At 41.8% G+C, this 72,089-nt stretch overlaps 3 protein-coding genes, 1 long non-coding RNA gene and 1 pseudogene across 7 annotated transcripts in view; 1 reads left to right on the forward strand and 4 right to left on the reverse strand.

The window, feature by feature from the left end:
• The first annotated feature begins 16,060 nt into the window (after positions 1–16,060).
• LOC139625220 (uncharacterized) lies at positions 16,061–36,846 on the forward strand. Of its 3 annotated transcripts, XR_011691862.1 has the most exons (6): positions 16,061–16,640; positions 20,296–20,414; positions 26,160–27,609; positions 27,733–27,893; positions 27,980–35,562; positions 35,606–36,846. It is a non-coding gene; the product is annotated as an uncharacterized lncRNA (long non-coding RNA). The 3 variants fall into 3 exon arrangements; XR_011691861.1 differs by having other exon boundaries at positions 27,980–36,846; XR_011691864.1 differs by lacking the exon at positions 16,061–16,640 and adding an exon at positions 16,664–20,087 and having other exon boundaries at positions 27,980–36,846.
• A 6,963-nt stretch (positions 36,847–43,809) lies between these two features.
• Positions 43,810–44,566, reverse strand: LOC139625156 (nicotinamide riboside kinase 2 pseudogene; annotated as a pseudogene).
• Positions 44,567–46,284: 1,718 nt separating this feature from the next.
• Positions 46,285–52,339, reverse strand: LOC139625166 (acyl-CoA-binding protein-like). Its single transcript, XM_071484901.1, has 4 exons — positions 52,179–52,339; positions 48,366–48,483; positions 47,827–47,889; positions 46,285–46,606 (listed from the first exon to the last, which is right to left on the reverse strand). The coding sequence occupies exons 1-4, from the start codon at positions 52,191–52,193 to the stop codon at positions 46,533–46,535; spliced, it is 270 nt and encodes an 89-aa protein (XP_071341002.1). The 5' UTR covers positions 52,194–52,339; the 3' UTR covers positions 46,285–46,532.
• A 2,863-nt stretch (positions 52,340–55,202) lies between these two features.
• Positions 55,203–66,932, reverse strand: cunh2orf76 (chromosome unknown C2orf76 homolog). The gene is made up of 5 exons (XM_071484912.1): positions 66,455–66,932; positions 66,313–66,363; positions 65,960–65,997; positions 61,051–61,132; positions 55,203–55,456 (listed from the first exon to the last, which is right to left on the reverse strand). Exons 1-5 carry the CDS (start codon positions 66,582–66,584, stop codon positions 55,380–55,382), a joined length of 378 nt encoding a protein of 125 aa, XP_071341013.1. The 5' UTR covers positions 66,585–66,932; the 3' UTR covers positions 55,203–55,379.
• A 3,763-nt stretch (positions 66,933–70,695) lies between these two features.
• The window catches only part of steap3 (STEAP family member 3, metalloreductase), an 8,051-nt gene continuing 6,657 nt past the window's right edge, over positions 70,696–72,089 (reverse strand). Inside the window, exon 6 of one of the 2 annotated variants that reach the window (XM_071484934.1) lies at positions 70,696–72,089. This exon is cut by the window's right edge and continues 2,140 nt beyond it. The gene's annotated coding sequence lies outside the window, so the exon portion shown is untranslated. The other variant, XM_071484925.1, reaches the window with a different exon arrangement.

Here is a 72,089-nt window from a genome sequence, read left to right on the forward strand (position 1 = left end):
GATGTAAGTGACACACACACTGGAGGCACCCCGGTGATCACCCCAGAAAGTGTCAGAGCTGCACAGAAAGAAGATGCTCCCATCTGTGAGGTGATAAACCTGAAGAAAACTGGATGGAGTCCTCAGGACAAAGGAAAGAGACAAATGGGACGAGAAACACGCAGACTGGTCCATGAATGGAACAGACTCAGACTTGACAACGGAATTTTGTACAGACAGACAGGACAGAGGAAACAGTTGGTTCTCCCCAGTAAACTGAAGGCCACCGTGTTAAAACACCTGGATGATGACATGGGACATGTGGGCGCTGACAAAGTCATACATTTAGCACGAGAAAGGTTTTATTGGCCTTTTATGCAACGGGACATAGAAGATTATGTCATTCGCCAGTGTCAGTGTATTAAACAAAAAAAGCCAAACATCCCAGAGAGAGCATCTATAGGTTCTATAACAACCAGTGCCCCATTTGAGCTCATCTCAATTGATTATTTACATCTTGAACAGAGTAAAGGCGGTTATGAGTACATTTTAGTCCTGGTAGATCACTTTACTCGGTTTGGTCAAGCTTATGCCACAAAAAACAAATCTGGCAGAACAGCAGCTGAGAAAATCTTCTATGACTTTATCCCTCGCTTCGGGTACCCTGAAAAGCTACATCATGATCAGGGCAGGGAGTTTGAAAACAGTCTCTTCCAGAGACTCCAGCAGCTCGCAGGAATTTCCCACTCCCGAACCACTCCCTACCATCCGCAGGGGAATCCTGTCGAGCGCCTGAACAGGACACTTCTACAGATGCTCCGCACTCAGCAGGAGGAGAAAAAAACAGAGTGGAAGGATCACCTACCTCACATTGTCCACGCATATAACTGTACAAGACATGAGGGAACAGGTTATTCACCATTTTTTCTCCTTTATGGTAGAGCTCCACGTTTACCTGTAGATCTGCTCTTTGACTTGAAACCTGAAGAGGAGCCACGGTCCAGGCAAGAGTATGCACAGAAATAGGCTTCACGCATGCAGGAAGCATACAAAATTGCTTCAGAAAACAGTGGGAAGAGTTCAGCTAAGGGAAAGAAGTATTATGATCAACATGTTAAAGGTATGACACTGCAGCCCGGAGATCGTGTGCTTGTCAAGAATTTGTCAGAAAGAGGTGGTCCGGGCAAACTTAGAGCTTATTGGGAGAAAAAGGTTCATTGAGTGGTTGAAAAGATGGGAGACGGACCTGTTTACAGAGTTCAACCAGAAACAGGAGAACGCACTCTCCGTGTGCTGCATCGCAACCTGCTGCTACCTGTTAATGATCTGCCCACCCATGTACAGAGGGGAGAGGCTGGATGGAAGAAGCACTCCCCCATGTCGAAATCCAGCCACTTGAATCCCTTCCTCTCGATGAGCCGTTGGTGATTTCTGCAGCAAATGGCACAGATGTCCCCTTTGATGGGTGGGCAGATGTTGAACTCCAAATCGGTAACAAACACTGTTGATATGTCACCATTCAAGTGCCAATGCTAATCAGCCAGAACTGTCTCAACTGTCCTCTCTTAGGCAGCAATGTTTTAGTTGAGATAATCAAAGAACAGAGAAGTGAGGTTGATATTTCTGCTTTATTAAAAGAAACCTTAAGTATAAATGACAGTGCTGTAGAAGCCCTAGTTTCTACTTGTCAGATGCTGAACACAGGTGAGACAGCGGTAGAGTGCAGTGTGAGAACAGGGAAGATGGGTTTCACTATTCCCGCAGGGCAGGTTTGTGAGGTGAGATGTAGAGTCAGAGAATGGCCAGGGGGTGGGGTTATGCTCTTCCAACCCAACTTAGTGAGTAACTGTCCTGAGGGGTTGGATTTGTTTCAGGCCTTAGTTGATGTTCCAAGTGGGTCCTCAAAAATTGTTAAGATACCTGTTCAAAACCCCACTAAGCACGACATCTACCTCTCTAAGAGAACAGTTTTAGGAACATTAGAGGAAGTTACTGAAATTAAACCAGTGAACTGTTTTCCAGGTGGGTTAGAACCCACATCCCCTAACACTGTTAACACATCCTCAGCTCAGGTTAGCACAGACAAACAAAGAGGAACAAGTGAGAAACACAAGACAGAAGACACAATAAGACAGAGATGGCAACCCCCTGTTGATGTGTCGCACCTGGAGAGACATGAACAAAACATAGAGACATGTTGTATGAGGAGTCAGATGTCTTTGCCAAAGATGATTGTGACATTGGGTGCATCCCAAACCTGCAACTGAAAATCCATCTGAAGGATGACACGCAAGTGCAAACATCCTACAACTCTGTTCCTAAGCCCTTGTACAAAGAGGTGAAGGACTATGTCCAAAATCTGCTTGAGCAGGGCTGGATCAGAAAGTCTTCTTCTTCCTACTCATCTCCAGTGGTCTGTGTTAGGAAGACGAACAAGAATTTACGTCTGTGCATTGATTTCAGAGGCTTGAAGCGGAAAACCATCCCCGACCGCCACCCTCTTCCACGCATCCAAGATCTGCTAGACAGTCTGGGGGGGTACTCATGGTTCTCCATACTTGACCAGGGTAGTGCATACCATCAAGGATTTGTCGACGAGAGCTCCAGACATCTGACTGCCTTTAGCACACCCTGGGGGCTTTATGAGTGGACCCGCCTCCCATTTGGTCTAACAAACGCCCCAGCAGCTTTTCAAAGATGTATGGAGGGAGTTCTTGATGGGTTAAGGGATGAGTGCTGTTCTCCATATTTGGATGACGTTCTCTGTTTTTCCAAGACTTTCCAGGACCATGTTGAAGATCTGAGATGGGTGCTCTGTCGCCTGCGAGAGCATGGTATCAAATTACGTCCAAAAAAATGTGAACTGTTTAAAAGTCAGGTCAGATATTTAGGACGCCTAGTGACTCATGAAGGTGTTCAGATTGACCCTATATTAGATATTGAGGCAGTTCAGCATTCGAAAGAGCAAGAGCCAAAGAATGTGGGAGAGGTCAGAGCCCTCTTAGGTTTTTTAGGCTATTACAGAACATTCATACAGGACTTTTCTAGGATAGCAAGACCCCTGTTTCAGCTAATAGAGAGTCCTAGTGAGCCTAGCCAGAGAGCTACCAAAATTAGGTCAAAAAATACTAAGAGTGGTCAGCTCTCATCCAGCCCACCTGTTTATTGGACACCAGATCACAGTGCGGTAGTATCACGCCTGGTGGATATGTAAACCAGTCCATTTTGGCTTATCCAGACTATGACTTTACCTTTTGTACTCCACACAGATGCCTCGAACGAAGGTCTGGGTGCTGTGCTCCAGAACACTCACACCCGCTGAGCAGCAATAGCATGAGCTAACAGCTCTCGTGTCGTGTGTTTGGATCCACAGTCACACTGTAGCCGCTCAGTGCCGCCGCCTGAGTAGCTCATGCTGCCGGACCAGAGACCCCTAGCTCTGGCGCTGGTAACAACTCCTTGCAGTTGTGTGTCCTCAGTCCGAACAGAAAGGCAAACTTAACTCGCAGTGAAAACAGGGTTATTCGGCTTTTAATAGTGTGTTTACCCGCGTTTAAAAAACCTGCTTATACCCGCTACTTTTGGTGGAAAAAAGGGCATTAGATACACAAGGGAAGCAAGGCTTACTGAACACAGTAAGAACACATAAAGGTGGGGCAGACAATCAGTAAGGAGGGAAACAGGACAAAGACAGGAAGTAAATTAAATAAAATAAATAAATAAAGTAAATAAAAACCACGAGATTACAAAATAAAACAGGAAATAAACCAACAGTCCAAATTAAGGGTCCACAAGTGTCCAAAAACAGTCGAACTACAGGCAGACCATGACAGTATCTTATGTATTGCTCTCTACAATATTAGAAATGTAACTGCAATAGACAAAATGAGCCTTCGTCTCAACTCCATTATCAATCAGCTAATGCGTTGTTAATACTAGATAACTTTAGTCCCAATTGCCAGATCTGACTTAGCTACATTGAACTGATAAACATCCAGATGTGGAATTGGGGAAGAAATGCTATATAACACCATAGAAAGTCTCTGGAGAGAGGCATCATTCATCATAGATATCATACTATATATCCTATACTGTATAATATTGTATTATATTGTATATATGCACTGACATTACCTCTCCCTCTTCACAGGTGTTCGTGCACTCAGTGTGTTAGACTGCCCACAGGGAAATACCACAGGTATAGCATTGTTTTTAGAGTTATTGCAAGTTAGATTGCAACAATTCTTTGGTCGCTGATGTAGTGAAGTGTCAACATCATTGCCTAGTTTGTACTTTGTGCTGTAGGTTGAAAGGAGACCAGTGAATTATTGCAGCCCCCTACCTGCTTGACTTCTGATACCCTGAATCCCTATGCCCTACAGAATGCCCTTAACATTTATAGGCCCCTCCCATGGGGCTATGTGTCAAGTTAAAGCAGTTGAAGCACAAGTAAGGTCAAAAAACAAGAGAGGGAGGAAGAAAGCGAGACTATGCACACTTAGAGACATACCTTGTAAAAAATGTGTATGATGCAGATTGTTCAGTGTAAAAAATGTATTTATTGAAATGGTAAATGTTCACAGTGAATTTCCATAATGTCAATAGGATCAATAAACAAAAATGTGTGAATATTCACAATAAACTTAAGCCGTGTAAATATAGTACATATACAGGTATTAAAAACACAATCAGTAGCTGTTTTTATGGGTTATTTCATTATAAAATTGGTGAAAACACTGTAAAACTAAAGCATTATGTGTAATAAATATGCTAAGAAACACAGGCATAAAGACAAAAGATGTTAGGTAAACATAAGCCAAAACTATTCATTTATTTCCTATACTATTTCAACTATTATATGTGAAGGTGTTCATTTCTAGGCACAGCAAGAATCTGGCATACTGCAAGTTAGTGAGCTGGATATGGTAACACTGGGGCCACAGTAACAGGCGATTGATACCATCCTGTGTTGTGATTTGGATCCACCACAAGTTCATATTATGAGTTCATTTGAAAGAGGGATCGGTTCTCTTTATTGTTCACTTCAGCTGTGATGATGTTCCTCTGGAGTGCTCAGACCTTAACTGCTTTGGATTATGGGTAGCCTTCACTTGGAACAAGATGGCTGCTTTGTGCCTTATCCGCATTCCTGTGGTATTTGGTCACATTAGTAATATTATATACTACTTGTAGTTTCCTATCTTACTGTATTACTAATTTAACCTTAATAGTAATATTACTAATTTAGTTAAATTAGTAAGACAGTAAGTATACAAAAAGAATATTGTGCTGTGGCGACCAGAGAGCCGAGTGGTTAGAACACGTACCACATGAGCTGATGCTCTTAGCATCCCAACCAGCCCAACTCTTTCCTGCATGTCATTGCCCCTTTCGTGTCACTCTCTACTGTCCTATCTAATAAAAATCCCAAAAAATATCTTTAAAAAAAAGAATATTGTGTTTATACACAATATACTTTATTGTATTAATAATTTAACCAAGTTAGTAATACAATTACTAATTTAACCATCATATCCAGAATTGAATTAGTGCAATAGCATTCTCTACAGCATATCATCCAAATTCCTTAATAACAGTCTTTAAGAGTAACATACATTTCTTCTCATTAGGAGAATGAGCACATATATTCTTTAAGCACATGGATATGGCATAGCAAGTATTGGATATAGATCAGTAAGCATAAAGTTTATCTGGAATACGTAAAATCAACATAGCAGGTTTCCACCACATAATTCCCCCCTTTGAGTCTTCAGCCTCATCCTATCATCTGTATGAACACAGTAAAACTTGTTCAGAGAACTTTTAACCACTACACCTGTACGGGGAATATGACATCAATCACATAAACCATTTCAAAACCATAAACCTGACCATTACCCCATGATAAGTACTTCCTCTTACCTCAGCGTCCTCTATAATATATTTTGCCCTGATCTTATAAGACAGTTGCTCCAAACAAAAAGGTCCAACATTGATACGTGTTACATCCCATTGGATCCTGGACATACTCTCTATTATCATCACTGGCTTTTTCCAATCTACACAGCCACTACACGAGTGCAGTGTCTGCCAATGGGGCACTCTCTGCGTGCCTGTTGTCCTCAATTTTGTCTTCTCCTTCGTAGATTCTGCTCCCTCAAGTCTTTTGCGTAGAGAGGGTTAAGTGTTGGAACTTTGCAACTAAGAGGTTACTAGCACTTGGGGAGAGCCCTTTCAGGTGTCTGCTGGTGATGATGAATCAGCTGGAGCAAATTGTATCACTGCTGTGAATGATGTGATTTGGAGATCAGAATCAGAATCAGAATCAGAATCAGAATCAGTTTTATTGCCAAGTATGTTTTCACATACAAGGAATTTTTTCTGGTGATTGGTGCAATTGATCAGCAACAGTGGGGCTCTCTAGCCTTGTTGATGAGGCTAATAGCAGATGGGAAGAAGCTATTTTTGTGGCGAGAGGTTTTGGTCCTGAAGGACCGCAGCCTCCTGCCAGAGGGGAGTGTCTCAAAGAGTTTGTGTCCAGGGTGGGAGGAGTCAGCTACAATCTTCCCTGCACGCCTCAGAGTCCTTGAGGCGTACAGGTCCTGGAGGGACGGAAGATTGCAGCCAATCACCTTCTCAGCAGAGTGGATGATACGCTGCAGTCTGTTATTGTCCCTCTCCGTGGCAGCAGCGTACCAGATGGTGATGGAGGAGGTGAGGATGGACTCGATGATGGAGGTGTAGAAGTTCACCATCATAGTCCTTGGCAGGTTGAACTTCTTCAATTGCCTCAGGAAATACATCCTCTGCTGAGCTTTTTTGATGAGGGAGCTGATGTTTAGCTCCCATTTGAGATCCTGTGTGATGGTGGTTCCCAAGAAGCGAAAATGCTCCACGGTAGCCACGGGGGAGTCACACAGGGTGATGGGGGTGGGTGGGGCTGGGCTCTTCCTGAAGTCCACTATCATTTCCACTGTCTTCAGAGCGTTTAGCTCTAGGTTGTTCTGCCTGCACCAGGTCACCAGACGCTCAGTCTCCCACCTGTAGGCAGACTCATCGCCATCAGAGATGAGTCCAATGAGAGTGGTGTCGTCTGCAAACTTCAGGAGCTTGACAGACTGATGGCTGGAGGTGCAGGTGTTGGTGTACAGGGAGAAGAGCAGAGGAGAAAGAACGCAGCCTTGCGGGGATCCAGTGCTGATGGTCTGGGAGTCAGACACGTGCTTTCCTAGCTTCACGTGCTGCCTCCTGTCAGACAGGAAGTCGGTGATCCACCTGCAGGTGGAGTCAGGCACGCTCAGCTGGGAGAGCTTGTCCTGCAGCAGAGCCGGGATGATGGTGTTGAAGGCAGAGCTGAAGTCCACAAACAGGATCCTGGCATAGGTCCCTGAGGAGTCCAGGTGCTGGAGGATGAAGTGGAGAGCCATGTTGACGGCGTCGTCTACAGACCTGTTGGCTCTGTAGGCGAACTGCAGGGGGTCCAGGAGTGGGTCAGTGATGGATTTGAGGTGGGACAGGACAAGACGCTCAAATGATTTCATGACCACAGAGGTCAGGGCAATGGGTCTATAGTCATTTAGTCCTGTGGGCCTTGGTTTTTTGGGGACAGGGATGATGGTGGAGGATTTGAAGCAGGCTGGCACGTGGCAGGTCTCCAGTGAGGTGTTGAAGATGTCTGTGAACACTGGAGACAGCTGATCAGCACAGTGCTTCAGGGATGATGGAGAGACAGAGTCAGGACCGGCTGCTTTGCGGGGGTTCTGCTTCTTAAAAAGCCTGTTGACATCTCTCTCCAGGATAGAGAGAGACGTTCCTTTGGTAGAGGAGGAGGAGGGGGGTTCTGATGTGGCTCTGATGTGGAGGTTAGTGTCAGGCTTGTCCCACTGTCTTTCAAAGCGGCAGTAGAACTCATTCAGATCGTTGGCCAGACGGAAGTCATTAATGGAGTGGGGGGGTTTAGGTTTGTAGTTAGTGATCTGTCTGAGCCCTTTCCAGACAGAAGCAGAGTCATTGGCTGAGAACTGGAGCTGAAGTTTCTCAGAGTACAGTCGTTTAGCTTCTCTCACCGCCTTGCTAAACCTGTACTTGGACTCTTTAAACTTGTCCCTGTCCCCATTCCTGAAAGCTTCCTCCTTTTGCCTCCTGAGCTGACTGAGCTTAGCTGTGAACCAGGGTTTGTCATTGTTATAACTCACCCTGGTGCGTGATGGGATACAGCAGTCCTCACAGAAGCTGATGTATGACGTCACAGCCTCTGTGAACTCATCCAGACTGTTGGAAGCAGTCCTGAACACCTCCCAGTCAGTGCAGTCCAAACATGCCCGCAGATCCTCTATGGCTTCACTGCACCACTGCTTCGATGTCCTCGCAACAGGTTTACACAGTTTTAGTTTCTGCCTGTATGTGGGAATCAGGTGGACCATGACATGGTCAGAGTGGCCCAGTGCAGCCCGGGGGACGGCGTGATAAGCACCACTGATTGTGGTGTAACAGTGGTCCAGAGTGTTCCCCTCTCTGGTCGGGCAATTAACAAACTGTCTGTATTTGGGCAGTTAGTTAGCAGATTAGTTGGTTAGTTGCAACTTCAGTCCCCTTCCAAGGCACTAAAGCATTCTGTTGTTTCAGGGGTGAAGTAGTTGCTGTTGCCAGGGGTATCATTTGGAGGAGGTATCTTAACAGTAGGAGCAGCACCATTTCCTGACTCTGTGGACTTTCAGTGGACTGTAGGGATTCTTTATCTCTTGGTTCTGGGCTTTTGGCAGGCATTCCGAGTTTGTGGAGGGATGCATTTTCCTCTTGTCCTGGTTCTTTTGGTGCTTTTATGCAATGGTTTAGGTGGTACCATGAAGGTGATCCCTTCACCTGCACTGCCGTACCTGTTGCCCCAATGACCTTGTGAGTTTCACTGTTATTTCTGTATAACCTCCCCCCTTGCAGAACGGGTGAGCTTCATGTATGAGGAGTGGTAACAAGCAATCCCGGGCAACCACAAGGCCTGAATGATTTCGCCAAATGACATTGTTATTTCTTTGTGCCCCACAATTCTTTCTCAGTTTCAGATGCTTCAGTCTGCATTTGTATTAGGTCTTTCAGGGTTACTTGTTCTGCTAACTTCACACAATCCATTACCAATTTCGCTTTGGAATCGTTAGTAGCTGCTGCCTTGGCGGCCTTGTCTGTAGCATTGTTTCCTGTAGTTATGAACTAGTTATCTTTTCTATGTGTGGAGTATTTTATTATAGCTAATTTGGTTGGCAGCAGCATAGCTTGTATTTGTACACTGCAGTATTTGATCATGGTGTTGTATGGGTGAGATATCTGTTTTCTGAATCCACAAGACTTCCAGGTGACACCAAAAAGATGGCACACCTCATGAGCATATGCTGAGTCAGTATAGATGTTTACAGTTTCGCCTGCACCAAGTTCACATGCTTTAGTCAATGCTATTGATTCAGCTGACACTTTCCTGATTAGAGCACAGTCACACTGACGCTATTGTTGTTTTGCAGAACTGCATATCCCACAGAGCGCTCATTATCTGACCTGCAACATGACCCATCAACAAAAAATGTGACAACCAGTGGGATGGATTGCAGGACTGTCACACACTCATGTTCAGTGCCTTCATGTGGCAGGGGTATTGAGTCAGCTGGATTTTTGATTTTTGTGACAGATATGGTGACATCAGGATACTCAAGGAGATGATAATAGTCTCTGTATCTCTGGTTTGTCAACACAAATGTTCCTTTTTCAATGAGATAGACCAACTGTGATGAGTGAGAATCTGGATTGCCCATTGTTAAGGCTGAGGCCTTTTCATACAACAAATGAGCTGCTGCTGGAGTTTGATAACAGTCTGGAAATTCTAGTTCAGCCTGGGACAGAGCAGTGGAATAGTATGCAATGGGTTGTGGGTTTTAGCTAACTTACCACATGTATGTCCTTGTCTGTTTGAGATGTACAGTTGGAATGCATGAGTATCAGGCAGAGCCAGTGCTGGTGCTTGTTGCATTAGTGTTTTTATGGTTTCAAATGCAACATTACCATCTTTTGTCCACACTAGTTGTTTGTGTAAATTACCAGCACCTGCTTCTGTTATCATTGCTCTGAGTGGTGCCACAATGGCTGTGTTCTATCCAGTCAGAGCAGTAACCTGTCATGCCTAAAGAGGTCATCATTTGTCTCACTGTTTGAGGTTTAGGGGTCCATGTTATGCCTTCAAGAGAGTGGGAGAGATTAGCACTTAAAATGATCATTGTATTGATGGATGATGTCACCAAGGGGAGCATATAAATAGAAAACAGGATTGGTCCCAGTATGGAGCCTTTGGGAACTCCATATGAGGAATTAGCCAGAGGTGAAATTGAGCCAGCCATCGACACCGAAAAACATCTGTTTGAAAGAAAGGATCTGAACCAGTTTAGAGCCACACTAGTGACTCCTACCGACTTCTCCAATCTGTTGATGAGTATGTTGTGGTCTACCATGTCGAAGGCAGCACTGAGGTCTAAGAGAACTAGGTTATCACAGGTTATTGCAGACTTTAAGAAGAGCCGTCTCCGTGCTGTGGAGTGAATGGAAGCCAGATTGGAATGCTATTATCTGTTAAGTGTGATAATAATTGTTTGAACACAACTTTTTCAAAGATTTTGGCCAGAAATGGGAGTTTAGAGACCTGTCTGTAATTTTCCAGAACAGTAGGATCCAGGTTTGGTTTTTTAAGGAGAGGTTCAATAAAATCTGTTTTAAAATAGCCAGAGAGCTATTAACAATTTTTTTTTTTTTTTTTTTTTTTAAGTTATTTTTTTGGCCTTTTAGTGCCTTTATTGGATAGGTTAGTGAGAGAGTGACAGGAAAGTCAGGGGATGACATGCAACAAAGGGCCGCGGGTCAGATTCGAACCCAGGGCCGCTGCCTTTAATGGTACGCGCTCTACCAGGTGAGCCACCGAGGTGCCCCAGAGAGCTATTAACAATTGATACAATGTAGGGGCCTAAAGTGGGCATAGTGTCCCTCAGACTTCTTGTAGGGACCACCACATCTAATGAGCAAGACTTTATTTGTTTAACCATTTCAGTGATTGTGAATAGGGACACTGGTGTGAATGAGCTAAGGAAAGGGGAATAGAATGATCTGCAAGTTACTGGTTCTGGAACAGGTGAATTGTGAGGGCGGGTGCTGTCAGCCTGTGATCTTACTTCTTCAATTTATTTGGTAAAAAATATTTTAACCTGTTCACAGAGGTCAGGCAAAGAACGCAGGTTATTGTTTGAGGGACCACCAGCAATCCAGTCGTGTGTTCTAAACACTACCTTTGAATTCTGGGCATTCTTGGATATAAGGGAGGAGAAATAATTTGCTCGACCACCATTAACTGCAGCATTCGGTCATGATGAACATGAAGTTTGTGAGGTTTTGTGAAGTTTGCTTTCCATTTCACTCCTCTTTGCGTAACACTCTTTAGAGAGCATGTGTCATCATCGATCCATGAGGGAACTTTTGAAAGAGATTTGGTTCTGGTTTTGATAGGGGCAACTGAATCCAAGGTCGTCAGGCAGAGGGTGTTGAAGGAGTTCACCAGGAGATTAGGATCAGGGAGCGGGGGCAGATCAGGTGAGAGGGTTGAGAATATCTGTGAGAAATTACAGGCTACGGATTGGTGTAGTTTTGGAGGCAGAGGAGAGTGTAAGTTGAACACAATACTAAAATGGCCAGATACGCAGAGATTAATACATCTAAACTATCTATCTTCATGACATATGATAGGTTGTTCTTTATTAAACAGCGATGATGTGATGATGATGAAGAAAACTCCGCTGACACTGTCTTGCTTGTATATAAAGAGGTTTATTACAAAGAAGTCCAGCATCAAATCAAGCACTCAAGATTGCCTGAGAGAGGAGTCAAAGCCAATATGAATCTCCTCTGAATAACAGCTCTAACTCTCCTCCTATATAGGTTGGTTGTTTTCTGAACCTAACAAAAGGGCTTCATTACATAAGATGAGGGTGTCATCCATCTCCCAATGACACCTAGACCTTTTGACCTAGAACCTCTTAGCTAAGGCCCTTAAATCTTTTTACCTAGGGGATCCCTAGCTGAACATAACAAACCCATAAAGTCACATAACATATAGAACTTCAGATACTACAAGGTCAAAATCAAGAGTGTGACCCTTAACATATGCTTAGGCCCCGTGGAGTGTGAAACAAAATTAAAAGCGTGCAGGAGGTAAAGAAATTGCCCAGCAAGTACATCATCAGGACAGCAGATATGAATATCAAAATCACACATGATACAGATGTGTTCATAATTAGCAGAGAACATGAATCATCATTTGCTAACTTTTTTATGCCTCTGCGCCAGCAACAGCCAGAGGCATATTGTTTTCAGCTTGTCCGTCTGTCTGTACACCCTATTCTCATGGACATGATATCTCAGTAATGCCTTGACTTGAACTTGTTCACAATTCACATATTTGGCACAAATTTTCACTTGGACTCAAGGACAAACTGATTAGACTTTGATGGTCAAAGGTCAAAGGTAAGTGTGAACTCACACACTTTTTAGCCATTAATCAAGACTTCACACAGCAATTATGACAAAATTTTACACAAATGGTTAATATTTTATATGACTATGGATAAACAGGGATGTAATCTGAAATTAGAGTGGTGGAGGCATACAACTGTGAGGCAGTAAGCGTAGTTTATTTTATTTTTTATTTTTATTTTTTAATGTATTCATTTATTTATTTATTAAGGATATTAAGTGGCAAATAAAGTCTTTAGAAATTCAATATTGAAGTTATATTTAATAAAAGAGTTACTTGTAGTGCTGCCAAACTACAAAAAGTAGATAATTAATTCTGTTTCTCAGATAAAAATGTAATGTGTCTGATCAGGCCACTGTGTCCATTACTGCCTTACACCCTCAGCCAGTATTTCTAGCATTAGTCTTGTTTCCATGAATCATTGTGATACATATAAATGGTTCACGATTCAGAGCACACAGACTGAAGCCAAGACCAGCCTCCAGTAGAGACATGAAGGAGGGATGACAGGTCACCTCATCAAAGGTTGAGCAGTAGTGTATCTGTCAGGTGAACCTGTGATGGTCCTCACAGCACAGGCTACTACACTGAGAGACCTGACTTGAAATACCTCCATGGTTTGAAAGAAAAGCTTCAAACAAGGTGATTTGTCCTTTTGAGAAATGAATATACTCTATGTCCTTTTGAGAAATGAATATACTCTATGTCAGCATCAACAGATAGTATCTGTTCATTTTCTTTGGGCTGTTTGGACAGATGCGCGGTCTGCTCTGTAGATCACACAGTTTCACATACATCCAAACTGAATTAAATGGTGTCAATAAATATGACAAATGGATGAAGAGCAGTCAACTGGACCGCATCAGGAATGAGAGTGGACAGGAAGAGAAAAACAGAGAGAATATGGGGAAAAGGAAAATGGGAGTGGAGAGACGGGGAAAAACAACAACAACAATAACACAACAACAGAAAAACAACCACAGTAACAATAACAATAACTAACAATATCCACATTTATGGTCACTCTATAGGCCTTAACCATTAGATGCTCCGTATGTGTATTTGTGTATATATGTGTGTGTGTGTGTGTGTGTGTGTGTGTGTGTGTGTGTGTGTGTGTGAATCTGTCTGTGTGTGTGTGTGTGTATGAGGGAAGGGGTAGGTGTGTGTGTATGTATGTGTATGTGTTCATGTGTGTATGCAAGTGTGTAGCGATTTGTCATTGGATGTGGTGGGTAATTGATGTGGGGGCTGCAGTAACACCGCCCCCCCAAACCAAAGGCACAGGTGGCCAGAAACCAGGCCGCAGCACAGACAGAGCCCAAGTTCAGGAGGATTGTTTTCTTGGCCATGGTTAGGACTGTGAGAAGCATGCAAGATTTTTTTGTGTCCATATTAATGTTAGTGAGGTCACCGAGCAGGCAAAGTGAGGGGGAGACAGGGATGGGATGTCCGAGGTGTGTCGATAGATCTTCACAAATCTTCTGCCAGAAATTGCTGACCGGTGTGCAGTGCCAAAAAGCATGCAGATAGTTATCTGGTGCGTCATTCTTGCAATTAATACATGTGTTAGTATTTCTGATACCCATCTGGAACATCCTTTGTCCTGTGTAGTGTGCTCTGTGGAGGATTTTGTACTGTATCAGCTGCAGATTTGAGTTTTGGGTCATGCTGAAGGTGTTTGAGCAGATTTGTATCCAGAAATTGGAGTCTGGGTTGATGAGTAAGTCTTTTTCCCATTTGAGAGTTGGGATCGAGAGAGCTGGCTCTAATTCGGCTAAACTTACATAAATTCTAGAGAGTAGTTTTTGGGATGGAAGTTTTAAAAAGTTTGCTATTGTTGGTGGGAGTTCTAGGTCTAATTGCTTGAGGTTAAACCTAGCTTGAATGATGGATTTAAATTGAAGATATTCTAGGTATCTGTTTTTGTCAATGCCGTAGAGTTCTACCAGTTTGTCAAATGGGATCATATGATTGTCTTGGAGAATATGTTCTATGCATCTTATTCCTTTACTATACCATGTTGTAAAGTTTATTGTTTTTTTGTTTTGCAGGATGTCAGGATTGTTCCAGATGGGTGAGAGTTTGCACAGGACCAGTGAAGACCCATTCATTTTTAGAAATTCCCAACAGGCCATCAGTGATGTGCTGATATTGATGCTCTCAAAGCAGGGATATTGTTTGATGATGGGGCTAATAAATGGCAGGTTTTGGATTTGGATGGTGTTGCAGAAAGTTTGTTCAATGTCCAGCCAAATATGATCAGTTTGACTTTGTGTAGTCCATTTTAAGATGTATTGTAATCTATTGGCAAGAAAGTAATTGTAGAAATTTGGAAGCTCCAGACCACCTCGATTTTTGGGTTTTTGTAAGGTTTTAAGCTGATTCGTGGTGGCTTAGATTTCCATAAAAATTTGGATATTATGGAGTCCAGTGATTTGAACCAAGCCTTGGGAGAATGGGTCGGGACCATTGAGAAAATGTAGTTGATTTTTGGCAAGATCATCATTTTGATTGTTGCTACTCTTCCCATAAGCGATATGGGCAGAGTACTCCAGCGGGTGAGGTCATCCTCTATTTTTTTAAGTAGGGGAATGTGATTTAACTGTGTCAGGTCTGATAGCTTGATGGAAATGTTGATACCCAGGTATCTGATGTTTGCACCAGGTTGTAGTGGAATAGTTGGGTTGAACTGGAGGTCAAAAGCTATGGGAAGGACCGTTGATTTGTTCCAATTAATAGAGTAGTCTGAAATGGATGAGAATTTATCTATGATTGTTATAGTCTCAGAAAGAGAGGCATGTGCGTCTTAAAGAAAAAGTAATCCATCGTCAGTGTAAGCTGATTTTATTAATCAAATTTGCTGTTAATATTATTATTTTGCCGAATTGCAGCTGCCAGTGGTTCTATAAATATGGCAAACAAAGAGGGAGAGAGTGGACAACCTTGTCTGCTGCCTCTTTCGAGATTGAAGCGTGGAGAAGTTTGATCATTTGTTTTGACGCAAGCGCTAGGTGAGCTGTATAATGTTTTAATCCAAGATAAGAAGTTATCACAGAATCCAAACCTCTGTAAGGTTGCAAACAGAAATTTCCAGTTCACCCTGTCGAAAGCCTTTTCTGCATCCAGTGAGACAATTATAGCTTTCTTATTTTGGATGTTGCAGAAGTCTATTAGGTCAATTAGTCTCCGTGTGTTGTCAGTGGACCGACGGCCTTTAATAAAACCATTTTGATCTGGGTCTATTATGTAAGTTGTTACTTTTTCAATTCTACTAGCTAGCGCCTTGCTGATGATTTTATGATCTGCATTTATGAGTGATATTGGAGGGTCTTTGTCTGGTTTAAGGAGGAGATTAATATTTGCACAGTTCATGTTTGGAGGAAGTCTGGTGGTTTCATTAATTCCTGTAACCATTCTATGAAATACTGGTGCCAGCGTAGGCCAGAATGTTTAGTAGAATTCTGCCTGAAAGCCATCTGGAAACTGGAGCTTTTCTGTTAGACATACATTGGAGGGCATCGTGGAGTTCTGCAATTGAGAGAGGTGACTCCAGAGCCATCATTTGCTCTTTGTTTAGTTTTGGCAGATCGATATTGCTCAAAAACTCCTCTATTTCAGAGTTTGATGGGTTAATGTTGGATGAATATAAGTTTTTATAGAAATCCCTAAACGTTTTATTTATCTCCTCTGGGACCTGAGTTGTTTTCCCAGTGGAGTCTGTAACTGAGGAGATTGTTACTTTTTCTTTGTTCTGTTTTAGTTGGTTTGCGAAAAACTTGCTTGATTTATCACTATGTTCAAAGTTCTGAAATTGGGTTTTTATATCTCTTAATTCTTTTAGTTTCAATTTAGATTTTCTCAACTTATTCAACAGGTGTTCCTCTTGAGAGGCGGCATGAGCTGCTTCCAAGGTTTTAATTCTCTGATCTAGTTCTATCTCAAGTGCTTTATCCTTTTTTTCTTGTGTGATGAGTATTAAATTATTATGCCTTGTATTACAGCCTTAGCCGTCTCCCAGAGAACACAAGGAGAGATGCCGGGCAGGTCGTTTGTTTCAGAAAAAGTTGTCCACTCTTTTTGGAAGAAATCAATAAACTCCACATCCGTAAGTAATGATGTGTTCAATCTCCAGTGTCTAATTGGTGGTGTGCATATTTTCCCGATGACTGTCATTGTGACTGGTGCATGGTCGCTGATTGTGATAGGGTGAATTTGTGTATCAGATATATCCTTCATGAAAGAGTTGCTGGTTAGGAAAAAGTCTAAACCGGAGTAAGAGTGGTGAACTGGTGAGAAGAAGGTGTATTCTTTGAGCATGGGGTGACAAGAGCGCCAAGCATCGCACAGACCAAAATCGTTCATATATTGTTTTATTGTTTCAGATGATTGGCAGTTACGGTAACTAGCTGCTTTACTGAGTCGGTCAAATTCTTGATTAAGTACCAAGTTGAAGTCCCCTCCCACGATAAGTGCTGTGTCTGAGTGTGCTGAAATTGCAGTTAAGAAGCAGTGAAAGAAGGATGGGTCATCACCATTTGAACCATATATATTGCCGATACATATCTCTTTGTTATTTATTGATATGTTGATAATTATGAATCTTCCCTCTGGGTCTGTGATGGTCTCCTTACAAGCGAAATGTATTCTTTTATTAATTAAAATTGCTACTCCTCTTTGTTTTGAATTATAGTTAGCTAAGTATACATAAGTATACATGAACTAAGTGTATGATGTCCTATTTTTTCCTGCAGTAAGACAATGTCTGCCTGTAATGTTGTTAGATGTTCAAAAACTTGAAGTCTTTTTGCTTGTGAGCTAATTCCACGCACATTCCAAGTGACAAAGCGTAATGAATTCATGCTAAACTAACTTGTGGCTACTGAATATAATCTAAAGTTTGAATGGAGAGGTGTGTGTGTGTGTGTGTGTGTGTGTGTACGTGCGTGTATGCCTAAGTGTGTGCGTGTTGAATGCGTTGGGTAGCTTACATGTAGAGTGTTCTTAAGCATCGGTGTGGATATGTTACAACAACAACAGTAATAACAACAACAACAATAATGACAACAGTAAAACTTAAGACAAATGAGATGGGAGGTAGTAAGGGGAAACAGGTATTCCAACATTAGCAGTCTGTAAACAAAACTACATCAATGTGGGGCGTGTGTTTGTGGCCTATATTAAATGCCCATACCTTTTGTTTTGTTTATTATGCTACATTGTATTATCTTAGTCGGGGATTGCCTTTTAAGCAGAGGTGACTTCAGTAGAGCCAAGGAGTGATTTCCTGGTCGCGAAACAATTGGCCATTCACGTAAAGTTTATAGACTGTGATGACGGCCCGTGATCGCTCGGCGATGAACTTCCTCCTGATGGGAAACAGGGATTTGCGGCGCTCCAGGATTTCCTTCAGGAACTGGTCGTTGATGCTGAAGTCCGTTCCTTTCAGCTCCCTGCCTCGGCTCTTCACCAGCTCTTTTTGCTTGTAGTGGTCGAACTTAGCAACGACAGGTCTTGGGCGCTGACCTTTTTGCTTTGTCCCTCCTATGCGGTGGACCCGGTGAAAAGTGATGTTTTCCACGGCGTCTGGTGGGAGCTTAAGTTGTTGCTGGAGAAAGCTTTTGATGGTGGTTTCAGGAACTTCCTCTGCATGCTCTGGGATTCCGGAGAAAACAAGGTTGTCCTGCATACTGCGCGCTTGGATATCCAGGATGGATTCTTTCATCCGTTTATTCTCTTCGGAGAGTTTCGTCATACCTTCATTAAGGGATTTGACAGAGTCTCTGAGAAACTTGTTCTCTGCAGCAAGCTATTCAACCTGTTGCTGGCTAAACTCCAGAGATTCACGCAGCGCTTGGAATTCCTTGTGGAGGACTTCGACCAGTGCCAGTCGGGCATCAAAACTGGTTAGTTTGTTATTGATGGACTCTAAGATATCCCCGTGTTCCCTATCGGGTGAGGGAGGTGTATTGAAAGAACACTCCGAGCGGGTTCTCTTCGAGGAGGGAGTTGTTTGTTTTTTCCCCATGACTAGCCGGTGGTAACACTCGTCCATGTAATCCTGTAAGCTTTCCAAGGTTTCTTCGTCCAGGATGAAGAAACCGTTGGTTTGATGGAGGTATCAAACTGTCAGAGGAGTGTATATCGGTAAGTTTGTTTGTTGGGCTTTAATTAAGCTGGCTTTCGAAGGTAGTTGTGTTGTTTCCGTTTAGATGGAAGCCGCCATGTTGGGTTACGCATGGATCTCGCGACATCTCACGGCAGCAGCATCTCCCGGTTTGTTTATCTGCTGTCAGGCTCCTCATCACTGTCTCAGTACACTGTGGGCCCTGTCAGTGAAGGACACCATTATGCACACAAACCCATACACACATGCACACACAGGGGATCGTGGCAATATATTAGTGAAGATGAGGCGTTCCATTAAACCTACAATAAAACCTCCTCCTCCTTATTCAGTAAGATAACCTATCATTCTTCACTTTGTGCCCTTCAGAAATCTTCAGCCCTGACTTTTTCAAAGAGAGGGATAACAGTTTCAGTTCTTGTAGCTGTGAAAATTATCTGGAATCACTGGTATCAGGGATTATCAGAGGAACATCACCCTTCACTCCATTTAAAATTATAATGTGTAACTTTTCCACATTAAAATGTCTAAAAATGACTACATGTTAATTGTTTTTAGTTAGGTGTTTACATCATCCCAAATATTTCCAGCAATTTTCAAACCAGACAAATCGTGATTTTAATCATAGTAATGGTCTGTTTCATTTGGTTGCCTGTCAACAGCGTCATATCCTCTATGCATGGTGTTGTAGTCCCCCTAAACATTTTCAATAAAGTTTGCAGGAAAAAAAAAAGCAATGCAGTTGCTTGCCAAAAGCTCAAGCTTTTTTTATAACAACATTTCAGTTTCTTTCATAAATGGCTCTCTTCAGTTCATGTCAAGAATCTCAATTGATTTGAGGCCTGGAATGACCATGCATAATTTATACATAAAATTTGGTCAGTTATTTGAAGCTAAGTAGAAGATGGGAGCTGTAACATGAAAATACCCTAAAGTTAAGTACAAAATGGCTTGGACATAAGAACAGTAATGTTTTAGAATAGTTACATAAAGAGTTCACTTTCTTTTTCCTGGTACAGGTTGACAAAATAACATACAGTTCAACTTAAATGGACAAAATCTGATGTATACAGACAAAATTTGTAAAGCAGATGTGTACTTTTCGATGTGGGTACTGAGACACATTTCACTTTATTTATCAATGTCATGTCTCAGCTTGTGTACTTCCTGCCATTGAAGTTAAATCTGCTCGTGAGTTTAAATATTAAGGCTAAAAATACATTAAATTTACTGCTGCATCATCTATAGCAAAGTGTTAGATCCCTGGTTTTTGTTAGATGAATAACAAGAGCAAAATTTTTGCCTATTTTAGATACATTCCAACATCTTACATTAAGGATTTTGACAGCAAGTGTTTTGATATTAATAAGATTTACAGGGTGCGCTGAAAGGAGGACTTTTACAAGGGCCAAATACTGTTTCTGAAGGGTGAGTTGCGATATCTCAAGTAGTTTAATAATAACAAAGTTAAATGACAGATTGGGATATGTTTTGCTAACACTAGTTAAGTTGAATTTGAGCCTTGACAAACATGCTAGCCGTACTAGCTAGCAAGCCATTTAGCTAGTTAACTATGGCACCACTAAAGATAGCAAGCTCTTTCAAGTACTTACATCCAGTGTTATTTATATTCCAGAGACAAAAGAAGCAGTCAACGAAGAACTGTCCAAGGGGAAATGGATCAGAGTGAGAACACTCAAGGAGTCCAGTCCCTCACCACCACCTTCCGAACAAGAGGAAGCCAAGGCCAAAAATGTACATTTACAATTTTATCTAATGTGTTGACAAAAATGAAGGAGAAATGGCTTAGACTTAAGTAATACTCATTTAATAATTGATATAAAGAGAAGCCCTATGATATACTGGCGATTATGGTGACCTGTCGAGGGTATACCCTGCCCTCATCCAGTGTCAGCTTAAATTGGCCCGATTGACCCTGTAAGGATCAATTGGTCATGGTTGTTGACTTTTCATGACTTTTCCTAGTTCCTATCAGTACTCATGCTGCAGCATTTTGGATCAATTGGAGGCTTTTCGCTGAGTTACTGGGACATCCTGACAATAAAGAATTACAGTAGTCCAGTCTTTAGGTAACAAATGCATGAACTAGTAGCATCCTTTAGACACAAGATGGGTCTGATTTTTGGCAATGTTGCGCAGGTGGAAGAAGGCTGTCCTAGAGACTTGCTTTATATGTGAAGTAAAGGACAAGTCCTGGCCAAAAATGAAGCCAAGGTTTCTGACTCTGGAGGCCAAGGTAATGTCATCCAGAGTCAGTTTATTATCACATGTTGTATCTCTGAGGTGTTTTGGGCCAAGTACAATAACTTCAGTTTTGTCTGAATTTAAGAGTAAAAAATTACTGGTCATCCAGGTTTTTAGTCCTTAAGACACACCTGAAGTTTGGCCACCTGATTAGTTTCACCTGACTTCATGGATAAGTACAGCTGGGTGTCATCTGCATAACAATTAAAATTTATCTGGTTCTTCCTGATAATATTTCCTAGAGGAAGCATATATTGAGTGAAAAGTATTGCTCCTGGCACAGAACCTTGTGGAACTCCATGACTGCCTTTGTTGTGCATAGAAGAGTCATTATTAACATTAACAAACTGGAATGTATCTGACAAATATGACTGAAACCACCTTAGTGAGGTTCCTTTGATGCCAACCATATGCTTCTAGTCTCTGTAATAAAATCTTATGATCGATGGTGTCAAATGCAGCATTAAGATCTAGTAGGACAAGTATAGAGACAAGTCCATTGTTTGAGGCTATGAGGAGATCATTGGTAACCTTAACCAGAGCTGTTTCTGTGCTATGATGGACTCTAAAACCAGACTGAAAATCTTCAAACAAACCATTCCTGTGCAAATAATCACATTACTGGTTTGCAATGACCTTCTCAAGGATTTTGGAAATAAAGGGGAGGTTGGATATGGGTCTATAATTGGCTAAAACATCTGGAACAAGAGTAGGCTTTTTAAGCAGAGGTTTAACTGCAACTTTAAAAGCCTGTTGACATAAACATAACCAGTTGATAAAGATCCAAGGCTGCTGAACTGGACAGTACATCTGAGCCAGCTGTGGGGAGGAGATGGTGAATTTTTTCTCTAACAGAGAGAATTTTATTTGTAAAGAAGCTCATAAAGTCATTTCAACTGAGGGCTAAAGGAATAGATGGTTCAACAGAGCTATGGCTGTCTGTCAGCCTGGCTACAGTGCTGAACAGAAACCTGGGATTACTCCTTTCTAGCTTCCTTGAACTTTGCCTTAAAGCTTGTGTTTCTGACCATGGAGCTAGCCTCCTCTGACTCATTACCTTCTTTGTCAGAGGGGCCACAGTATCCAGTGTTGCATGCAATGAGGCTACAGTACTGTCAACAAGATCATCAGCTTGTGAAGATGTGAAGTTAAGGGAGCTGTCCCCTACTGTATTGATACATGGCAGTTGGCTAAATAACAATGAGGTTCTTTCTTTCAATTTGGTAATGGTATTGTCAGAGAGACACCTGCTGTAATGGATTTTTAGTTCCTAAATGCTGCGTGGTCCATGACTGAAAAGAGGGTTTCTGGGAAATACTGTTAGATATTCAATTTCAATGCCATAAGTCAAAATCAGATCAAGGGTATGGTTAGAAGAGTGAGTGGGTTCATTAACATAATGAGAAAAGCCAATTGAGTCTAAAAGTGAATTAAATGCATGCCTCAGGCTATGGCTTTCAACATCTACATGAATGTTAAAATCACCCACTATGATGACTTTATCTGTGCTGAGAACTAACTCAGATAAAAAGTCTGAGAACTCAGATAAGAACTCAGAGTAAACGGCAGGTGGACGATATACAGTAACAAGTGGGAATGGTTTTTGTGTTTTCCACAAATGATGGTGGTGGAGGCAGTTTCCTGTCAAACACGAACATTGCAGAACAGATTATATCATTTTAATAGTGAACATACATCAGAATGCAGTGATTACTAGTGCATAGAAAAAATGCAACCCTTCTCCCAGTCATAAGAGTCTTATTTCTGTCCAGGTCTCTCTTCATTCTTCAAACTCCTCATTCTCCAGACCACACAGACTAGCTCCTGGTATGTGAGGCTGCTTTGTCAGCCATGAATGTGAATACATGTGAACACTGTGTACATGAGCTAGTCTCACAGGTCTTCCACTCTCCTCATTGGATGAGCTCTGTCCTCTCACCATTGTTGTTGCTCTCTCCTGCTGAGTGAGGACAAACACTGAGTGTGGTTACGGGACAAACACTGGGCTCAATCCAGAGATGTGCTTGGGGACCTGCTCTTTGAAATGTGTGATTTCTGTTTATGTACTTATAATATGTGTTCCTATATGGGTCTATTCTTAGCATACTAGTTCTAAACCTACATACATGAACGCTCCCCATACAGAAATGTAATATAAGACATATATGTCCCTATATCAAGTGTGATGTAGGATAGATAGGACAGGAATATTTTATTGTGATGTAGCTGTATATGCCCCCTATGTAATTATCACATATATACATCCTCCAATCACACACTGGAAGACTCATCCTTATGACGGTTCTTGGCTACTTCCTGCATGCCAACAATTTGCTCACCTACTACTGTCCTTTTTTAAATTAGAAACAAACACACACAGCACTCTACACCTAATACAACAGCAGGAACATGCACTGTTAAAGAAGGCATCACCACTATGTCTGCTGCTGCCAATACTGCCTCTGTTGCTGCTGCTATGGCACACAAACAGGGGGCCATAGTTCTTTCTGTGGTAGTCAGCTGCCTTGAATAGTAATAGTAATAGAAAAAAAAAAGTAATAATAATAATAATACAGGTCTTTGTTGGTTCCCATCACTCGACTCAGTACTGCAGACAGAAATCCATCATGCTCAGAAACATAGAGGTTAAAGGGCTTTCCATAGTCAGGCATTTCTACACAGGTAGTTGAAGCAAGTGCATGTTTCAGGTCAACAAAGTAGTCTCTGCATCTTCCATCCAAGTCACTTTATCAGCCATGGCCAATTTTTACTGCCATGTGTGATGTCATACAGCAGCTGTGAGATCTCTACATAGTCTCAAATCCAGGGCTGGCAGTAGCTGGTTAACCCCAAAAATAATATCATATGATGCTTGCTTAGTGATTTTGGTACATCCAATATTGCCTGAATGCATTCCTGGCCTAAAGGTCCCTCTGGAATGATAATGTCACACAGGTATTTCACAGACTGAGAAACCAATTTGTCTCATGAAACATTGTGGCCGTTTTTTGCCAGGTAGCACAGTGTCATTTTCACAGGGCTTTTTTGAAAATATCAATGAATGGTGTTTTTTCAATAAATTTTGAATGCACATTCCTATTTACAGGGAGGTGAGCAGTGCATGGCACACTGTTGGTGAAAACAGTGCATCACCTTGAGACTTCCAGTCAATAGCTCACAGGGCTATGGCTGTCCAGTCATCTATTTCCTTCCATTTACAGTCAGCTGGTTTTGATATGGAGACATGTGGGGGGCTGAAGAAGGCCCTCCCCTGTATTCTCAGCTATTGGAGCAGTTGGCCAATCTGCTCAGATAAGCTCAAACATCTAAGCATTTCCACCTCATTTCATCTTTACTCACTGTGTTTTGTTGGAACACAGTGTCCGCATCCCTCCCCTGGTTCCCCCGGAGGGCAGGCCAGTCCCTTTGCTGGACCAAACTTTGGGCAAAAATTGCTCCTTGCCTACAGATGAACCCTTCCAAGGAGACCCTGGGTTGGCTTGTCCCTTTAACCCTCCAGCACCAAACTGTGAGGGAAAAAAATCTTTCACTTATCCATGTTATCAAAGACAGGAAGTCTTAGCGAAAAAAGTGAAGTTAGTTGAAAGTGCTCTTCAATATCAGTTGTCAAGTCAAATGTGCAAAGCTGACTATTACAGACAAGATCTCCTCTCTTATAGACTGAAGTCTTTGCAAAGACGAAAAACACCAAAGAAAGTTACCCAATAAGGCCTGTTGGACTTTCACTGGAACACTCTTATCTGGACATTTCCCTAAATCAATGTTTCCACATAATTAATAGTTTCAACACTTTTCAGTCATTGTGACATAGCCAAGGACAATGTCCTCCCTAAATCTTCTCACTTACACATGTCAGATTGATACCACCCTCAAATTAACAACAAAACACATCTATAACATTACAACATCAGAATTTCAATCACACTCTCCCCTTTGAGCATTCAACACTTGCAAGGTGAAAGTATGATTTTAAGTGACTCCAAGAAAGGATAAGATTAACGTATAGATTACCTGGTAAACAGAGTGGCTAAATACAAGCACACATACGTTATGAGAGACTAAAGATGTTAAGTTTCTGCAATCTCATACCCTTACCTATATCAACCACATTCCAATGGCCTCCATCGCAGCACAGCTCAACAGTGGCTGAGCACTTAGAACACTTAACAATCCCCTTCCCACACAGAAATGTAATATATGACATATATGTCCCTATATCAAGAGTCGTGTTGCCATATACGTCAACTATATGGGAGTATATTTTAATCACATATATACATATATGAAGATATAAGTTTAAAACATATATACTATGGGTGTTTATCTATATGATGAATTTTGATACAAGATTTTGATGAGCTAACGTACAGTATCATAAGTACTTTTTACTTTAATTGTGGGGAGAGGTGTCGTGTCAGGAATTAGCCAGGGCCCATGCAATTCATGTGTGACTGTGGTGTTATGACAGCAATTAGCCAAGGCCCATGCAATGCGCCCACTTGTAAGTGTGTGTGACAGGTGTGTGTGCATTAGTGTGTGACAGGCCCCTGGTTATGGTCCTGTACTGACCCACGCGGGTACAAGAACAATAGCAAAGATGTTACATGCAGGTTTCATTTATATGTTGATGTGCATTTGAAGCTGGATAATTTGTGAGCAGATAATTACAAAGATGGGAAGAGAAAGGGAGCCAAATGTTTAGTTCTGGGTTTTTGTGGAACAATGGCTACTACTAGGTGTGTTAATGTGGAGTTGGGGCCACAGTGGTGGGATTGTGACATGAATGGCTTTGCAGAAATTACAGAATTTAAAGATATCAGAGTATTTAACTATATTTGGTAACGCTCTTCAAGACACTCAGTTCAGGCGACCCCCCATAAGAGAGTGACATGAAGTAATGTAAAATTTGCATGAATTCCAATTAGACTGCTCAGACAGAGGTTGCAATAAAAAAATCTGACTGATTCTGATTTAATACCACATATAAAATGGCCAAAATGAAATCCAAAATGAAATAGAAAAACACTGCTGATGAGAAAAAAGAAATCTGATTTGGGGCTACTTTTGCCTGCAGTCTGGCCTCAGAAAAGTTTGGATGAATCATATTTTGTGATTTAAAATGTTCATGGACAGATGCGTACGATTAGGGACTGATATGAATAGTTTATATACTGAATATATGTACTTAAAAGTGTTTTTTCCCTCTCTTCACAGGTAAAAGTGGTCAACAATGCTGCTACAAGTCATCATATCAGTGAATGAAATCAGACATCTTTCAAATGCAGACATCCCCGCAAGTGTTGAGGAGCTGTACCAGGTGTTACGAACAAACCTTAGCCTGAGAGGTGGATTCATTTTGCAATTTAAGGATCCTGATTTCAATTATAAGTTGTGCAACCTGACAAACATCAACCTTCCTGTGGAGCGAGCTATTAAAAGTCTTGCTCACATCTGATGACGTCTCAGATTCTACACTGGACACATGCAGCTTGCCAATTGTCAGTTGTGGGGATTCTGTCGAATGGCCCGACCCCTTCCCAATTCCACAGTTCTCACATGATGTGGAGCTCCAGCTGAAAGAAGCAAACTGTCGGTATGCTAAAGATGGATCTGTGATGGCAATCACTTAAGTTTTAAAGACATATCCTTGAAACACTTGCAGACAGTATGTCGAAGATTCGTGCTTTTCCTGAGAGGCATCACTATAAGAGTGTAGCTAAATCACTCTTGGAGAAGCATCCCAGTCTGAAGGACCCAGGGTCTGAAAAGGGATGGCACCAATGTTTCCTCTAATTTTTCATGTGTCTGGGCATACACACAAGCTCCCTGAGCACACTGAGGACCATTGTGAGCAACATCAGATGTGCACGCTGTGGCCACACACCAGTATCACACCTGATCAACACCTGGGATCATAGCAAGTTACATGGCTTATTAAAAGAATCAAATTACAGCAGCAATTTCCATTTGTTTACTTTTAATATAAGTGATTTGGCCCACTTAAAATGAAATGCACTGTTGTCAGCTAGCTAACTTGCACGGCACCACGGTGCGTATGGGAAGGGCACCTACGCAAGCAATGTCAATGCTATGATTGGCTGCGTTGCATAAGTGAACCGTATCATTGGCTGGACATCTGTCACTCACTGTGTTACACTGCAAAAAGTTACAGAAAAAATATTATTGCTATAATTAATTTACAGTTTATGTTGAAATTTATTTTATGTGCTGTATAGATTTTCTTGTGCGCTGAGAATGTGTGAGCAGTGCACGATTGCACAAGCACGCAGCTTAGATGGAACACTGGATGGCACTATGGGTTTCACGGCCTGAAATTTAAGCTCGGAAACTATTGGCAAAAGTTAAGTGCAGCAGGATGCCCTGAGGTGGTAATAAACAAAAGAAAAGGAGAAAATGCAAAAGGAAAATATGTAAAGAAGAGAAGGGTGAGGTCAACTACTGCCCAGATCCACCTGAAGGCCAGAGTCCTGAAACCATGGAGGAAAAACGTAAATTGATGGAAGCTGAAATGCTGAAAAAGGACCCTGATCACTAGCTGGTAGAAGACCTGATGGTTGCTGCATTTTCTCAGTGCAGAAAAGAGATTATTGGAGATCAACCACTCATCACAGAAGTCATTTCCAGATGGCCAGCTCTGTTCAATGTAATCAGTCATTATTGTACATTCCACAAAGAGATAGAAAGCATGTTGTTTCAGATACTGTATACTGTGTCCTATTAAGAAATATGTTGGACTCATATTTTTTTTCTGTGTATGTCTCCTCAGATTAGGGCAGTATTCAAGAGAATCGTCACCACAGATCTTCTGGAATCTTTTCTGCCAGAATCGATGGCTTGGTCCCAAGACTGCTAGAGGTGTACAAAGCAGCAACTAGATCTGGAAAGAAGTGGTCACTCAAAGACATTTTGGACTGCCTTGAGAAAGATGTAAGCGGAGGAGCTGACGACCATAAAATTAGGCACCATGTTTGCCATAATATTTTCATGTTAACACACGTTTCTTCATCTTGTAGGACACAAATGAGAGGAGAAGTATGGCTGCTCTGCTTGGACTGCCACACTGCATATCAGGTGAAGATCTATCAGACGTCATCAGGATGTGTGATGTAAGACCATAACTATCTCTATCATGCAACTTTAATGTAATTGTGTCTTCTTGTTTTTAAACATTCTGGCTGTGTTAATGGAAATGGCATGATATCTCAAGTTTGGTTGTTTTTTTGTTTGTTTGTTTGTTCTTTTTTGTGAATTTCCATATTTTAATCTCACTGTAAGGAGTAAAATGTATTAATTGAAGCACATTAAAACTAGCATTTTTGATCCATCTGCCATTACAAGATAAATAGAGAGAGGGCTAAGGGTTAAAATTTGGAGAATAAATTAATATTTGATGTTTATCATCAGGATTGATGTTGGTTTTGTCTATCTACTTGTCGACAAAAACAGTTCATTTCTGCTTTTCAAGTCTCATGTTGAGACTCTGGATGAAGCCATGAAGGGGATGCAACTTGGCCTACTGATTTACTATGAAGGTACTGAACAGGATGCCTTTCCACGTGAGGTCTTTGACGTGGCAGTTGTGGTTGAGGAGACCATTGTGCTTAAAGATTAGCATTAAAGATGTGCCATGCAGCTTTGCCATGCTTATGGGCATCATCTACTGTGTGAATCTTGAGTATCCTGAAGCCATGAAGTATTCCTTTGAGTTTCTTTAGAGAGTGGTGATTAAGATCAAACCAGACCAAGCCTCTGCCTGAGTACACAGGTTAAGAAACCAAATTCTGAGGTAGAAACTGTAACATGCCTGCTTTTTCTACTTTAGGTTCTCATATGGAAAGACTTCTTGTCATGAATGTTGCTGATTGTTCTTTTTTTATGCACTTAAAGCTTAAAGTTTATGCAAATGCCCAGCACAGGATTTAAATCACTGTTACCGATCCACTTAATTTTCTTAAACATATTTTTTGAATGTTAAATACGTTTACTACTCTTTGTAGTAAGAGATGATGGGGTCAACGTTTCTCTGTGCAGGTGATATTTTTTTTAATATACTGTTTAAAATGTATTGTGCCCCAGTCATCTGCCAAAAGTTTTCAAAGGAGATGAAGGCTGTAAGTTAAGACAGTTGTTCAAATAAATATTTTTCAACAGATGAGCTGTAAGTAGAGATAAGGGTTAAAAATTAAAAGCACTAGTCTACCTAATATGGAAACTTAAGTTCAATTGCTGCCTTAAAAACATGAGTTAGCATAACTTTAAAAAGTAATTGGTATGAATAAAGGTTGTTAACTTGACTTGAAAATGTGAGTTGACATAGTGTGGAATTGTATGTTTCTTTGAAAAGAGTTTTCTTGAATGTATAATGTAATATAGTTCGTTGTTTTAACTCAGAGTATACAGTTTAAATAATAAATGATCATTAATTAAACAAAGGCAATAACTTAACTTCATGTTTTTAAGGCAGTAATTGAACATAAGTTTTTATGAAAATATAGAAGATGGATGGATGTGAATGGTTGTTTGTCTTTATTGTCAGCCCTGTGAAAGACTGGCTTCCTCTCCAGGGTATACCCAACCGTCACCCAATCTCAGCTGGGACTGACTCCAGCACCCCCACGACCCTGTATATATATGGTGTGTGTGTGTGTGTGTGTATATATATATATATATATATATATATATAGAATACTTGAGAATACTTTCTTGTATTACATAACATATTTGTTTGAGTTTGCTCAGAAAAACTCATTTTAAACTGTGGATAAATTAAAAAAGTGGTTGCATTACAGAAAGTTTCATTTCAATTCTTTCTAACAAGCAATGACAAATGGAAGAATTGAAGGCCACCATAGCGTTTTTTTGAGATTTTGTCAATTTGGCTCAAAAACCAACATTTTGTTTACCTTTTCTTAGAGATGGTTAACAGAGTTCTTCATCACAAGGACTCATACAATAAATGCAACAGATGAAGGCAACCATGGTGTCGCTTGAGATTCAGTCAAGACACAACAATTCCTCATTGTGAGTATGTATCTTTTTCAATTCAGTGTTACCTTATGTTGTGCCTTCTTGAAAACACTGATACCTAAAAGAATATGCAAGGAAATATGCTTTTTTTCACTATGTGTCTGTGTTCATTACAAAAATATTTACTGTGAGCAACTGTGATGGAGAATAGATCAGAGTGGTTGAGATATCTATCACAAGCTTTCAGAAACAAATTTCTTGTTCAGAAACATAATAAGAATATGAAGATAGATATGGTTTTCCTTGAGTTTGTGTCAGTACCTGCCCAAAACACTGAACGTGCTTACTTTCAGTGACTGCAGCTCATTTCAAACTCAGTGTTCACTTAAGCTATGTCTTCTTTCCAGAAGATTTCATATTAGGTTTTGAATTGTCAGTCAGACATACTCAAAATTGTTGTTTCTTGAGCAAACATTGACAGAATCTCAAATGACACCATGGTTGCCTTCATTTCTTGCATTTATGAGTACTTGTGAAGAAGAACTCTGTTTGTTAACCATCTGTAAAGAAAAAGTACTTAAAGTTAATACTGAGTTTATTATTTGTCCTCAGTAACTCAAATGAAAACAAATTCACATGAAACCATCTTTTCCCTCTTTTGCTGCGGGTTTTTAACACAGCTTTACTTCATATTTGTTTGGAGAGATTGGGAATCAGTGGACCAAAGACTACCTCACACAGTAAGCCGAGAGCTTCCCACAAATCTCCAGTCTCAATCAGCAGGAGTATCTGCGGTCAAAAAGGGTTTAAGGATCACACCTTTAAAGAGATGTGGGAACTCTACAGGCAGTACCAGATCCAAAACGATAAACCAGGCCAATTCACGATGGAGCAGAAGGAGAAAATACAGAAAGCAAACAGTTCTGTAAGGAGGTGGCTCAACATACCAGTAACCCACATCGTAAGCGTGCAGATAAAGAGGCTCTGAAAATATATTCAGGACAAAGAGCAGGTAAGTGTTGAATCGATTATTCGCTTGTTATGAAACAGAAAGAGCAGAATAGCATATTACATGAAAAATGTTCAAATTACTGATATCTTTAGAACTTCAGCTAAATGTGAAGTTGAAAATGGAACATTATAAAATTTAGAAAATTACGTTAGATTTATTGTCCAGCAAACACAGGCAAGCACATCCACTTCATCATGGGCAGGTGATGACGCTGAACTGGTCGCAACAACCCAGGCTGTGGGAGGTAAGTGAGATAAAAAGTTAGCAGACATCAAGGGATTTTTTGGTTAAAAAATAATTCATAATGCAAAACTACTTTGTTTGGTTCTTCTTAGACTTACTTAAGTCACAGGAATCCTCATTTATTGGCAAGACTAACAGGGGTTCCCGACCCACAGAGCAGCCTGAGGCCACGTTCCAGCAGCCCAAGCAGGCTGAAGCTACTGCCCAGCAGCCCAAGCAACCTGAGGCCATCGTCCAGCACCCAAAAAAGCACAAGACAACTGCCCAGCAGGCAAAGCTGCCTGAAGCCAGTGCCCAGCAGCCCAAGCAGCCTGAAGCCAGTGCCCAGCAGCCCAAACAGCCTAGGCCACTGTCTAGCAGCCAAAAAAGCACAAGGCTACTGCCCAGCAGCCAAAGCCATCTATGGCCACTGCCCAGCAGCCCAGGCAGCCTGAGGCCACTGTCCAGCAGTTGAAAAAGCACAGGGCCGCTGCCCTACAGCCCTGCAATGGCTGAGCCTAGCCCTGGGTGAACCAATTTTCAATTTTCAATTTAATATTTTATGAAGATCAAGCAAAAGAATATATTTTACCACATAAGTTTACATCATTATTATTGCAATTTCATAGCAACAAATATATAAATTATTTACATAGTAATAAAAACAATGTGCAACAATGTGCAATACATTCTTAGGCCATTACAAATAGGCAATGTCTTTCAACTGTTCTGATATTGGACAATTCCCTTTTTTCCACAGCTCTTTACATAAGTCATTTTAACATTTCATTTCATCTCTTAAAATATAATCTCTTATCAATGTTAAACTCAAATTTATCACAGATTCTGATGCCACTGAAACATTCTTAAAAACCATGGTCACCAAAGAGCATCGGTTTAACCAAGGCCTTTGTAACTTTCAAACCTTTAGATGTAAATAGAAAGTCAATACGTAAATTAATTTTCCCATTTGACCAGGTGTAACCAGGTATGTTGGGGTTTTTATGCCTAAAGGTGTCATTTAGCCTAAAGTCGTCGACCATATTCCTTAAAGCCTCTGAGCTTGAGACCAGCCTGACTGTGGCAGCAGTCAGTCTGTCTTTTTTATCAGCAAGGCAATTAAAATCCCGTCCAAGAACAATCTCTTTTCCACATAGGAGAAGTGGTTGTATGGGTTGTAAGGGACTCCATGTGTTCCCCAAGATCAGTGGGACAATAAACATTTATTACTCTAAATTTGAATTGATGCCATTCAACATCAGTGCAAAGTAGCCTCCCATCTCACGCTATACTGACTGGGGCGGTCAGAGTATTAAGAAAAAGTAGCCTATAGACATTACACTATACTGATTGTGGCAGTCAGAGTATTCAGCATAGTGTAAGCATTACACTACTGGGGGGGACTGAATATCTCTGAATCCTTCTGAATTCTGGAATCATTCAGAATTCAACTCTGTGCGTTGTAAACAACTGAGGCCAAGTGAACAATAAGAGCTGCAAGTTTCGGTCATCAACGGGTGATCAGAACACTCAGGTATGAGCAATTTGCACCTCAACTGAAAAACCATTCACAGCAACGACAGAGGGTGGTCTACGCTAGTCGCAATCAGCCTGTACGCGAGAACAGCCGCGTTCAATTCCATGAAACTATATAAACAGGGGTGGTCCCTGGAGCGTCAGCGTAAGCGTCAACCGTAGCATTCAGCCGTCCTCGGTGAAGACAGACGAGGCTAAGACAAGCAAATTTACCTGTGCAAGTTCACTGAGCAAAGCGAACCGGTCCTATTCCCTCCACAGTCTTAATAGTACAGTATGTGCCACTCCATACCTATTGTGGTCTCCGGTCCGCACAGAAAACATTCTGTCAAAAGACGCAGAAATCCAGGTAACCTCCAGCCTCTAAAACAGTCCTCACACACTGTTGCTTCATTTTCCATGGGTTTATGGAACTGCCAATCTGCAGTTAACAAAACCGATTTTATTACAGCTTATACCAACCACCTTTCTCTTACGCTCCTTGCTCTCACTGAGACATGGATCAAACCAGAGAACACAGCAACCCCAGCTGCTCTCTCCACTAATTACACCCTCTCCCACACCCCCCGCCCCTCTGGTCGAGGAGGAGGGACTGGTCTGCTAATTTCCAACAAATGGAAATTCACTCCGCTGTCGCACTCTACTAATTACGACACTTTCGAATACCATGCCATTGCAGTAACGGCCCCTGTTAAGGCCTACGTTGTTGTCACTTTTCTGGCTTTACACCCCTCTCTGAGAGTATGGTATCCAAACTGTTGACATGTAGCCGTCCTACTACATGCTCGTTGGACCCTATACCAACAAACCTCCAAACCATTAGCCCAACCATCACACCAGCTATCACACATGTGATAAATGAATCACTGACCTCCGGCACTTTTCCCACTGCATTCAAAGCAGCTCGGGTAACACCTCTACTCAAGAAACCCTCTCTCAACCCTGCTGAGGTCGAGAATTATCGCCCTGTCTCGCTTCTTCCATTCCTATCCAAAACTATTGAAAAGGCAGCGGCTAAACAACTCTCAGAATTCCTCCTACAGAACAATCTTCTTGATCCAAATCAATCTGGTTTCAAGAGCGGTCATTCAACTGAAACTGCCCTGCTGTCTGTGACGGAAGCCTTAAAAGAAGCAAGAGCAGCTGCAAAGTCCTCTGTCCTCATTCTACTTGACTTATCAGCTGCCTTTGACACAGTTAACCATCGCATCCTCCTCTCTACTGTCTCTAACATGGGCATCTCTGGCTTGGCTCTTTCCTGGTTTGAATCCTACCTGACAGGGTGCTCATTCAGCATATCCTGGCTTGGACAGTCGTCCACCTCGCATCACCTCACCACAGGGGTCCCCCAGGGCTCAGTGCTGGGGCCCCTACTATTTGCTATCTACACCACCTCCCTGGGTCCGATCATTCGCTCACATGGCTTTTCCTATCACTGCTACGCAGATGACACTCAGCTGTATCTGTCATTTCCTCCTGATGACCCCTCGATCTCTGCACGGGTCTTTGATTGCCTCTCAGACATTGCCACATGGATGAAGGCACATCACCTCCAGCTGAATCTTTCAAAAACGGAACTGCTGGTTCTCCCAGCTAAACCTACAATACATCAACATCAAAACTGATTCCCTATGGCTCGCCCCCACCAGGGTGGTGAGAAACTTAGGGGTTATGATTGATGACCAACTAACCTTTTCCAATCATGTCGCCTCAGTTGCCCGGTCATACCGCTATGCACTTTACAACGTCAGAAAAATCAGACCTTACCTAACTCAACATACTACTCAACTCCTGACACAAGCTGTGGTCATCTCAAAACTAGACTACTGCAATGCCCTCCTGACGGGCCTCCCAGCCCGCACAGTGCAACCACTTCGGATGATCCAGAACGCGGCGGCGCGCCTGGTCTACAACTTACCCAAAAGGTCACATTTCCCCCAGTGCTCATCGAGCTCCACTGGCTACCTGTTGTAGCCCGCATTAAGTTCAAATCTCTAATGCTTGCCTACAAAGTTGTCTCTGGTACTGCACCTACCTACTTGAACGCCCTGGTACAGGCATATGCTACCTCACGACCGTTGCGCTCCTCTAATGAACGACGCCTGGCTCTGCCACCCATTCGTTCAAGGCAATCCAAACTCTTCTCTCACGTTGTCCCCCATTGGTGGAACGCACTACCACTTCCTACCAGAGCACTTCTACCTTTAAAAGACTCCTGAAGACCCAGCTCTTCAGAGAGCACCTTCTCTCCTAGCACTACATGACAAATCTACACTTAAAGAATCGTCACTAGCACTTATTGCTGCGCTAACACTTCTTATCGCACTTAACCTTGATTGTTCCCCTTTCTGTAAGTCGCTTTGGATAAAAGCGTCTGCTAAATGACTAAATGAAATGAAATCTATTATGCGTTGCACCCTCTCAAGGGTGAAATCATGCCCCTTAAATAATACTGCAACCCCTGATGACCTATTTTTATTATCCCCAGACCAGACAGATTGGCCACAAGTCCATCTGTCTTCAAATAACTTGTAATTGTCCCTGTAAGTTATGTTACATTCTTGCAGTAAAAAAAATGTTATTCTCACCAAACAAGAATGGGAAGGCAGTCAGGCACTTCACTAGGTCTTTAAGGCCTCTAGTATTGAGGGAGGCAACAGAAAGCAAGGCCATATGCAAAGTGTGGAAAATCAAGGTTCATGTTGCAGGGTCATTTTTGTCTTTTTAGATTTTTTGGGCTTGACCACTGTCTCACCCTTCTGTATTTCTTTAATATGAGGAGTTGATGTAAAGGCTTCAACTTTGTCAGCTTCAAGAAAAGGGGTGGATGAGGAAAAGGAAGATGGCCACTTGTTCACAGTTATTGCTGGTATCATAAGAAGGGAAGGCTCACCTGATGTAGATAACCCCAGTGGGCGTTTCTTGGACTGATGAGATGAATCTTCTTGCGGACTCTCAAACAAGGGAATTGATGAAGGCGGGGCTTATGCAGCTTCCAAGAGCAGATTTCCTCTCTCAGTTGGCACATCAGTGTTAGGTGATATTTCAGGAAGGTTGGCAAGTAAGGTGTCAAAAAATATCACCTGCCTCCCAGAGAGACACCACGGACTTCTGAGCCTTGGGGCTTGGTGCTAGGTTAGGGGTTGAGGTAGTCTGTTGTGCAGGCCAATGTTTGCTGACTGAACTCACAGAAGTGTTAATGGCTTGGGTGGAAGCTTCATCTGGAGGTAGAGGGTCAGTGCTCCAATCCAACACAGGCTTGTGACTACTAAGGTCATCCTTCAGGGTTTGGAGTGGAGCTTCTACTGAGGGAATGGGGCTGCCAAATTAGGCTGTGGAGATAAGAGAAGAGCCTGGCTTAATGATTGGTCATTTGTGCCACCTTGGCTTAATGACGGGAAGTTTGTAACAATGGAAAATTTCACCCAATTAGAATATGCCTGGGGACACTCCTTAAATCTGTGGTTTGTGGAGGAACACCGATTACATTTCAGGGACATTGGGCGCTGGTCTGAATTGTGGTCTGAGGCATGACACTTTCTGCAGATGCTGTTGGTACAGGTAGCACTGAGGTTTCCAAACTGCCACATTTCCTGCACTGCTTAGGTTGCCCTGGATAGAACACAGAACCACGGAAGGCTCCTAATTGAATGTTGCTGGGAATGTGTGGAAGTCTGCCCTCCAATCTTCTCAACTGCACCTGGAAGTGTCTGGTGTTGGTCTTTACTCCATCAATATCTGTCAGCTCCATTCCATTAACCACATTATAATATCTTGACAGCCATGTCCACACATCTTGGATTCTGACCTCTGCAGACACATTTCAAAATTGTGCTCTGATGTAAAAACTACTTCAAAAACCTTCTTGCCTTGAAAAGTAAAGATGTAGTCAAGCTGGTTGGTGGAAAAACTTTCTGGAGAATTTGTCTGCTACACTGCAGCTGATCCATTTAAATTCAATTCAATTCAGTTTTATTTGTATTGTGCCAAATCATAATATACATTATCTCAAGGCACTTTACAGGGTAAGGTCAAGACCTTACTTTGTTATAGAGAAAAACCCAACAGTTCCCACAAAGAGCAAGCGCTTGGCAACAGGGGGGAGGAAAAACTCCCTTTTAACAGGAAGAAACCTCCAACAGAACCGGGGTCAGGGTGGGCGGTCGTCTGCCTCGACCAGTTGGGTTTAGGAGGAGAAAGGGGGGGTGGGGGGACAAAAGAGAGAGAGATAGACCAGGAACAGCTGTATAGGTAATGGTGTTATCAATAATAATGATAGATATCAGTGGTTAATAGTAATGATGGGTAGTGGTAAATCTTGATCCCGCTGCTCCAGAGGCAGAGATATTTGCAGAATGAGGACAAAGAGAGGGAGAGAGAGAGAGAGAGAGAGAGAGAGCCCAGTGAATCATGGAAATCCCCCAGCAGTCTAGCTCTATAGCAGCATAACTAAGGGATGGGTCAGGACATGGCCAAGCCAGCCCTAACTATAAGCTTTATCAAAGAGGACAGTTTTAAGCCTGATCTTAAAGGTAGAGAGGGTGTCTGCCTCCCGAACCCACACTGGGAGCTGGTTCCACAGGAGAGGAGCCTGATAGCTGAAGGCTCTGGCCCCCATTCTACTCTTACAAACTCTGTGAACCACAAGTACACCTGCATTTAGAGAGTGAAGTGTTCTATTAGGAAAATAGGGAAGTATAAGCTCTTTAAGGTACAATAGTGCCTGACCATTAATGGCTTTGTAGGTGAGGAGGAGGATTTTAAATTCTATTCTGGATTTTACAGGGAGCCAATGCAGAGAAGCTAACACAGGAGAGGTGTGATCTTGTTTCCTGGTTCTTGTCACTACTTGTGCTGCCGCATTTTGGATCAATTGGAGGCTTTTTACTGAACTTTTGGGACATCCTGACAATAAAGAGTTACAGTAGTCCAGCCTTGAGGTAACAAATGCATGAACTAGCTTTTCAGCATCCTTTAGACACAGAATGGGTCTGATTTTTGCAATGTTCCACAGATGGAAGAAGGCTGTCCTAGAGACTTGCTTTATATGTGAGTTAAGGATAAGTCTTGGTCAAAAATGACACCAAGGTTTCTGACTGTAGCACTGGAGGCCAAGGTGATGTCATCCAGAGTCAGTATATTATCACATCGTGTATCTCTGAGGTGTTTGGGGCCAATTACAATAACTTCAGTTTTGTCTGAATTTAAGAGTAAGAGTTGAGACCCTCTCTCACACCTTTCGTGTATCTGTGTCTGTAAGCTACACAAGAATGTGAGGAACACTGTCCATAACTGTTGCACTCAATGCACTAACCAAACTTCTCAAGTAATTACTTTACACCCCAGCTAAGGTCTGTTTTCCTCTGTGCTTATGTTTTACTGTCAATCTCTAATGGTGCTGAAATGCCACAAATTGTAATAACTGAACATAAAGCATTTGTATATCATTTCCACTGTGGTCTCTGGTCCGCTGCTGAACTTTAATCCTTTTTTCAGAATCACATGTATGTGAGCACAAGCTTTCAGCTTCTATCCACTCTAGTAAACAGCTGGGACCATGCTGTATGTTTAACTATAACTACTCCTCTACGTATTAGTCAGTTAACTTAGAGTTGCTGAGTCCTATACTATTGGTGGAGAGATAACTTAAAATGAATAATTCACACTAAATTTCAAGACTGCCATGGTGAACTTGCTGTCATTGTATTGCTCATCACTTTCCTAGCGATGCATACACTTAACAATAAATATTTCCATACTAACAAATCACTGACACCATTGTCACCAAATGATAATGGAAGTGAAATGTTGCTCACTAAAAGAAACTACAATTACTAGATGGCAAAATGAATGTGGTGCTTCTATGTATGACCCAAATTACATATTGCAAAATACTTCAAACATTGTAGCTATGACAGTAAGAACTGATATGAAAGTGTGTCACTTGATGAAATGCTGTAGTCTTCATAGGATGACCTGTGACTGGAGAGCCTGGTGGAGGAGCATTTGCTGATGTCATTTCTAAGATATCAAACATGAATCTTGGGTCATGATTCGACTGTTCCAAGTCCAGTTTTCAAATTCTGACCTGTACAGCAACAGATAACAAACATGATTAGATATTATATTATAGTACTGAAAATTTCATGCTACTATAAATACCTGCTCATCTGCAATCCTTTGAGCATGCAGATTTTCAAATCATTGAATGTCTTCTTCTCTGAGACTCCAGGTTCTTGTCCAACCTCCTCGTCCTGTTCCTCACACACTGCTTTTGGCTCTCACCTCTGCCTTACCTCAAGCCTGAGCCTGGCCTCTGTGATCTGCAGTGCTTGGCTCTGGAGTGTACTCTGAATCAGAGTTGTTGTAATATTGTAGTAATTGTATTTCTCTCCAGGCCTATGCACACACACACACATTCACGGACACCTCTTACATGTACATATGCAACTCACAACCCAACCCCATCCCACGCCTTCGCCGCTTCCTCCCATCCAGTGCGGCGGGCGGGGTCCGATGGCTGCGCCTTAATGGCAGCGGCTGAGGCTGGCTGCCTGTCTGCACTGGAATCACCTCCTCCCCCCTTTCCCCCCTCCCCTGGAGCAAATTGTCTTGAGTCATTGTGTTGTAAGATGTGTTTGTTTATATATGCTTATGTTGCTGAGGTTTTTTTTCCCGAATCCCACACTGTACCCCCCCCCCCCAGGAGTATAGTTTGGGTTCTGTTATTTTTTTCTCCTCTCCTCTCCACTTGTTTCCCCCCCCCCAAACATTCAGATGTTTTTTGTCATTCCAGTTGATGGTGGAGCTTCAGTCTGTTTGCCTTAACGTCGATCAGTCGCTCCGTTTGATTTATTGTAAAGAAAAAGTTTAAAAACCACAGAATGAAAACTGTTTTTGTTCCCGTTTTATTATTGAATTTATTACTGAATGTTTTATTATTAGTGAATGAGGCAATCTCCACTACGCTCCGGTCTCTGTCTTGTCGACTCCAGTCCAGTCCAGCAGTGCGTGGTTGTGTGTTTTGGGGGCATGGCTGTAGAGGGAAGCCTGAAGGGAGGGGTGGAGTTTTTTGGTTGGATACTTTCAAAATTTAGCTTAATCAGGCTAACATCTCCCAGATTACCTTCTCCAGTTTTGAATGTGAAATGGTTGTAATCACTGGGTCTTTTTATTCTAGAGAGGAGGAGACCTCTGCCGAGAATTCAGGTAAAAACCAGGTAAAAACCTCCTGAACGACTGACACTGAAGAAATCCTAACTGGGAGAAGCTTACAGCAAAGATGGCGAAGACAACAACTCCCATGAGTTCTGTCCCATTGTTCTGTTCATCTGAGTGATCAGTTTCACTGAGTTACATCCCAGATGAGAGGAGCTTTGCTTTATTAACACTGAAACAGAAATCTCCCCGAAACCAAAGGGTGTTAATGTTGCACTTACTTTTCCTGATAATTGTAGCTGATGAACAGCTTAAAGTTTTGTGATAGTATGTTTTTTTTTCTGATTCTGTGTCTGGTTGTTTTATCCATACCACCCCCACAGTGTGGCCCCTACATGATTTTTTATGTAGAAAATTAGTCGAACAATTGCCAGACAGACAGGCCAGTTTGGTTAAAATACTCCAGGATGTAAATCTCCTCACAACAGCAACATGATTATTTTTCAGTCACAGCTGACCAAAGTGGGGTCCAGGACTGATGAGGAAGGCTGAAAGCCTCAGAGCTTCAAACTCAGCAGCACAGTGACACCTGGTGGTTGTAGAATATACTGCAGGCTGAAGCACAGCCTGCAGCATGGTACAAGTACAACTACAACTAGAGCTATGTGGATGACACTGAAGCTTGTTGAAGCTTGTGTCACTCTGTGTCCAAGCTTATTTCTTATGAAGAATTCCACTGGATTGTGATCTTTTGTGCCATGTTTTGCACCATTTTATTTCCATCAATGCACATTTAGCCTGTATGCTAATGAATCTGTCCTCCTCTGCAGCTGTATGATTGTACTGACAGCAACTAGGAAACAAGATCACATCTCTCCTGTGTTGGCTTCTCTGCATTGGCTCCCTGTAAAATCCAGGATAGAATTTAAAATCCTCCTCCTCACCTACAAAGCCATTAATGGTCAGGCACCATCGTACCTGGGAGAGCTTATAGTTCCCTAATTTCCCAATAGGACACTTCGCTCTCTAAATGCAGGTCTACTTGTGGTTCCCAGAGTTTGTAAGAGTAGAATGGGGGCCAGAGCCTTCAGCTATCAGGCTCCTGTCCTGTGGAACCAGCTCCCAGTGTGGGTTCGGGAGGCAGACACCCTCTCTACCTTTAAGATCAGGCTTAAAACTGTCCTGTTTAGTAAAGCTTATAGTTAGGGCTGGCTCAGATATGTCCTGACCCATCCCTTAGTTATGCTGCTATAGAGCTAGACTGCTGGGGGATTCCCATGATTCACTGGGCGCTCTCTCTCTCTCTCTCTCTCTCTCTCTCTCGATTACTTTATGCCATTAACTTTGTATTTTTTTTCTCTCCCTTTATACACCAGTGAGGTACATTACTGTTTTTTATCATCAAAAATATTTTGTATCACAGGTTCTTTAATTCTATCGACACATAAAGTATATATTTAATATTAAACCTGTGTTTTTATTGAACACAAGACTGAAACAATACAAAAGAGACAACGAATAAAACAGTTTCACTTTACTAATCAGTGATTCGCCAATGTTCTTCTTTTTCTAACTCTGTCGAAAATTCTTTTTTGCTTGGAAAGGTCCCTGACTGGATGAAATGACTCAGAACTATATAAGTGGCAGCCATGATAAGAGGTTTGGATGATTTCATTGATAAGGAAAGGAGCTCTAATGCTTCATATCTTATCTCCTTCCAATGAAGGAAAGGAGAAAGGAAAGGAGAAAATGCTGTCCCACCCTTGCCACACCCTTGCCACAGCAACATTTAAAGCGATGCACCATTGTAGTTTAACCCCTGACCCACATAAATGTAGAAACATCTGAGAATCTGTTTTGTGTTTGTGACACAATCCAAAACAAAATCCTTGTCTGAGCTCCACATCCATAAATGTAGATTCATTCTCTTTAAATCTTTCCAGATTTCTAGTTACATCATCATAACAAAATACTATATACATAAATGTAATTTTACTAAATCCCCTCCCATTGTGTAAAACACTAAAAATCGATTTTCTCCGCTTAACAAATGTGTAAAAAGGCCAAAAGCATCCATATCAGGAAACTCATAATAATTTAATCTAATCTCCCTGCTCAGATCCTTATTCTGATTTAATTATTATTTTAATGGATCAACTTTCTCTGCTTGTCTTTTCCTTTCATGTTTCTTATTTCAGCAATTCAGTCCTGTTTGTTTCTGTGGTTTTGAGAGGAATATTTATCATCTATGTGTTATAAATAAAACTGGCTTCAGTTCAGTCAGATTCTCTCCACTTTACCGTTGTCTTTTCCTAAGTCCTCATGAATTGTCCTTTACATTTTGGTTAGGAACTTCGACTGCAACTGCCTTCTTCTTCTTCTTCTTCTTCTTCTTCTTCTTCTTCTTCTTCTTCTATTGTTTTATGGTGGTTGGCAAACAACATTTGCATGTATTACCGCCACCTTTTGAAATGAGAGTGTGAGTGTGTGTGTCTGTATTAAGTTCATCAATATCCTGTATTAGATTTTGTTCATTTAATTTTCCTTCAGTTAATACTATATGTGCCTCATTTAACTTCTTCATATTTCCACCTTCCCTCTCTCTCATTTTGTTCTATTTCCTTTTCTATTCCTAAATCCATACATTTTGAATCACGATCACTACCTATCGTGCTCCCTTTGAAACCCTCCCTTTACTTTCCCAGCCAATGACTAACCAAATTCACCCTCGTTCCTGTTCCATCATTTGAACACACCACTTCCTTTTCATCCATTAGTTCCTCTAAGATTTCTCCATTTAAATCTTCCTGTTCACCCCACACTCTGCTATGAGCATTTAAGTCCCCACACCAGTTAATATTACCGCCCCAATGTTCCAGTATTACTTCTAGCTTTCCTTTCTCTAGCTTTTTTTTTTACATGGGTTATAATAATGATTGACCTTCTTTCAGTTCTTGTACTGTCATTAAGTGTCTATTGTTTATACCTTCTTGAATGAATATAGCACACCCTCCTCCATTTCCATTGTATCTGTCCTTGCATGGCATGGTAGTATATCCTCTGTAATGACATCCAGAGTGGATTTGAGCCACGTGTCCTGAATGCATATGACATCTGGTTTTGTTTTTAACTTCTCAATATAGCCTTTAAACTGACCATTTGCTGTCAGACTTCTTGCGTTCCTCTGCAGTATCAACATTATAGGATATCAGAAGCTGCCTCCGTCCATTCTGATTTTACCATTTGAATGTCGACTGCCTGCTCCCTGGCTGCACACCCTCCATAAGCTGCTGCGTGGTTTCCTCCACAGTTATGTCTAGCTGTATCATTATTACCACATTGACTGTAGCAAGTGCTTCTCCACATCTTCTGTATCTTCATTTCCCTTTAGCCATTAGCTGTGTGTCCATATCTCTGGCATTTATAGCATCCAACCGGGGGAGGAACATGGCCTGACATTTACCCTCATGCTCATGTGCCCTACCATCACTTTTCCAGGAAGCGCCTCGTCACTGAATTGTAGCAGCACTGACTCTCCGTCAACCTTTTCCCCGTTCCTGAATGTCTGCAGCCGTCTAATTCCTCCTTTCAACACTTTCCTCCAGATTTCCTAACGGGGGTTCCTGTTCTCACTCCCCTAACTCCTTTTCGCTCACCACAATCCTTTTTCCCACAATTTCTGTTTTACATAAGGTTTGCAATTTCATAGCTTTATTTCTTTGTTCAGCAGTTTGGGTTGCTGAGAGGGGCTGGAGGGTGACAGAACCAGGTTCTACAGTGTTTACTTATACATCACCTTTCAGTAAAAAGACAATATTTAAAGAGCAAAATAAAATAGATGGTAATGATTGGTTTAATCAAAAGCACACACGTACATACAGAGTGACACATACATCTGTCAGATCTGCACCAAACTGTACAAACTCAAAGATCGCAACACCATTAACACACCCAGTTTTTACATTAGGATCCAAACATTATGAACAACATCACAATGTTTAGGAAAGTGATGAAATAACATCCTGGATTCCTTGGCCCATGTGCCTCCCTCAACATAATTTTCTTGTGTTTCAAATACATGGGCCAGACATGGCCATCAAACAGGCCGGGGGGGTCTGGCACCGAGTAGTTTCTTGAGCACCTCCTCTTTTTGCATTCTTCATATGGGATGGAAATAAAGTAACGTTGGTTCAGCACGTCGATCAAAGGTCCATAGGTGTAAAGCAGGAAGCCCTCCACAATAAGGATATGAGTCTCCTCCTCCTTAGGGTCGGACTTTGGAACGATCTCGGTATCCAGGGTGTTATTAACGCCATGCGACTTCTCAAACTTTACTGGGTTCTCCAACCATGCGTAGATGGTGCTCATCATGGCGTCCATGTCCAGAGCAGTAATGACATCATACTGCTTAAAGCCATCTTCACCAACTTCAATCTGATCTTGGGGCTTGAAGAAGTCATCCTGATGTACCACACAACAGTTGGGCAGGTTCTTGATCAGTCTGTTGGTGAGGGTGGTTTTCCCTCCATTGGTTACGCCGCCGATGCCGATGATATACTTCATGATTTCGGATGGGTTGGTCAAAAAAGCTTGCAGGAAGATGTCGCCGAGAGTTCAATAAAACCGGTCCGGGAGGTCAGTGATCAGACGGGAAGAAAGCTTAAAAAAGAGAAGGCTGCAGCAGGAAACGTCAACTACTCGATTCCTCCATGGCAGCTGAGTTGAGTGAGTAAGGTAAGAGCATAATAAAAGGTAGCGACAGAAAAGTCTGCAGCTTAAACAGAAGTAGGGTTGGAGCAGACCAGTTTGACCCAGAGATGGTGAAGGTGGATGTTATCACAGAGATGGTCTGAAGCTCAGTACTGTCTCTTCATTAATCTTCATTCACTTTCATCCTCACTGATGTCCTCTGTAGGACCACAGTCACATTATCTCTCTGCGCCAGTGACATATTGTTTTTGGGTTGTCTGTCCGTCCCATTCTCATGGACAGATATCTCAGTAACACCTTGACAGAACTTGGACTCAAGGTTGAACTGATTAGATTTTGGTGGTCAAAGGTCAAAGGTCAAGATCGCAGCCTCACAAAACATGATTTTGGCCTTGTGAAGGCAATATCTTGAGAACACAAGGGAATCCCTTCAAATTTCACATAAACGTTGACTTGAACTGAGGGAAGAACTGATTAGAGTTTGGCGGTTAAATGTCATGTGACCTCACAAAACACTTTTTAACCATCACTCAAGACTTCACAGGGCATTATGACAAACTTTCACACATGGTTTATATTTGATATGGCTTGATATGACAAGATGTAATCTAAAACTAGTCTGAGTGGCGGAGGGATACAGCCACAAGGTGGTGATTCCAATTTTTAATCATCTGAATTAGTGGCAGCATGAAGGTGCTGAACAGAGGAGGATGGTTGTCGAATGGACTCACTCTTGATATCAATAGATTTACCTCCATCTTTGTCAGCGGTGGAGTCACTGAAACACAGGTTGGTTTTAGTTTCATCTGAAAAACAACTTGTAACTGCAGCTCTCACATTAATGTAGAGGAGTAGAAATAGAAAGTAACACAATATGGATTTGCTCTGGTAAAATACAAGCACATTGAAGTTCACTGGTGCTACTCTTCAGTGAATCTGCTGAGTTACTCTCCACCACTGGTTCAAAGCAGCTGAACCCAGACTCATCATGCAGGAAAACTGAGCCTTTTGTTAATTGCACTACTTTTAACTATGTACACTTTATTTGTAAGAGGGTTCATCCATTCTGGGATTAATATGACCCAAGTTTGGCGATGAGGTCATTCCCCTCGCCTGCTCAATGTTTACTTTTCCCTCCTGCTCCTATTGGTTGATGAAGAGACTCTGGTCTGTTGTTCAGAAAGCTGTGATGAAGCTCAGACACTTGCTGTCATTTGCCAAAAATGTACAATTTCTTTGCCAGTTCATTTAGGTATATTAAATAATTAATAAAAAATAAATCAGCTTGATTTAATGAGCATTACAGGATCACTTGGTAAAACTGGAGCGAAATGTGGAATTTAATGATCATTAACATGCATAAGGCACTGATCTCTGGACAGTGAGGCCGATATTCATACTGTAGTTACAGTTAAAACTGTTCTATTGAACCACATATACAGATATTTGAACCCCAGAAACACTGATTTAACAGCCATTAGTTCAGGAGTGTGTAGGGTTGGACATGAGCCTAGCTCTGTGTCTGAAGAGGAAACTCTTTGTGCCAGCTGAAGAGGACTCACAGCAGTAAGAGCCTCTCTGAAAACAGCCCCTGATACGACTGTTCAAATACAAGATGAATATATTCACCAAGCCTCTGACCCCATGTCAATCATTCAGCCTCAGTTTCATATGATCTACATCATGAAATCAGAAGACACCACAACACAGCAGTTTGAGAAAAATGACTTTATTTTGAAATGACAGGACTCTGTGTTTGAAAACTGACTCTACTCAGTGGTAGACGGGATTTGATCAACAGCGTCCTCTCAGTGGGAACACTAACAGTCCATCATGTGTTGTGTAAGGGCACACTGCTCAAGCTGGAAGGTGTTTCTCTGGATGAGGGACCAATGTTGGTGGTCTGAGCCAGTTCTCAGTCCTCCATCCAGCAACTGCTGGTCTGTGGTCTTCACCTGACGTTAGACTCCATACTTCACCTTCAGCTGCTCTACAAGGTTGATGTACTCGTTCATGGCATCCTCTTTGCTCTTACCTGTCATGAAAAATCAAAATGCATTAAGTAAATACATCAAGACGAATTAATAAACTAGGACAGCTTCCTGCAGTAAACAGTGTGCGGTCCTGAGGACTCAAAGTTTTATTACAGGTTTGTTGGTGAATCTGGATCTTGGTTTAGTGACACCAACTTAAAGGCTGATTCTGGTAGAGAAAAAACACATCCCTGGTTTATCACATCTTCAGGTGTATTTGCTGAAGAAAGTCTGACAGGACGACAAACACACAAGCAGCCAAACGATCAGGTTTTTAAACAAACCTCTGTTCACCTACTGTATTTAAAGTCACAGTGAAGCTGACACAGTCTGAACTGAGGGTCACTGTCCATTTCAGGTGACTTCTCATGTTTCTTCACCTGTCTGACGTTTCCAACAGGAAGCTCTGCACCAGCAGCTGAACCTCCTCACATCTGACTACATGTCCGGGCTGTGGTGACCGGTCAGTGTGAGCTGGGCACTGTGTGGCCACGGACTCGTCAGAGCAGAATTAGATAAGTGTGCAACATCGTGAGTGTAACAGATGGTGAAGTGAGACTGTATAACTACATCTGAGTGAGCATGTTAGTATGAGCGCTGCTCATGCTCACTTTTAGCAGACTGCAAACTCAAACTGAGACCCGTAACTTTCAAAATAAAAGCTGTCACACTGACGTTTGTTAACCACCAAAGATCAGTACTTGGTGTCTGTGTTATAATGATTGAAATCACAAATAATCATAAATCTTTTTAAGCCACTTTAATTAGTTCAAAAGTAGTTACTAGCTCTGTATCATAGTGGCTGTGTTAGCTGACTGCTGATGTAGGGTTTTGTTTCCACTTCTTCATTTTTATGAATAATTTTAACAGAGGAAACTATTTGAACCATCATGTGAAATCTTTCACATGAAGAACAAGCTCGTAATTGGACAGGTAATGCTAGGATTAACTGAACAAGGTAATAGCCAGCTTCGTGGTCCAGGTTATCATGATGGACAAAGTTAGGTTCTGGACCGGAGTTTGGACGTTGGGGTTTTTCTGTGGCTGCATCAACAGAGCTGCAGCACAGCTCCATTCACACTGTTAATGACATGAATGTAGCGCAACTAAACTAAAATACAATAAGCTCACATACTGAAAGCTGCTTCAAAACAGGTTTGTCTGGCACCTGAGTCACGATGTTCAAAATATATTTTTAACATCCACAGGACTGAACGTGTACCTTTTTGCTTCTCCCAGGCGTCCCACTTCGCTTTGCCCGTGAAGTCCAACATCCCAGGACGAGCTTCAGAAGAAAGACAAAGACAGATGCAAGAGAAGAGTATTAGGTCAATGAAACAAGTTAGCAGAACCCATTTGTTCTGGAGGTGCAAAGCATCAAGCATCAAGCCTCTTGTTGAAGTGTGGCTGACCTGCCACTGTCCTCAGCTTAAAGCCTCTGATGGCTGCTTACGAAAGACTGAGGCAGATGGTTCCCAAAGGGGGAGCCTTCAAAGTGCACTTCTATATTTAAGTTGCAAAATAGCAGTAATAAGCAATAAATGTCATAATCACCATATTGAAACCTTGTTAAATATCTTATATCGTTATATATATATGTTTCAGCAGAAACTGCTGGGGACAACAAACTGTGCTGGTTGTCAGAGCAACAAAATGCACTGTCTAGCGCATGTCTTTCAGGTGCACAACAGTCAGAAGTGGTGAGCAGCACAGTGGTGACACTGCACTGAGAGAGCTGCAGGAGGCAGGAAGTGCTCTCACCTGTGTTGACGTCACCTACGGTGGCCTGCTTGAACAGGGAGTACACCTGCAGCATCTCATCATCTGTCGGCTTTGCCTTCAGCTGCTTCACCTCTGCTGCTGCTGCATCAAACTTAGCCTGGAGAGGAGGAGAGGACAATGGCTTCATTAACAACACTAATGTGATACTTATGAGTTGATTCTCATGGCTGGCAGTGAGTCAGAGGTCAGGACCACATACACAGCAGAACCACATACTATTAAATAACTTGGACATGGAGTTCAGTGCTAACTGTTCTTTTGTTTGGCCAACAGGGTGGAGACAAGCACAGGTTCAGTGAAATTAGCTGTTGGTCACAAATATTGTACACAGTTTGGTCTTTATTATCATTTTTATTTGTTTGACTTTAATCAAATTATCACAATAGAGTATTTAAAAAAAAGTACATTTGTTCTACAGAAGTGACCTGTGATACTGAGCTCTGCTCTTCAGGCTGGTAATAACTGCAGTCTGTCAGACTGAGGTATATGTGACTGCTCTGCCTTCTGATGACAGTGCTTACAGACTGATGGGGGACGTTAGAGGAAATACTTTCAGTCTGACTGTAACCTGAACATACTGTAGACGGGACTGATCTAAACCTGTTTTATGGAACAGACTGAGACTTTGGTCTCTCAGGTTAATCCAGTGAACACACATCGATTTATTTGTGGCAGAATTCCACCATATCAACACTAACCACAAGTGACCACCTCAAGTCGATTTTCTACTTTTCAACTATTTCAAATGGGTAAAACGGGGGTGGGGGGTGAAGTTATTGCTAGAGCATCATCATCATTGTCTAGTAACTATGTTGATGACAAGCTCCACTCTAATCATATTGGATCAATACTTTCACATTTACAGCAACAGTTTGTTCCTGCAGGAGAAACTAGCAGTGAGACATTTAAAGACATTTATCAACTTTAACCTATTGGCAGTTATCCATTCAGTGCAGGTCTCCCATATCTAAGATTACATCACATACAGTGCATCTGGAAAGTATTCACAGCGCTTCACTTTTTCCACATTTTGTTATGTTACAGCCTTATTCCAAAATGGATTAAATTCATTTTTTTCAATACCCCATAATGACAAGTGAGAAAAGTTTGCTTGAAATTTTTGCAAATATATAAAAAATAAAAAACCAAAAAAAATCACATGCACATAAGTATTCACAGCCTTTGCTATGACACTCAAAATTGAGCTCAGGTGCATCCTGTTTCCACTGATCATCCTTCAGATGTTTCTACAACTTGATTGGAGTCCACCTGTGGTAAATTCAGTTGATTGGACAGGAGTTGGAAAGGCACACACCTGTCTATATAAGGTCCCATAGTTGACAGTGCATGTCAGAGCACAAACCAAGCCATGAAGTCCAAGAAATTGTCTGTAGACCTCTGAGACAGGATTGTATCGAGGCACAGATCTGGGAAAGGGTACAGAAAAATTTCTGCAGCATTGAAGGTCCCAATGAGCACAGTGGCCTCCATCATCTGTAAATGGAAGAAGTTTGGAACCACCAGGACTCTTCCTGGAGCTGGCCGCCTGGCCAATCTGAGCAACTGGGGCAGAAGGGCCTTAGTCAGGGAGGTGACCAAGAACCCGATGGCCACTCTGACAGTGCTCCAGTGTTGCTCTGTGGAGAGAGGAGAAGCTTCCAGAAGGACAACCATTTCTGCAGCACTCCACCAATCAGGCCTGTATGGTAGAGTGGCCAGACGGAAGCCACTCCTCAGTAAAAGGCACATGACAGCCCGTCTGGAGTTTGCCAAGAGACACCTGAAGGACTCTCAGACCACATGAAACAAAATTCTCTGGTCTGATGAAACAAAGATTGAACTCTTTGGCCTGAATGCCAAGCATCATGTCTGGAGGAAACCAGGCACCGCTCATCACCTGGCCAATACCATCCCTACAGTGGAGCATGGTGGTGGCAGCATCATGCTGTGGGGATGTTTTTCGGCAGCAGGAATTGGGAGACTAGTCAGGGTCGAGGGAAAGATGAATGCAGAGATGTACAGAGACATCCTTGATGATAATCTGCTCCAGAGCGCTCTGGACCTCGGACTGGGGCGAAGGTCCATCTTCCAACAGGACAACGACACTAAGCACACAGCCTAGATAACAAAGGAGTGGCTTCGGGACAACTCTGTGAATGTCCTGGAGTGGCCCAGCCAGAGCCCAGACTTGAACCCAATTGAACATCTCTGGAGAGATCTGAAATGGCTGTGCATCAACGCTTCCCATCCAACCTGATGGAACTTGAGAAGTTCTGCAAAGAAGAATGGGAGAAACTGCCCAAAAATAGGTGTGCCAAGCTTGTAGCATCATACGCAAAAAGACTTGAGGCTGTAATTGCTGCCAAAGGTGCTTCAACAAAGTATTGCGCAAAGGCTGTGAATACTTATGTACATGTTATATTTTTGTTTTTTATTTTAATAAATTTGCAAAAGTTTCAAGCAAACTTTTTTTACTTTGTCATTATGGGGTATTGTGTGTAGAATTTTGAGGTAAAAAAATAATTTAATCCATTTTGGAATAAGGCTGTAACATAACAAAATGTGGAAAAAGTGAAGTGCTGTGAATACTTTCCGGATGCGCTGTATGCTTTGTGTTTGTTAATCAGTTACACTTGAGATAACATGAGCAACAATAAATCAGTGTTCACTCCTTCACCTCCAGAGTTTGATGAGACAGAGATAATTGGTCAGTGTGTTGAACTTTACTCTGAACTGCACACAGACTGGTTTGTGGCTTCATCAGCAGAAAGATATCCCTCACATCTTTCCAATGAGACGAAGCAGTGGAACTGAAACAAAATCCTTCAAGTTCAATAAGCTCATTGATTCACTCGGACCCCTCCTCCACACACAACAAAACCCCACTGGCTGTGCCACTCTGTGCCAACTGGGCCAGAGGGGAGAGCAGGGAAATGATCTGTTCCAGGTCTGGATCTGGATTCATGCTGCAGTAATCCTATTTTTCTTCTTATTGCCAGAAAATAAGTACACTGAAAACACCACATGAACAATCTGCACTGGAAAACCTGCCAAAACTGTGCTGCTTGTGTTTATATCCAAATATAAAAAAATATATTATGAAATCCTAAGGACACAAAAATAAAACATGCAGTGGGAACATGTAGGAAGAGCAAAGAACAGGTTGTTACATTATGAATAAGAGTGTTTCCCCAGCAACAGGCTGGAAGGCTGTAGGTGAAAGGTCAGGGAGGAAAGTCTGCCTGCAGGCACCATTTTAACACTCTTCCAACCTCCTGATCTGATCAGCTACCAGATGTGGCTGCATGTCCGACTTTGAGGCAGCTAGTGGACTTTCCCTTAAATACTCGGACCTCCAACATGTGAGCGAAGCTGATTTTTAGATTCCAATCTTACTACAGTTGAGATCATCACTACCACAGTCCATCTGCCAGCACTGAGGAGAGGGTACAGAGAGACATTACAAACTTAACACATTAACTGTCAGCACTTGGCAGAAAGTGTACTTGGTGCACACGTGACGTCGCGGAATGACGGATGACGGTGAATTCCCCCGACACAGATTCACAAACAGCTCTCTGACGCTTTTATCGTAGACCAGACTGTCATTCAGGAACAATACTCTGCTGTTCAGCTGCCATATGCTCACTTTAGCTCAGGAAACGAGACCCGAGACTCTCGTTCATATTGGTTAGAAAATCTCAAACACCAGCTAACGGCTTCCTCTATCGCTCGTTTCACGGGACACAGCGGAGCATGAACTAGCTGTAGCAGCATCTATTCCGTACCCACCTGGAGATCAGCCATCTTTAGTTACAGGTCCCTCCAAGAAAGCTCCCCGTACAGAACCGATCCACCTCTGCAGGGCCGTAGGAGTGAAGTCCACTGTTCTTTTCATCATGACCTACTGCGCTGTCAGGGCGACGCCCGTGCGCGTCGGCCACGCCCCCCGCCCAACGCCATTGGCTAACTCGAAAACTGACATGATATATCCGTGATTCATTGGGTGGTGTGAGGCTCATAACCAATCCAAAAACGACAAAACGGCCCCTTTTTTTTATGTGTAGTGTAATTTACATCAATAATACTCTATACCTTCTCCACTATGTCTGGTTCATGGATGTATTATAAGACCTGGATGACGGATCTAAAAATGCCGCCCATTCAGTTCAATACCATGGATGTATTATAAGAGCTGGACACGGCGCCGCCGCTCAGCCTTACAGCCATTTTTCCAGTGGCCACTCGTGGTATTGCAGCAAAAAATCCCCCTGCGGCCCAAAAAGCATTTTCCCATAGAGCGCAATAGTAAAAGAGAGGCCTGTAAAACTTTTAACAGGACACCTCCAGCTGTGCACACAGCCAAATATAAGTCTTGGAACCACCAGGACTCTTCCTGGTCGGAGAGTTTTCTTCTACACACATCAAGGTTAATTGATTTTGTGATTTTTTTTGTCGCATTTATTCGTCACTTTTTACACTTTTTTTCAGGAATGTAATTGTTTTGAACACAGTAGGCCTCCTTCCTCCGTCACAGTTTCTTCAGGTATTTTAATTTAAGTCATTGAGCTTCTATGTGATAGTTTCTGTGATGTGTGAGCAGCAGTGTCTCATCCTGACTGCAGGTCACCAGCCTGTCATCAGTCACAACCACCGCCTTATTATTTAATAGATTAATGACCTTCACTGTGTCAGCGGGTTAAACTATAACTGAGTCCGGCCTGGATGCAGCGTCCTCCGGGTCAGCGGCGGTGGCCTGAGCTGCTGCAGCCCGCTGCCCCTCTCTGTCCCTGAGGGGAAGAACCGTCCTGGACGTCCTCATCATCGTCTCTCTAACTCCCCACGTCCTCAGTGTGTGTTCAGTATACAGTTTGCTATATGTTCAGTGGCATTCATCATTTAAATTAAATCTTTATAAAAAATAATTGTGATATATTTTTCATTTTCAAATCAAATATCTGTGAAACAGAACAGTGAAAAATAGAAAGAGCAATGATGGGACATAAAGCTTAACTACAGCCCTGCACAGTTCTTTTAAAGACATGCCGTATAAATCTGCTTCTCAATGACAGAAAGTAAACGTAATAACTTTATCTGATGAGTTGTAGTTATCTGTCACATGCAACATCAATATCTTAAAAATGCCTAAAAGACAATTTAAACGTAATATTTTTGCCACGGCGTATGCGCCATGGATGTATTATAAGAACTGGATGACGGATGTAAAAATGGCGCCCATTCAGTTCAATACAAGTTGCTCGCCTGGCGCATACGCCGAAAAAGTTTCTAGCACATCACAGAAACTATCACATAGAAGCTCAATGGCTTAAATTAAAATACCTGAAGAAACTGTTACGGAGGAAGTTATGAAAAATCATATCGGCGTCTTAGTGAATCCAGTTATGCGGCGAATATATCGATTCAAAACAATTATATTCCTGGAAAAAAGTGTAAGAAGTGACGAATAAATGCGACAAAAAAAATCACAAATCAATGACCCTTGATGTGTGTAGAAGAAAACTCCTTTGTGCCGTTTATTCACTTTTCATTACTAACTTGTTCTCGTCCTGACGACGCTAGCAGTAACCTAGCAACCATGCTCGTTCCCGAGACACAGCGGGACCGTGGATAGAGTTCACGTACACAGTGGTGACGTCACTCAGAGAAAAAAGACTTTTCTGGGCTTTTTCTGAGCTTTGAAAAACTTTTACAAAGATTAAAACCCCATGGCTTAAAAATGTAGAAGAGAAAGACTGATATTTGGCTGTGTGCACAGCTGGAGGTGTCCTGTTAAAAGTTTTACAGGCCTCTCTTTTACTATTGCGCTCTATGGGAAAATGCTTTTTGGGCCGCAGGGGGATTTTTTGCTGCAATACCACGAGTGGCCACTGGAAAAATGGCTGCAAGGCTGAGCGGCGGCGCCGTGTCCAGCTCTTATAATACATCCATGGTCTGGTTACATTCTTCAATTTTCTCTTGTGGATTGAAGGCAAACCGGAAGTTAAAAAAATACAATAGTAGGGGGAACCAGCCTTGTATGAACAAAATAATGTTACTGTCGGGAGAACCTAACATTAACCTAACATATGAACTTGTTGCCTGTAGGTTATCATGCTAAAGTTAACTAATTCGTGGACTATATAGTGATTTTATTTTAGTCACAAATATAGTAGAAACTGTTGCCCCTATTCCATATTCCCTACGTCCATATAGTCATCAGCACGGGGCCCCATCACTCACTGTGGAGGTTATACATGGTCATGGATTTAAATAATAATATTTTAAATTGAAACATTCCTCTTTCAAAGATCAGAATCAGAATCAGAATCAGTTTTATTGCCAAGTATGTTTTCACATACAAGGAATTTTTTCTGGTGATTGGTGCAATTGATCAGCAACAGTGGGGCTCTCTAGCCTTGTTGATGAGGCTGATAGCAGATGGGAAGAAGCTATTTTTGTGGCGAGAGGTTTTGGTCCTGAAGGACCGCAGCCTCCTGCCAGAGGGGAGTGTCTCAAAGAGTTTGTGTCCAGGGCAGGAGGAGATAGGATAAGAAGATATTGACAGGTTTGCTAGAAAAAACGATTTTGTCAAACAAACTATCTTCAAAACACTTTCCTAGATCAATCAAACTGGGCAAAATTTAACACGTTTTTTTCTCATTACCATTCACAGTCACTTAACTGCAGCATATAACCAAAGCTCACATTCCACAGTACAGCAGTAAATGTATTACTCTTTTTCACAAAAAGCACGCACACATGCACATACACTTACATAAAAAAAAAACAACAACAAAAAACAAAAGAAAACAAAACTCTGGCTATCAGAAAACTTTATTGAGTAAATTCAAAACATCACTGAAAATGAACATCAAAATGAATAAAACTCTCCAGTAGAAACATGATGGCACCATTCTTGTTCTCCTATTGGTCCTGGCATGCTTGACCTCTGACCTTTAAGAATCTCCTCTGCTATAAAGTAAAATAAAGTGATCACCAGGCACTTTTGGGATTTGCTTTATAAAAACCGTAGTCTTCTTTCTTGAAGAAGGCCACTTCAGTTTCATTTGCTGAAATGACAAACAGAAATATTAGTTAGCACTGTACTGAAACTGTACTTCCAGCAGAATTCATCAGAATCAATTAGTTAATATTAGTCCTATGGAAATAACTTTATAGGACTCATATTACTGGCCTAAGTATATCATTGCAGTTAATTCTGAGCTTATATTATAGTATTAATACTATTTCCTATGAATATCTATCACAGATACATACAGTGTGTCAGGCTGAATTGTAGGGAGATGTGTATAAACTTAAGCACTCAAGTCAAACAGGTAAGCTGATATTGAGCAACAGCAAGAAAATGAAGGCATAACTGCTACACAATATGCACATTTTACAATATGAGACTTTTTTCAAAATTTCATTTTATGATTAAAAAAAACTGTAAAACAAATAGTTGTTTGACAGCATAATTCTCAACACTCACACTATGGGTTGAAGAGCCATACAGAGTGATAATGTGACAGCAATAATGACTGCTGGGACACTTTTCTTGGCTTAATAAACTGGTCCAGTCGACCTCAGTACAGGAATCAGGATGAACTTTAATCACTAGTTGGTCAGATTTTCAATACACAGTATATGAACAGTACCTCCAGAAAGTCTTCAGACCATTCAGTTTTCTCACATTTTGTTATATTGCAGTTTTATGGTTAAGTCGTTTAAACTAATTTTCCTCTCATCAGTCTGCACTTAGTATGGCATGCATCGTGACAAAGTGAAAACAAAGTTTTGAAATGTTTGCATACACTTTAAAAAGGAGAAAGTGTAATATCACATTGACAGAAGTATTCAGACACTTCCCTCTGGACTCAGCTGAACCACCTTTGCAGTGATCACAGCTTCCAGTCTTCTTGGGTCTGATGTCACAATCTTTACACCTGGCTTTGTGGATTTCCGGGAGTTCTTCTCTCAGATCCTCTCAGACTGTCAGGTTGAAGTGGACTCATATTATTTTTCAGGTCTCTCCAGACTGGGGACTGGGTTCAAGTCAGGACTCTGGATGGGCCACTCAAGGACATTCACAGGGTTGTCCCTAAGCCACTCCTGGGTTGTCTTAGCCGTGTGCTGAGGGTGACTGTCCTGTTGGAAGATGAACTTTCAGCGCAGTCTGAGGTCCTGAGCTCTGGACCAGGTCTTCATAAAGAATATGTACTTTCTCCATTCAGTTTTCCCTCAGTCCTGACCAGTCTCCCTGTCCCCCCACAGCCTGGTACTGCCTCCACCAGGCTTCACTGTTGGGATGGTGTTGTTCAGGTGATGAGTGGTGCCTGGTTTCCTCCAAACCTGACTCTGAGGTTCAGTTCAGTCCTGGTCTCAACAGACCAGAGAATCTGGTTTCTCTCAGTCTCAGAGTCCTTTAGTCTGGACACTTGGCCATGAAGACCAGATCAGTGTAGCTGTAGTGATGGTTGTTCTTCTGGAAGTTTCTCCATCTCCACACGCGATCTCTGCAGCTGCAGTGACCATCTGCTTCTTGGTCTCCTCTCTTACCAAGACCCTTCTCCCTGATGTCTCAGCTAGACCAGGTCTGGCTCTAGAAGAGCTGTTCTAGACTTCCTCATGTAAGAATGTGCTCTTGGGAACCTTCAATGCAGCATAATAAAAATGTGAAAACAGTGAAGGGGTCTGAATACTTGCAATACTGCACTGTAAATATATGGATGAATAGAGGGGGTGTCTGCAACCTCTGAGAAAACAGATTTTAATGTTAACAGGAAGTACAGTATAATGTTGCCATGGAGTCAGTTAGCTACAGGCTAGGCTACAACTTGGGACCTGTGTTTCCCACATATGTATTTAGCCTGTAGTTCTGTACATTTTGGCAAACTGGCACCATCAAAAGTACAACAAATTAGTTTTTACAGGTTGCTGTTTACAGTTATCCATACATGGATGTAGAGACAACTATCACTGGCCTACTGTGATACTGAAGAACACATAAAGGCATAATGTTTCACCAAGATGGTCTAGAGTTATAAGGAACATCTTTTTCTTCTATCATTTCTAAGTGGATTTATGGACTCATGACAGACATCAGTGAGAGTGATATCCTCCGAGACTTGGAGGCTATCACTACGTTTATCATGTTTATCATGAATAAAAACTACGTTTATCAATGAATTATGACTGAATTAGGGTGACCTAAATTACCTCCATAGACTGTGTCACATCCTCTGCTCAAATCAGTGGGATTAACTACTACCAGGCATGAACAGGGCCTTATCCTCATGTCTCTTGCTGTCCAGCCCCGAACCTCACAGTTGGAGAGTTTCAGTCTGGTATCAGCTGGTTTCAGCTCTTTATCTGTTTGGTACTCTCCTCTCTATGCTCACATATAAAACATTTTAATTCAGCTGAATTCACAGTAAAGCTGTTCTCATTTACATGTTTTTCTGTTTCTGTTGTCATGAGCAACTTTGAAACAGTGAATGAAACATGGTCCATTAAGACAACATGTTAACCAGCAGTCACTTCAAATCCTGATTTTATAACCATGATATCGCCTGACAAAATCACCAAACACATCAGTTATAGATACACAGACTGAGCAATGGTTTCACTGGATTTACTGTAAAATGATCACAGAGGAAGGTAGAGGAGACAGAATATCTTTGTTATTGTGTCTCTCACACAGAGCACAGCCTCTGTCTTGGTGACAAACTTAACACTAGAACAGTGATTGTCAACTGGTGGCCCTCGGGCCAAATCCGGCCTGCCGAAGCTTCCAATCCGGCCTGTGATTGAATTCTGGAATTGTGAGGAGGAAAAAGAAAATATCTCGTGGTATTTAGGGTATATTTTAAAAAACAAAAAATCCCCACTATTAAAGCAACCTAAAAACAATTGAGATGGAAATAACTTTAGCAGAAACGATTTACCGTTTGATACATTCTAGAATCAATCTGTTGGCGCTTATCAGCGAGTATTCAACCAGGAGTAAGCGCTACAGGTAGGCCTACCTCCCTCATGTGCTTTCCGCAGCTTGCTTCTGGTTGTGCACTGAACAGTAGTAGCCTAGAATAGGTGAAGCTGAAACACATCCCCACCTTTTATGACTGTCGTAGTCTGTTTACATTCAAGAATGAGGACAAACCCGTCGCAGTGATTTAACATTTATTGTTTTACGTGCTGTTCTTATTTAACGTAATTTTTCACATGCCCTCAATAACAAGCAGCAGAAGAAAAACATAACTTAAAAGAGCATGGTAAATACTAACCTTGCGTGATAACAGACAAACACAGGTCAGAAGTGTTGCCCAGCACATCAAATCAAATGTTAACAATTTCACATTACGTGAAATCACAAGGCTAAAATATTCACACTTGGTTAGTGGGAGAAATTACATTTCCCCTCTGACGCCAACTTCTTAACATCACGCTTGGCAGCTGTCAGGGTTATGCACAAAGAGTCCTCCAAAGACTGATTTGACAGTCGGTTCCTCTCGTGTGTTTTGATAGAGTTCATCTTCGAGAATGCAGATTCACATGTATAGGTTGAGCCGAACATGGTGAGCCCATATACGAGCCCAACGTCTTCAATGTGCCATAGTCTTGGGGATAAGACACCCAAAAAGTGCTCAAGCTTTCAGCACCACGGAGAGCAGCCTTCATGTCACTGGCGGCCTGGATTTCAACTAGCTCACTTTCAATAGCTGCCTCGTCCAAACGCATCACCTTCCTCACATTAGCGGAGAATTCTCCACCTGGGCTGATAGTGAATGGGTCACACACAAATCCAATAAGATCCCTGGAAATAACAAAGTCATCGAATCTGGCTGAGAAGTTCTCCTTTAATTGTGTGATGAATTTCTTCATCTTCTCTGCTGTCCCCCACCATCTTCAGTGTATTGAAGTGCAGCAGCCTCCCTGACAACAAATCTGCGTGGAACAGATCAAGTTTTTCCACCATATCCACCACAGATTTTTCTTTCCCTTGTAGTTGCAGATTGAGTGTGTTCAAATGGGAAAAAATGTCGGTTAAAAACGCAATGTTGCACATGTATTCTCTGTCTTGCATGATGCGCAGATGGTTAGCTGCTGCTTTTGATTTACTTCGCTTCAAAAAATCCTGAACTTGAACTCTGAGTTCAACGAAACGCTCCAGTGCTTTGAACTTGCTGAGCCAGCGCACGTCATTGTGGAGTAATAGGTCATCGTGAAATGCTTGAGATTCCAGCACAAATTTGCGGAACAGGCAGTGCTGCGTACTTGAATGTCCTCTGATGAAGTTGATTATTTTCATTGTTTTGTCCATAACATCTTTGAGCTCCCCACTTAGTTTTGCGCACAGCACACTTTGATGAATACAATGAAGTGCATTCATTTTAGGAGAGACAGTCTTAATTCTGCTCACCAGACCCCTGTTTTTGCCAATCATGGCAGGCGCAACATCTGTCACAATCAGGTTGACTTTTTCCAACGACAATCCATCCTTTTTAAAAAGCTCCTCAAGCTTTTCAAAGACGTTGTCACCAGTGGTGTTGTCTTCCAGCGGAATCAATGCCAGTAGCTCCTCTCTGAAATCTTTGCCATCAAAATATTGGACAAAAACGCACAACTGGGAAATGTCAGTATTGTCAGTGGACTCATCAATAGCCAGAGATATGTGTTTGGCTTCCTTGATCCCATCAATTACAAGTTGCTGAACATCCTCTGCCCAGACGTGGACACGACGTGCGACAGTTGGAGCAGACAGAGATATCCGTTTAACAGATGCAATAATTCTGTCCATAGACTTGTCAGTGGCAAGTTCCTCCAGAACAGTGACCATGCACTCCTTAAATACCTCAGCGTCGGTAAATGGCCTGTTATGCTTGGGGAGCACCCAAGTAGCTTGCAGAGATGCACTCGTTACCCTCTCTTGTTCAGTTAAAGCTTGATTAATAATTCCTCTTGCATGGAAATATCCAGATTTCAATGTGGCAATTTTTCTTTGACGGGCCTCTGACTGCTCAGGATATGACTCCTTGAAACTTGTATGCTTCGTGTTGTGGTGACGCCACAGATTGTATTCTTTTGCAACAGGGACAGTTTCATTGCAAATGAGGCATACAGGTATTGCATTTCTAAAAGTTGGCATGATGAATACATACTTATCAGTCCCATCATCATTAAAGAGGCGGTTTTCCGCATAAACTTTTTGTTTCATGCACTTTGAGAGTGCCATTTTACCTGCGTGAAATCAATTAAAGGCCTTTTTCCTGCACACGTTTTCCACTAATCATGAGACTGCGTATTAGTGTTGAAGCCAGTGAAGGACATGATGGCCTGACAAATATCAAGGCAAAATATCTCACCCCTGGTGGCTGACTGTAGGTGATAGGAGCCTGACTGATAAAATATCAAAACAACAATACATTAATTAGGCCAAAATGTAATTTTTTTTTCATTTTATTTTAAAGTCTGGCCCCCACAGTGTCTGCTGAGAAAAATTCTGGTCCTTCGACAAATGTAGTTGATGACCCCTGCACTAGTGGGATGTGAAAATGAAAATTATAACGTTCATGACTTAAGTTTCTTTGCAGGGTCAAGTGTTCCCTGAACACCACACCACTTCCAGTTGAGTGTGAAATGAGCAGCAATGACAAACTCTTACCAACACCAGCAGTCCTGAGGGTTTGGCCATCTTGTAGAATGAGCCTTTCATCGTCATCTAAACTCATCACCAGCTCATTAGTCTGCAGAAAGACAAAAGACCACAGAATGAAACAAATCTACGACTGAAACACCAACTGGTTCACTAGTTAATGTACAGATGATTGCCAGCTGAATTCATGCTAACAAACCATGGAGACCCAAAATCCTAAATCTTTTGGTCTGACCAATCACAAAGCTTGTGCCAGCAGCTTTCCAACTGTAACAGCATAAACTAGGGATGCATGATATATCAGTGGGCGATGTACTATTAGCTTATAAGTAAAAAAATTATTATTGTTCCAATAACAATATTTAACCGAATAATAACAGTGGATTTAACCCATTGGAAACAGTAAAATATTTTCGATTCATTGTAAACTGTGTCAGGACTCATTAGACTGTGTCAGAGTAGCTCAGTAGAGTAGGCAGTCCTTCAATATGGCCAGGACGCATTTGCGTTTACACTGCTAAAAGAACGTGGCCACATGTGGCCCAGACCACCTCTGAATATGGTCTGAGAGATCAGATCTCAAATGCATCCTGAATGTGTCCTGGGTGCATTCACACCTGAACTTAGAGCTGTCCACTTGTGATCGGATCACTCTTGATGGATGTTAATACCAGATCTGAATGGGGCCAATGTGATGCTCAGGATGCTGTGCATCAAAGATGACACAGTGACATCCAACTTACAAAACATAACAAAGGTTAAATGTGAAGCGCAGCTTTCTGCTGCACTTATCTTTTTGATAGTCTGAGGATAAAAGCTGTCGTTAACCTAACAATCCTGCATTTCACACTTCAGTACATGATGCCAGAAGGCATACGTGTAAAAAAAACTGTGCCGTACTTTTATGGTGGTAGATGTCGTGTAGAGATGACATTTTTCTCACCAGGCACCCTGACATTTTTCTCACCAGTCTTTACCGCTCTCTGCAGTCATTGTAAAAACTGCTGACAATCCTCTTTGACAGCCAGGGGAACTAACAAACAAAGTTGCGCTTTCTTGACCAACTGGGTGATGTTAGACGTCCAGGAACTTAAAGCTGCTGAGCTTCTCCAGCTCAGATTCACAGACTGTCAGAGGCTGATGAGGTCTTCTCTTCTTCCTCATGTCCCCCATCATCTCCTTGGTCTTATTAGAGAACTCTGATCACCCTGAGTGATCAGTCTGTGTGTATTAAAAAGCCCTGGATAAAATTTAACTGCAACTGGTAGGAAAATGCGAGTTTGGCCAGTGTCTGCTTTTATTAAGGTGGTATTACTTAGTCTATATATTTAAAACATAAATTAAGCCTATTACAAATAAGTTTACAATAAATTAATGTATTTTATTCTAGGGATGGTGAAGGTTCTAAATATTGGTGTTATATTACAAAAATGAACTTGTCAGTCTAAAAATACACATTTTACTCCTCACCTTATCACTTCATGTATCAGCCACAACAAACTTATCAACACAAATACCAACAAACTGATCTTTCGTTATCAGCCTTGAAATTCCATATCGGTACATCTCTTAATTCATTCTCACATGGGGTCAAGTGTGTTTTACAGCTGGTGGTTCACTAATTTGTGCCTTTTTGTAAGCACACTTTCATTAGTTTGTGTCAAGTCGGTGTTAGTGTTGGAGTGACCCTGACATCAGACTGTGGTGGCTGTATGACACTTGTTTTAATTCAATTCAATTTTATTTGTATAGTGCCAAATCATAATATACATTATCTCGAGGCTCTTTACAGGGTCAGGTCAAGACCTTACTTTGTTACAGAGAAAAAACCCAACAGTTCCCACAAAGAGCAAGCGCTTTAGTGGCAATGCAGGTTCTTAGTTGCAGACAGATGTCACTGTTCACCTGCACCTACAGTGTAAAAGCACTGGTATGTCAGCTACTTGTTAGCAGCTGATAGTTTACTCCATTTCTGGAAATATGATGACCTGCTGACCAGGTGACATGTCAGCTGCTGTCCGGCTGAAGAGGTGACTGCTCCACAGTCCTATCTTGTCAGCAAAATGGCAACTTACCACTTGGCTCCGATGTCTCCATAGTGTTTTGATGATATAATTCATTTTGGCAGATAAACTTTTAAACTAAGAGATGAAATCTAATATTTGATGATGCCTCAGGTTTTTCAAAGTTAAGGTTCAAGGTTTTATAGAAGTAAACAGCACTGTGAGTGTGGACACGAGTGCAGTGCCTGATGGTTTATATTGCGTGGTTAATGGCCATCCCTTCTACACTGCTTACTACAATATCATGAGTCCACTATATAGGCTATAATAATTCTCACTAAACCCCTGTTACTAAAAGCCAAACCTTGACAGTGACATTTTAAGTGATTACAGACCTATTGGCAAGTCTTTCTTTTTTTTTTTAAGGAAAGTTCTTGAAAAAACTGTTTTAACCAACTTAAGTAGTTTTCTGAATGAAAAAAAAAGTTTTTTAATGTTTCAAATCAGGTTTCAGGTCAAACCACAGTACAGAGACAGCCCTTGTTAAAATTCTCAGTGATCTCAGAATTAACACTGATGCTAATAAGGTCTCTGTCCGGATTCTTTTAGATGTAAGTGCTGTATCTGATACAACAGACCATGAAATTCTTTTAGACTGTCTTGAGAACAGGGTTGGGCTCTCTGGGGCCGTTTTAAACTGGTTCTGATCATATATCTCAAGGAGGAAGTTCTTTGTTGCAATCGGGAATCATGTGTCAAGAAAATATGATTTGCCTTTCTGTGTTGCCCCGGGAAGTTGTCTTGGTCCCCTTCTTTTCTCCCTGTACATGCTCCCTTTAGACAACATCATCAGGGAAAACAAACTATAGTTTCACAGTTATACTGATGACACACAGCTGTGTGTCTCAGTGGAACCTGATGATAATAATGCCCTCTGCAGCAGTAAAAAAAACTGGATGACCAACAACTTCTTGAAACTAAGGCCGCGTTCAGACTGCAGGCGAATCTGATTCAAATCAGATTCCTGCTCAAATCCGATTTTTAGGGCTGACTGTCCACACAGTTTTTAGCAAGTGTCCAAATCAGATATGGCTCTGTTCAGACTGTGCCACATTATTGACTGATCTTACAGGTTGCTGTAGTAACAGAGCGTCTGACGTCATATAATTGCGACAGCGACAACAACAACAACAAACATGATGGAGGCAGGTCACCTCAGTATATTGGCCTTATCACTGTCCAGTAGAGGTGCAGAACATCTCAGACGCACTAGACATTTGCAACGCCGCAGGAGGCTGGTAGGATTATACACAACAATGCTTCGTGCTGCACTCACTGCCAGAGTTTCTGTGCAGCGACGAGTGTGGTGCCACCCGAAGAGCTATGACTGGTGGGAAAATGTAGTCCTAGGCAGTTTTGACAATGACCAATGGCTTGCGAATTTCAGAATGTGCCGAGCAATGTTTAATATGCTCACTGATCGCCTACGACCACGGCTCACACGCCTGGACACGCACCTCAGACCGGCAATAGCGGTGGAGAAACGCGTCGCAGTTGCCCTGTGGTGGTTGGCCACAGGGTCAGGGTACCGCACCGTTGCGCACCTTTTTGGCATCGGTAAGGCAACGGTGTGCGTGGTCGTCCGTGAGGTGTGTACCGCCCTGACTGCTCTGCAAAAAGAGTACATCAAGATCCCTGTGGGAGATCACCTGCAGCGCATCGTCCGGGGCTTCCTAACACACTGGGTCTGGCGTCGCGTAGAGTGACGTCACGGACAGTCAAAACCGATCTGAGTGTTTGGAGCTGTTCAGACTGAGACGCATCTGTCCAAATGCAATTTGAAACTACCTCCCGAAGTTGGTTTCGATCTGGTTTCCAAACACATAAAGAAGGTGACCAAAACAGGTTTTTATCACTTGAAAAATTTTGGCAAAGTGCAGCCGCTCCTGTCCCATAAAGAAAAACTTATTCATGCTTTTATTTCAAATAGATTATTGCACTGCTGTTTTTACTGGTCTTCTAAATGAGTCAACTGAGAGTCTTCAGTTTATTCAGAGCTGTGCTGCTGGACTTTTAACTAAAACAAAGGAGAGAGAGCATGTTACCCCAGTTTTAGCTTCACTCCACTGGCTTCCAGTATCTTTTAGAACAGATTTTAAAGTCCTTTCACTTGTTTTTAAAGCTCTTAATGGTTTGGAACTGGCTTCCATTGCAGATGATCTGTCGTTTTATAATCCTTCTCAAGCTCTTAGATCTTTCACTGCCAGAGTTCTAAAAACACACAATTTTACATACAAGAAAATAGGCAGTGCAGTTTTTTTAAACTATGCTCCAACATTATGGAAAACCCTGCTTTAAGAGATTCAGGCTCTGTAAACATTTTAAAACCACAACTGAAAACTTATTTATTTAGCTTGGCTTTTAATTAACTCTCTTATACTTTACTATTTTTTACTGGTTCCTGTTTTTTATTTTCACTTACATAATTTATCATCTACTGTCAGTATATAATTATATTATTATTATTGACACTCGCTGTCAATTTGGTAATTTTGTTCCTCAGTAGAAGTGTGTTAGTGTCAGTTATTTTGTCATGCAGTCAGGAACAGTTGCGTTGAGGTGTAATCACCAGAGCTGACCCGAACTAGAGGTGATGGCAACAACACTGCTCTCTGCAAATTGTTCAAACTGTGTCCTCAGATCCTCTGGAGTTTGTACCAAATTCAAAGTCGTTGATTTGCAAAACTGATGTCAAAAAGATTACATTAGATTAGAGCAGCCTCAGGAGAGCTATGAGAGCACATGACACTTAAACAGAAAATGCATACCAGACACTTTTCAAATCTTGGTGCTTCTGGACACTTGGTCCTTAGACACCAGCAGTGTAATTAATGAATTGATTGATTGATAGATACCTTAGCCCCATGTGCTTGGTGGATAATTTTCATTGTGTCTGGAAATAAAAGAAAACAGAATCAGATAAAGAGCAGAGACTTTGCAGATGCTGTAGAGATAGCTGATGAGCTCTACATGTCCTCTCTTTGAACTGCGTGCCGACATCTGCTGACTACTTTCAGAAAATATTAACAATCATCATATGAGGTGATAATGAGAAGCTTTGCCTGCAGCCTGAACCTGGCCCCACAGGATCTCACTCTCAGACCTCCTGACAATCCTCTACAGCGGTCCTGATTTCTGCTCCACCTTCCTCACTCTGAGCTTAACTCAGAACATGTTGCCTCAGAAATGGAATTCATGTCAGACATACCATAAGTATATTTCCTGAAGGGAGGAGGAAGCCCTGGCCTCGTTGCAATATCTGGAAGAAGATGCAGAGTGTATCATGACTCCGGCCTATATTGAACTTCTACTGTTAACAGCACGTGACACAGCCTGCTGCATTAACTCACCGTCTCTGACGAACTTAATAAAGTCCTGCACCGTCTGGTCCAGACTGACTCCGTGAAACACCACTGGTTTGAAGTTTCTGTGCTCGAAGGAGCGGACCAGACGAACAGTGACCACAGCTTCTCCCGCCATGTCCTGCTGCCGGACACGTCCACCGTCCGAATGTTAGCCGTGAAGAGGCGGTGTTTTCAGGCTGCTTTGACAGTTCTTCTTCAGTGAACGTCAGAGAGCTGCGGATACAGCTGCTCGATTGTATGATGGACGTGTTCAGCGTGTGTGAAGAAGCAGCTACCGGATATCTGATGAGGCCAGATCCGTCGAGAGCATTCAGCAGTTCAGACTCGATAAGTCGATGGCAGAGCGCCAACCACCGTAAAGGAAAATGGCGTCACCTACTGTTACGGAATGTAGAGAACACGGAGAGAAATTCACCAGAAGACCGGGACATCAAATAAAAACAAAGTTTACATATAAATCAAGTATGACGATGTGTAAGTATGTAGGGTGTTCACGGATATACTTGTTCATAACCCCAACCAATCTGAACACACGTAGGAAAATAACGAAACAAATACCAGGAAACAAAGTCTCCATGGAAACAGTAGAATTTTACTGCTGTAAAATCTCTAGTACTGCTGCGAATAACTTAACTTTTTTTTTTTTTTTTTTTAACTTAACTAAGGAAACCTTTGTTACAACACCCTAAAATAGCTCCCTCAGCCAAGGAGAAATTAAACCCAAAGTGAAACGTTAAGGTGTTGTGTGCAACTGGTTCTGTATTCTAGATATTTCCAACTTAAGTTTCAATAATCAAATGAAATGTAATAAAATTTGCTTTGCAAATGCTGTATAAAAAATACAGCATGTGTGATTTTAAGTAAAGAGAAGTAGGTTCAACCCAACAGCAAACACACATTAAACCAATCAAACGTTGACTAAGAAGTTAGTAAAGTGCTGAGTGTTTTACGAGTGAAAGCGTGTCCAACGCTACAATTAAACTACATTAACATTTGAAGAAAGGCTCATTTTAATGTTTGCTGCAGGGGTTGTTATTGCCCAGGAGGGGGCCTATATATGTTCTACTGGATCCAGGTCTGGTGACTGGGGAGGCCACTGAACTCACCGGCATGTTGATGAAACCAGTTTGAGACATCTTCAGCTTTGTGACATTGAGCATTATCCTGCTGGAAGTAGCCATGACTAACAAGGGTGGAACCTGATGTAGTTTTCTGCTGTGTTGACAGAAAACACAACAAAATACAGAAACACAACCAAATATATCACAAAACAGAAGTGAGTTACGAAACAATATAAGTCAAAGTATTTGGACAAGTGTTGCTCAGACTCTGTGTTTCAGCGCAATCAATTAGACTTCATATGTATCTGTTTAGTTACTTTTCAACCCCTACACTTTGGGCACCATGTGATAAAAGGGAACTTTATTTCACACTGAATGTGCCAAACCATAGAAGAACAAAGCACTCAATATCACATAATGACCAAGTGAAAACAGAGTGAAGGTTCAAGAGCTGAGTGGCCGCCATCATTCTGACATAAAGACGTCTGGAACAACCAGGACTTTTATCGAGCTGGACCTGTATTGCCAATATTTTGAGAGGACAGAATTGTCTCTAACAATATTTGAGTGAAGTTGTTTGCACTATGTTTGGAGGGAAGTCATTAGACAATTCCAGTGTGCCCTTCTGGAGGTTACAACTCCAAGATGACAGATTTAGGCATGCTAGCATTTGATTGGCTGAAGGGGCAGAGACTATCTGGAGGTCATGTACAAGTATGGCACTTACTGTCTTACAGCAGGGAGGTGAGAGCGGGTCAATGTGTGGTGAAGTAATCAGTATCAGTCCAGACCTCAAACAAACTTTGATTCTCATTGAAACTCAATAAACTTTGACTGCTTGCTCTTCTGAAATGGTTGAACTTACTCATCAGTTAAAATATTGACATCATTCATTAAAAAAATAATTTAGTGCAAAAGGGGAAAATTTACTTAAGTGGTCTGTCATTACCAACATATCAACTGTAGAGAAAACCTGTTGTAGTGGAGTAAAGTCAGTAGAGCCTCATGAAGCACTTTATCTCTGTCATGAAGTGATGACTACTTACTTTCTACTACTATGACTTTCTGCTTGTTTTCAATAGATATGATTATTAAAAATAGAGAGGAATAGAGGAGAAAAAAAATTACATTTCACTTTTTTGCTTGTTTTCATTTAAAGAGTTAAATATAAATTAAAGAGAAGAGACTCACAATAAATAGATTTTTTTTAGATATATTGACAAAGTTTATCAAAGCAAGTGTTCTGTCTAAGTGTACACAACTGTACCGTCTAAACAATGAGGTGATTTTGTTGTGAGTTTTTGGAGAAATTTTTTGTCTTTATTTTGAGGAAACTATAGAAGAAAATGAATTTTTGAAGGAAAGAGTTGGAAAAAGACTCACTGTGAAAACTTAGCATGAATTTTTTTTCTTTTAAATTTCTTAAATAATATTTTCAAAGGATATTTCGATGTCAGAGAGGAGACCAAGAACCTGAGATCCTGTGTGGAGATGGAGAAACTGAGTGAGGTCAGGACTAATCCATTATGTAATTAGTAATTATTGTAATGATTGGGAAATAGAAGCGTTACCCCTATTTTTTCTGTGAAATACAGAGCTGAAATGGAAAGTTTATTAATAGATTGGTTAATTAAAAAATTAATCAGCAACAATTCTAATAACGGTTCATCAGTTTCAATTCAATTCAATTCAATTTTATTTGTATAGCACCAAATCATAATATACATTATCTCAAGGCACTTTACAGGGTAAGGTCAAGACCTTACTTTGTTATAGAGAAAAACCCAACAGTTCCCACAAAAAGCAGCGCTTGGCGACAGGGGGGAGGAAAAACTCCCTTTAACAGGAAGAAACCTCCGACAGAACCGGGCTCAGAGTGGGCGGCCGTCTGCCTCGACCGGTTGGGTTTATGAGGAGAAAAAAAGGGGGGGGTGGGGGGAGGAGAGAGGAGAAAAGAGAGAGATCGAGACCAGGAACAGCTGTATAGGTAATGGTGTTATCAATAATGATGACAGATAACAGTGGTACCTGTTAGAGAGACCTGCAGAATGAGGACAGAGAGAGGGAGAGAGAGGAGACGCACAAACTACGGAGGAGAGAAAAAAATACAAAGTTAATGGCATAAAGTAGTCGAGAGAGAGAGAGAGAGAGAGGCCAGTGCATCATGGGAATCCCCCAGCAGTCTAGCTCTATAGCAGCATAACTAAGGGATGGGTCAGGACATACCCGAGCCAGCCCTAACTATAAGCTTTACTAAACAGGACAGTTTTAAGCCTGATCTTAAAGGTAGAGAGGGTGTCTGCCTCCCGAACCCACACTGGGAGCTGATTCCACAGGAGAGGAGCCTGATAGCTGAAGGCTCTGCCCCCCATTCTACTCTTACAAACTCTGGGAACCACAAGTTGACCTGCATTTAGAGAGCGAAGTGTCCTATTGGGAAAATAGGGAACTATAAGCTCTCCAAGGTACGATGGTGCCTGACCATTAAAGGCTTTGTAGGTGAGGAGGAGGATTTTAAATTCTATCCTGGATTTTACAGGGAGCCAATGCAGAGACACTAACACAGGAGAGACGTGATCTCGTTTCCTCGTTCCTGTCAGTACTCGTGCTGCCGCGTTTTGGATCAATTGGAGGCTTTTTACTGAATTTTTGGGACATCCTGACAATAAAGAGTTACAGTAGTCCAGTCTTGAGGTAACAAATGCATGAACTAGCTTTTCAGCATCCTTTAGACACAGAATGGGTCTGATTTTAGCAATATTACGCAGGTGGAAGAATGCTGTCCTAGAGACTTGCTTTATATGTGAAGTAAAGGACGAGTCCTGGTCAAAAATGACACCAAGGTTTCTGACTGTAGCACTGGAGGCCAAGGTGATGTCATCCAGAGTCAGTATATTATCACATAGTGTATCTCTGAGGTGTTTTGGGCCAATTACAATAACTTCAGTTTTGTCTGAATTTAAGAGTAAGAAATTACTGGTCATCCAGATTTTTATGTCCTTAAGACACACCTGAAGCTTGGCTACCTGGTTAGTCTGACCTGGCTTCATGGATAAGTACAGCTGGGTGTCATCTGCGTAACAATGGAGATTTATCTGGTGCCTCCTAATAATGTTTCCTAGAGGGAGCATATATAGACTGAAGAGCATTGGTCCTAGCACTGAACCTTGTGGAACTCCATGACTGACTGTAGTGTTGATAGAAGAGTCATTATTAACATGAACAAACTGGAGTCTATCTGACAGATATGACTTAAACCAGCTTAGTGCGGTTCATTTGATGCCGACCATATGTTCTAGTCTCTGTAATAAAATCTTATGATCGATGGTGTCAAATGCAGCACTAAGATCTAGTAGGACAAGTATAGAGACAAGTCCATTGTCTGAGGCTATGAGGAGATCATTGGTAACCTTAACCAGAGCTGTTTCTGTGCTATGATGGACTCTAAAACCTGACTGAAAATCTTCAAACAAACCATTTCTGTGCAGATAATCACATAACTGGTTTGCAACGACCTTCTCAAGGAGTTTAGAAATAAAGGGGAGGCTGGATATAGGTCTATAATTGGCTAGAACATCTGGATCAAGAGTAGGCTTTTTAAGTAGAGGTTTAATTACTGCAACTTTAAAAGCCTGCGGTACATAACCAGTTGATAAAGATAAGTTAATCAGACTTGATATAGAGGTGTCGATTAAAGGAAAAACTTCTTTGAACAGCCTTGTTGGAACGGGGTCTAGAAGACAAGTCGATGGTTTAGATGAAGAAACTGTTGAAGCAAGCTCAGAGAGATGTACAGGAGAGAAACAGTCAAAATATAAGCCAGTTACAGTCGACTCTGAGGCTGCTGAACTGGACAGTACACCTGAGTCAGCTGTGGGGAGGAGATGGTGAATTTTTTCTCTAACAGAGACAATTTTATTTGTAAAGAAGCTCATAAAGTCATTACAGCTGAGGACTAAAGGTATAGATGGGTCAACAGAGCTGTGGCTGTCTGTCAGCCTGGCTACAGTGCTGAACAGAAACCTGGGATTGTTCTTGTTTTCTTCTATCAATGATGAATAATAGGATGTTCTGGCTTTACGGAGACTTTTTTTTATACGCCAACAGGCTGTCTTTCCAAGCCTTTAGAGATTCTTCCAGGTTAGTAGAACGCCACCTTCTTTCTAGCTTCCTTGAACTTTGCTGTAAAGCTCATGTTTCTGAGTTGTACCATGGAGCTAGCCTTCTCTGACTCACTACCTTCCTCCTCAGTAGCCCCTACTGTATCTAGAGTTGCACGCAGTGAGGCTACAGTACTGTCAACAAGATCATCAACCTGTGTAGATGTGAAGTTAAGAGAGCTGTTCCCTACTGCATCGATACATGGCAGTGGGCTAAGTACTGATGGGATTCTTTCTTTAAATTTGCTAACGGTATTGTCAGAGAGACACCTGCTGTAATGGACTTTTTCCCCAGATGCTGTGTAGTCCATGACTGAAAACTCAAATGATAACAGAAAATGGTCAGATAAAAGAGGGTTTCTGGGAAATACTGTTAGATATTCAATGTCAGTCCCATAA

This window comes from Trachinotus anak, unplaced genomic scaffold, assembly GCF_046630095.1.
Source record: "Trachinotus anak isolate AG129_WGS33_773 ecotype Australia unplaced genomic scaffold, CSIRO_AGI_Tana_v1 ptg000001l, whole genome shotgun sequence".
NCBI classification, from domain to species: domain Eukaryota; kingdom Metazoa; phylum Chordata; class Actinopteri; order Carangiformes; family Carangidae; genus Trachinotus; species Trachinotus anak.

Excerpts from the sequence above, each read along its gene's own strand:
- LOC139625166 (XM_071484901.1), bottom strand. Across the intron at positions 47,890-48,365 it reads CGTAGGTGACGTCAACACAG|CTCGTCCTGGGATGTTGGAC; the intron begins GTGAGAGCACTT and ends TTTCTTCTGAAG. Across the intron at positions 46,607-47,826 it reads CGCCTGGGAGAAGCAAAAAG|GTAAGAGCAAAGAGGATGCC; the intron begins GTACACGTTCAG and ends TTTTCATGACAG.
- cunh2orf76 (XM_071484912.1), bottom strand. The coding sequence starts at position 66,584 with ATGGCGGGAGAAGCTGTGGTCACTGTTCGTCTGGTCCGCTCCTTCGAG. Across the intron at positions 66,364-66,454 it reads TATTAAGTTCGTCAGAGACG|ATATTGCAACGAGGCCAGGG; the intron begins GTGAGTTAATGC and ends ATCTTCTTCCAG. Across the intron at positions 55,457-61,050 it reads CCTCAGGACTGCTGGTGTTG|CAAATGAAACTGAAGTGGCC; the intron begins GTAAGAGTTTGT and ends TTGTCATTTCAG.